A 72,089-nucleotide genomic window follows, 5' to 3' on the forward strand; every position below is an offset into this window, starting at 1 on the left:
TGGTGTAAAAAATAAGAAAAATGTACACATCTTCATTCTGTTCAAAAGTTGTACACTACCAGAATAAAAATCTATATTCTATTTTGACATTAACATACGTAATTATTCTATTTATTAAAACCAAGTATAAATCTCATAATTTTAGTGTTTTTTATGCACTTTACATTTATTCTAAAATAATAACAAAAACACATATATTCATAGTTCTGTGGATTATTATTTGTCCTTATAATGTGTTCTTCAAAATACTATGTCAAAACACTTTGCTGTTGCGATACTTCTGGTTAATATGTAAATAATATCGGTTCAGTGGAGTCCAGGACTTTTATTTTGAAGTAGTGTGCAGTTGCGGGTTGATCATTCGCATCCTCGTTTTCTTCCCTGCCACTCACAGATCAAGCTCACTAAGATAGGAGTCGCTGTCTTAAGAGGACTCTTATTTTGAAGTGTGTGCCGCAGCAGGTTGATCAGTCTCAGCCCTGCCTCTCACAGGCTCGCTGACCGATCTGGAGCTTATTAAGGTAATAATAACTTCATCAAATACACTCGAACGTGCGCTAGACTATTAGAGTAGCACTATTAAAAGCCAAATTAAGCATGCACGTGGATGTCACGCGTTAATTTTGATGCATGAGTTTTATTGCATATTTTATTGATGATCCGTTATGAGACGCACAGGCCATCAATAGGCTATCAGGTCTTAAAACCATCTCTTCTAAAACAATGCATTCAGATCTTAGGACTGTTTAAAAGCAGCTTTATTCAGTCGTGCATCTGAAGATCGGAGCGGAAGAATCGGTGAAATGGAGGTCAGGCGATAAGAGACTTAACACTAACACAGTAATCCTCAGCACTCCTGTCAGCGCAGGACGTTTACCTGCTGCTACACAAACCTGCACGGCACGCGCAGCCACGCTTTCTCACGCACAACTTCAGTCTGTCCAATATGAGTTATAGATTTAGTAATATTTGGTTTTATGTTTGTTATTGCATTTAAATAAATGCTTATTATTATTATTGTTGTTGTTGTTTGACGCCAACAACCAACAAAATGTTTTCACGGTTTTTTTTGTTGTTGTTTTTTTTTTTTTAACGCGCAGTCATCATTATTGGAGAAACCAATGAAAATGACCCTTGACCACAAGTCTGCAGACTCAGACTCCATGTTTTTTTCCTTCAATAAAATCGTTTCATTCTAAATAAAATGTAATGTTAAATCCTGTTAGTGCTCCTGCAACACTTTATTCTGTATTATGTTGGAATATTTCAATGAAGTAATTAAATTATTTGGAATATTTATATTTACCATTTGGATTTTTGGCAGTATTTAAGATCCAAATTAAAATGAATCGAGTATTTGAATCATTGAACATTTATGACCCTTGACCACAAAACCACTCATAAGGGTCAATTTTTGGAAATTGAGATTTATACATGATGTATGGTTTGTTAGGACCGGACAATATTTGGCTGAGATGCAACTATTTGAAAATCTGAGGGTGCAAAAAAATCAAAATATTGAGAAAATCGCTGTCCAAATGAAGTCCTTAGCAATGCATATTGATGAAGTTTTGATATATTTACGGTAGGAATTATCAAAATATCTTCATGGAACATGATCTTTACTTGATATCCTAATGATTTTTGGCATAAAATCAAAAATTTTTACCCATACAATGTATTGTTGGCTATTGCTACAAATATACCCGTGCTACTTCACATTTAAATAATCTGTTCCAGATTAATTTATTTACCATTTGAGTTTTTTGACTAGGTATCTAAGCCTACGCATGTCAGATTTTCAGTCCTTTTTCGTCATTGCGCATAGGTATGTTATAGTCATTTGAATATGATCCACCGCATTGATCCTTATGCATTGATTTGATATAGGATGGCTGAACCGCCTCGGTCATGTGACTGTTTTGTATCTCTGCCTCCGGGTTCAAAAGAAGATTATGTGATATTTGGTAAGAACTCTGACCGGCCGAGAGATGAGGTGCAGGAGGTGGTGTATTACCCTGCATCCTCACACGCTCCCGGATCTACAGTGGAGGTGAACTGACTTTTTGGTATTTAAAATAATTTAATTTAAAATCTAGAGTTGTGGCCAATCCACAGATGATTTACAGGTGATTCTCTTTTCCATGTAGTGCACATACATTTCCATTCCTCAAGCAGAGCAGACTCATGCGGTTGTGCTGAGCAGACCCGCTTGGCTCTGGGGGGCTGAGATGGGGGCTAATGAACACGGGGTGTGTATTGGGAATGAGGCCGTCTGGACCAAGCAGGCTGTGGATCCAGAAGAAGCTCTGCTGGGAATGGACCTGGTTCGGTGAGCTCAAAACAAGCAAACGTCTTTATCTTCTTGCTTTCTAGTCTTGAAATTGATCAGCTGATGTATATTGTGTGTGTTGAGGCTGGGTCTGGAGCGCGGGGACAGTGCATGGGCCGCTCTGAATGTGATCACAGGTCTACTGGAGCAGCACGGTCAAGGTGGAACCTGCAGAGAGACCGCCGAACCCTTTAGCTACCATAATACCTTCTTACTAGTGGACCGACAGGAAGCCTGGGTCCTAGAGACTGCTGGGAAACTCTGGGCTGCACAGAAAGTCACAGGTGAGGAAAGAGGATTCATGGTTAGTGGTGATTGCATTTTCACAGGTTAAGTGTGTGTGTGTGTGTGTGTGTTTCTCTAAGGATCTGTCTGAAAAGATCCAAAATGAAAGACGTTTATGTTTTATCCTGGTAAATAATTAAAAGGTAATATTACAACAAAAGTTAATAAGTGAATATGGTAAATGATAAATTTGGTCTCTTAAAGAAGACACTTGACAGATTATTGCTGAAGTGGAAAAAAGTAAAAAAAAAAAATAGGTTTAAGTTTATTATTGTGGAAAATGCCCCAAAAACACTATTTTAAAATGTTATATAAAATATATTTTCCGAAACATGTTTTACTCTTACCATGAACAGTGCAGTACACTATTTCTTTCAGGAGCATTTTTTTTTTCAGAGAAAAAAAAATTCACAGCAAGTGCCAAAACCGTTTCTGAGTCTCATACTTTGTTTGATAAAGTAAATGTAACTTAAATATTATGAATTCTCTCTCTCTCTCTCTCTCTCTATATATATATATGTATGTATTTATGCAATAAATGTGTAATATTATAATATAAATGGATAATTATTTATATACATGTACTAATATATTCGATTAGTAATGTTACTTTGTTTCAACATTTTCAAAATCAGAGATATTTGTAATTATATATCTATGTATGTACAATAGCTGTATCAGGATAACACATCTAATGTATTGATATAACAGTCTTGTATCTAAAAAATCCATCTCTAAAAATAAAACGGAGGTTATTTTTTTGTCAGAGGGAGTCAAGAACATCTCTAACCAGCTGACGATAGGCACCGAGATCTGTGCGGAGCATCCGGAGCTGCGTGCTGTGGCTCAGGCTCAGGGCTGGTGGAGCGGAGAGGGGGACTTCAGCTTCTCTGCTGTCTTCAGCCCTGACAACCCCCCCGCTAGGATGGAAATGGCCAAGCAGCGCTACATGGGCGGCACAGCCCTGCTCCAGCAGCACAACGGTAACTTCAATGTTATATTTAGGTTTCTGAAATGTGTTTTGGTTGCAGTAAGATGCAGAGTTATATTCTTACTCTTGGTATCCGGAGTTGTTTTGTTATTTTGAAGAGTATATTTATTAAAATGTTGAATACTGCCATCTACTGTTTAGACACTGCACTTACATTTATTGCTTTTTTTAAAGGGGGCATAACACACACAGTTTCACCCAATCTCATGTTAATCTTGAGTACCTATATAGTAGTACTGCATCCTTCATAGCTCCAAAAAGTCTTTAGTTTTAACATATTTATAAAAGAAATATACAGCTTTATGATTCTCGTCCAAATTGTTTTTTGAAACTTTGGCCATGTTTAGCATGAGAATCCAACTCTTTAACAGTGTAAATAACTCAACGCATTGGTATTGGACCCCCCCTTTAAAGCAACTAAAACTTTTTTATTATGACTTTTTTTACTATGACATTATGATTTACTTAAAATATTTTGTCTTCTTTTCAGTTTCTAATAATTTACTGTAATAATACTGTGTATTCTATATATTGAATGTGGTGGATGTAATTATGTAGTGCTAATATTGAGTCATGTAACTTGAATTGCCATGCAACTAGTTCTGTTTGAGATAACGATTTTGCTCAAAATATCACTACTTATTAAAATATTGTTTTAATTTTTTCAGTAGATTTTTTTTATTTTGGATCCTGCTTTTATATTTATATTATAATATTATAATGCATTATAATTATTACAATACATTAATTTACACCTTATATATTTTTTATAGAATACAAATATGCTATTTATTTTTAGTTTTATTATTAAAATTAATAGAATGTTATTTTTATTATGCAATGCAATGCATGCCTTTTTTTCCATTATTTTTTATTAAATACATAATTGCACAATTGCAGATGTTACTCTGACTTGCAGGTTTTACAGGTTCATTTGTCATCATCTAATCAGTAAGATTATTTTTAAGTAATTTTTGTCATCAAGGATGCATTCAATTGATCACAAGTGACAGTAAAGACATGTTAAAAAAGATTTGTATTTCAAATAAATGGTGCTCTTTTGAAATTTCTGAATATCAGTGAATCGTGAAAGAAAATGTATCATGATTTCCACAGAAATAAACAACTGTTTTCAGCATTTGTAATAATAATAAATGTTTCTTGAGCAGCAAATCGGCATATTATAATGATTAGAAGGACCATGTGACACTGAAGACTGGAGTAATGATGCTTTGGAGAAAATTCAGCTTTGTCATCACAGGAATAAATGACATTTTAATATATTACTGTGATCAAAACAATGCAGCCTTGATAAGCATAAGGGACTTGTATCAAAAACATAAAATCTTCCTAACTCCAAACTTTTGAAAGGTTATCTATGCTATTTGCAATATAACACACCTGACATGCCAGTTTATACCTGAAATATGACATTTGGTCATATGTTGTTGTAATGTCTGAAGAAGATCTTTAAAATTGTCTATGTAAAATGAACTGTGTCATATGTACCTGCCACACAGTTTTTTTTTCCTCTCCACAGGCTCGGTTACGGCCGAGGTGATGATGAGCATCCTGAGGGACAAGGCCAGCGGGATCTGTATGGATTCGGAGGGCTTCTGTACTACGGGCAGCATGGTGTCCATCCTCCCGCGCAGCCCAGACATGCCCTGCGTTCACTTCTTCACTGCCACACCCGACCCCTCCAGGTGTGACCCTGAAAGATCAGCTCAAACCTACATTGCCATGGCAAACTCGTCACACTTTGATCCTTCTCTTTCAGGTCTGTATTCAAGCCTTTTATCTTCTCGGAGAGCATGAGGTCCGTCAGCATGGTGATGTCTCCTCAGTACGGCCCAGACGATCCTGTTAGGACACAGCCTCGATTCCAGCAGCAGGTGGACCGGAAACACGAGCTGTACAAAGCCCACCAGACGGCACTGACCAGTCCTGTAAGTCTGAGAAAATGGAGAACAAAGGCTGTTTATTGATAAAATGCTTTTTGGTTTGTTTTCTTAAGCTTTTGAACATTAACTATAAAGCCTATTGTATCACATTTGATACACAAATTTCTAAAGCCTCTAAATTATCAACATGATCAAAACTTTGCTGGAAAAAAAATAAAAAATTCACACAATCTTCTAAAACTGTCCAACTTCAGTGATTCATGTGTGTTTTTGCTTGAAATCTTCAGTGATTTTTAAGTAACTGTAAGAATAACTTATATTGTTAGAAATATTTCAAGATTAACTTTTCTTGGAATTAAGCAACTTTATTCAATCAATTTATTTATTCAATTATCCATTCATAATTTTTAGTTAGAAATGTTAAATGTGAGAATCAAATATGATGCATCAGACTTTTAAGGAACATTTATTTGTACATCTGTCAATTATCATTTGTATTAAATTGCATTATGTTTTCACCCACAATAAAAACTACAAAGCTTTGATCATAAAACTAAACATTTAAATGTCATTAGGGAGTTATATTATTAGGGAGATACAGAGTGACAACTGATTTTATATAAGGTTTATATAAGCAGACTGTTATAAAGTTTTATAACTAATTTAAAATCAGAATTTTGTTATACAGTTTGGCCACATAAATATCAGCAACTCCACCAAATCTTTACTAATTCATTTAAAAAAAAATTTTTTTTTTCATACTATTATTTAATGTCAAGCTTTACAGGTGTTTAAAGGAATATTCTGGATTCAATTCAATACAAGTTAAGCTCAGTTAACAGCATTTGTGGCATAATGTTAATTACCAAGAAGAAAAATAGTCCCTCAATTTCTTAAAATAAAACAAACAAACAAATAAATGTTTAAGTTTGGTGTACATAAAATGGAAGTGGTTTGGGGCCCTTTTATAAATTTATAATAGATTTTGATTTTATAAAAGGTTTTTTTTTTTTTTTAAACTGTTTAAATTATTTCTAGAGTTTTAGGGTTTTATTGGTTATGGCAGATTGTTTTCATGGCAACAAAGTTGTAAAATTGGATATAACTGGATATAACAGAAAATGTTCAAAGGGATTTTGCTAACATGCATATTGATTATGTCTTGTGACTATATTATTGAAACAGTGAGTATTTTAACAGCAATAGTTTGGCTATATTCACTTCCATTGTAAGTGCCTTGCTGTAACCCATATTTTTGCTAAAAAGGGCGAACAAGTGGATATTATTTTTGTAGTCATCAAATATTATGCCACAACTGCTCTCACACTGAATCTGCAATATTCCCTGTGTGTGTTTGTGTGTGTCAGGATGCTGGAGTCTCTCTACAGGAGACTATGAGATACCTGGAGTCTCAGTGTCTTGAGGAGATCGAGGCCATGCTTAGGGGCGAGATTCAGGGCCAGGAGCTCGGGGATCTGTTCTTCGACTGCGTGGACGCCGAGATCAAATTCTACCAGTGAGACAGAGCAGGTAAACAGAGAAATGTCAGCATATCTCTCACACATCTGACCTGTGACTTCCACTGTCTGATATTGCCTGTAACTTGTGGCTGTTTTGCAGTTGTCGTTGTGAATGTCACTAGTGCTTGCTGATCTGCCTGGAGAGAGAGAGACAGTCCAGAGCGCACAGGTTCCTGCCTGCTCAAATCCTGCTCTCCTAGTTCCCCTGATGCCATGCCAAACTAATTGTGATGTCCATGCCACACTAACTGTAACTTAAAAAAACAAACAAACAAAAAAAACACACTAGATGTTCATGTGAGTGGATCACCATAATCATGTGTAATTGTCCCACAGGGCGGTCATATACGCATCACATTAACCGGTTTGTGATAGATTACTAAGGTGTGTATGTGCTGTGGGTAGATGTGTGAGAGAAGAGATGTTAGGGAAAAACACTTCTCATTCCTGTAAGAGATGGGCTCAGCTACCAGACTGACCATCTGAGGAGAAACATAATAAAATATCAATGATTCAAAATGTCTGGCATCTTTATTATTACTGAAACATAGGTAGTTCATGTCACCCAATGGATGTTTGAAATGGAAGTGAAATAAAGTCCTGAAAACTGCTGTGAACAGGTTTATGTGTGAATATAAAATATATTAGTTGTCCATTTGTTATTTAATGCAGCCTAGCTTTGTACTGATATTGTTATGCTAGTTCTATTCAAGCTTAAACATACTACAACTCATTAGCTATCCTACATCATTGTGCTTTTATAAAATAAAAATTTGTATAATTGACCTGCAATTCGTTGCAGTGTCTTTTCAACGCTACCAAACGAAACAATCATCATATCAAGACACTTGCTGGTCAGAAGGGTGTAGATGCAACGTGAACACAGTCAAAGTGAAGTTTATAACCACTTATCTATATTCTCTATTATAGATCAGTGGTTATAACACCTTAGAAAGTGTAACCTGTTGAATGTAATATACAAATAATTAAATACCGTAAGAGTCCTCCTTTTATATAATACAGTGTTTGATTTGTGTGATCTCACCCATGGTAAGTAGGCCAATTAAAACAATTAATCGATCAGTAAACTTAAAATTGAAACTAAATTATAAAACTAACCCGAGATCAGTTACCTTTATCAGCCACTACTACATGACTATATTTGGATATGAGAAGGCATCCACCAATCATTTTATCGCATTGTCCCACCATAGGCCACACCCACTTGTGTTTAGTCGCTTATGCCTGCATAGTATAAATTTGTGTTTCTGTACAGTAGGCGTGTGCCATACTGCAAATTTTGGTATCGATCCGATACCAAGTAAATACAGGGCAAGTATCATCGATACAGATACTTTTTCTTTTTTAATAACATACATTTAAATGACCAAATACACTTTCAAAATTAACAATAACTTATGTTGATATGACTAAAATATTACATTCACCTTAAAGCTATGTGGATATTATTTGGGTTTCTGAAAGGTGTTTGCAAGCAGAGGAGCCCAGAATATGAAAGCAATGCGTAAAGTTTCGTGTAAAGCATTTTCCTTCCATAGAAAACAGTTATAAAGAAAACAAAACAAACAAACAAAAAAACATAACATGGCCTAATGCATTAAGAAAGTAATATTGAAAGGCCAAGTCAATATACTGATGATGCAAACTATATGCAGGCAAGCAGCCCAGGATATGAATGCAAAGTGTTTTCCTCTGATAATAAACCTTTATAAAGAAAAAAACAACAACATATGTTGAAGACCTAATAGGCTACTGTATAAAAAGGCCAAATTCGGTCAATTTAATGGGTCTGGCTTCCAGTCTCATCCGCTTCCAGCATTTTTTAACTGTACAAAACAGCTCGTTTTGCTGCTTTCTTGGTATTGCAAACTGGTGTTTCTTACCATATTATTTAAATGTCTTAATTATAAACACACATGGTGGACACGGTGGCATTTTTCTCATGATTTCCCTACCATGCCTAATGAAGTGGAAGTCTCGCACATTCAGTCTATGGAAAAAGCTTACTTCCACATTGAAAAAGGTGAATAATTTGGTGCTGTTGCCACAGCAGCGAATTTCTACTGTTCCATCTCGCTGTAGCCAATAATATCCGCTTGAGCTTGGAGCCGCTGAGTCACGTAATGGCATAACAAAACACTAAAGCAGGGGAGGAGCAGTGTTTGCATACAAGACGTGAAAAGAGCGGTATATAATCACACAGACATGTCTATTTTTGTTGAATGTATTAAGCAATATATTAAGTGTAGAGGAGAGAAAATTAACCTAAAGTATCGCTCTAATCAGGCTAGTATGGATCCGATACCGATACCAACGTTGGTATCGATACTATAGATATTAGGATCGATCCGCCCACCCCATACTGTACAGTCCTCAGAGTCGGAAGGACACGAGTATTGGGAAGGAGCGGATGGTTTATTCCCGGATAGCATCGTGTGTTTGTTCGAGGCATTTGACTGCAGATTGTGTTGTAAGCAAGGTACAGCGTAATGGAGAGTTCACACAAGAAACGTTAAAAGATGGAGCAGCCAGTTGTATTGAATCTGACAGCAGCTGCATTGCAAGCAGTAGGTAAACAATTTCATAATGTTTTGTTTGTAAGTGACAGTTTATATTTTAAACCCAATATTGTCTGTTTTTGCTCAGTTTGCCGACGCAAATATTACCTATTAAAACCACATCACAAATAAGTGTTGTGCGTCTCCAAGCACACAAAAACACAATTTCTGAATGAATCTGCATTTTGAAAGACTGGGGTCCAATTCAATTACTCATTCATAAAGATATACTTCATTCCTGAATGAATCAGCCATTTGAATGAATGAAGAAATGAAGAAATGACTTAAGATGTTTTACTGCCATCTACCGGCAGTTTTAATTTCTTTTTAGAGTATAATTTTCAGAGTATAACTTAAAGCTGCAGTCCGTAACTTTTTTGGTTAATAATGATCCGAAATCAATATTTGAGCAATTACATAACCAGCCAGTGTTCAAAACTATCGCCTTACTTTAGCCTGATTGAGTGGTAAGGGTAGGTTTTCGCGGGAAATTCGAGCATGCCGCTGCGTCATTACGTTACGTCTGTAAACATAAAGAAGTTGTCCCGGCTAGTAGGCTATCGCATGTGAGGATCCTGCAGGTGGCGGATCGTTTAAAGGCTTTTCTCACAGCAGCTAGAATAATTAAATGTATAATTTTGATGGCGGATTGTGATCCAGAAAGATTATGTGTTTATGAAACACATGTGAATGAAATTTAATTATATTCCAGTTTTAAATGCTTCTGATTACAGATAGCCTGGGATTAGACAAGATTTGTTTTTTAAAGAAAACCAGTTAGATGGGAGCATAGTTTGCTTTTTGGGTTAAAAGAATTGATCAATATGAAATTTAAATTTGATGAAGCACCTCAGTGGGTGACGGATGAGCCTCTGTGTTCAGTTTCCCAGGGGGTTGTTGTCTTGGATGGTGATGTTGAGTGGTGTCCCACCACACCATATTTATAGGAAGGAATCACGGCGTCAGGTGGTGTGATGCTCTCACTCACCCTTGCTCAGCTGAGTCACTCTTACCATAGCGAATCCCTGTTTTATATCTCTCACTGATAGTGAAGATCAATAGTGAAGCTTCACTCGGTGGGTGACGGTTGGGGTCCAGTTCAGCTTCTCACGGGAGGCTGACACTTGTTTGGGAGGTGTTGTGCTGAACTTGGTGGAGCTAGAAGGAGGCCAACACCTCCTGTGCTGTGGTGCATGAGAAATAACAACAACAATAATATATTTGCAAATAAGCTGTGATGCAGTGACTACCAATGGGAGAAAAGAATGTGGTCTGCCACCTGATACAGCTGGATACGGAAGAAGAAGACAAATAATAAGAACTAAAAAAAAAGAATAATAGATAAAACTAAAATAATAATGAATAATTTATAGTAGAAGTAAATAGTACATGTGTCAGGGTTCTGGCCTGGCAGCTTTGTCTGTGTTGTCTCTGTTTAAGGTTTCTTCGTTTGTCGTGTCTTGTCTTGTCTTAACACATTGCTTTGTCTTTGTTTATGTCCGCCATGTGTTTGTTTGGTCCCACCTCCTTGCTTCCCTTGCTCACACCCTCTTGTTTAACCCTTTCTTGTTCTCGTTCTTTAATTGTGCTCACCTGGCCCTCATGTAATTTCCTCCCTTTAAATTGTGCTGTTATTTAGTTTGATCTTCAGTTATGTTGCTTACTTGTAATATTTTCTTTAGTTGTACATCAGTCTTGTTTCTAGTCTTGTAATCTCGTTATTGCTTGGATTTGATACTTTGTTTTACTTTTTCTTTATTCTCTTATGTTATTTTTTCCCTTTTACTACATGTTGTTTCTCCTTGTGTTGTGCCGAGTAGTGTTGTTTTGTGCTCTTGAGTGGTGTCTTGTGCGTTCTTGTATGTCTGTGCTGTGTGTTCCCTCCATTCCTGCTCTACCAGCCTGAGTCTCCCTGCCTGTTTGTTCTCTAAGGTGGCCTGTCAACCAACCTGGTGCTAAGAACCTAATTTCTGATACTGGCTTGCTTTGAGTCCTTTCACATTGATTGCATGCTCTGCTGTTCTCTGCTCTGGTCTTCTCCCCATCCTTCTGCCCTGTTTGGCCAACAACTGAGGCTCTGTTCTCCGTACTGTCTACGTCTTGGAGCATAGTTCTCTTCCTGCTGGTTGGAGCTGTCTCAAGATTGTCCACCCCTGTGCTGTGTGAACTTGTGTTTTCAATAAATCTTTGATTCACTCACTCTGTATTTGGGTCCTTTCCTGCTGACCCTGACAACATGTAAATAATAATAATAAATTGCATAATAAAGTAAGTTAAATAATTATATGTATAATAAGTAAAATAAAAATAATTGACTTTTTCAAAATAAAAAAATAATATAAAAAAATTATTAATATGCACAAACTTTTGTGTTTTTATGTAGAGTGTGTGGCTGTTTAGCATCTCATACATTAAATATTCATCTGCGATAACAAACTCTTTTGCTAAAAGCATTGCAACAAGATAGTTTAGTTGAACCCAGTGTGTATTTATTGACAGCCGGATATATGCAGATGTCGGAAACGGTGCAATGGAAGGCACAGCACGTGAATAAATCAGGTAAGAAAACACAACACAGCAGGTGTGGACGATGGTGGGATGAACAGGGAAGTAAATAAGCTAGAGACTCAGAGTTGAGTGTAAGAGATCACTGGAGACTTGGAAAGGATAGGAGATCACTGGAGACTCGCTGGAGACTTGAAGGAGAGTATAGGAGATCGTTTGAGACTCAGCGGTGAGTATAGGAGATCGCTGGAGACTCAGAGGTGAGTATAGGAGATTGCTGGAGACTTGAAGGAGAGTATAGGAGATTGCTGGAGACTTAGAGGTGAGTATAGGAGATCACTGGAGACTAAGAGGTCAGTAGGAGACCACTAGAGACTAGCGGAAAGTAAAGAAAGTCGCTGGAGACTTGAAGAAGTATTAGAGATCCCTGGAGACTCAGATGTTAGTATAGGAGATCAGTGGAGACTCGCTGGAGACTTAGAGGTGAGTATAGGAGATCACTGGAGACTCAGATGTTAGTATAGGAGATCAGTGGAGACTTGATGGAGAGTATTAGAGATCACTGGAGACACAGATGTCAGTGGAGATCAGTGGAGACTTGAAGGAGAGTATTAGAGATCACTGGAGACACAGATGTTAGTATAGGAGATCAGTGGAGACTTGAAGGAGAGTATTAGAGATCACTGGAGACTCAGATGTTAGTATAGGAGATCAGTGGAGACTTGATGGAGAGTATTAGAGATCACTGGAGACTCAGATGTTAGTATAGGAGATCAGTGGAGACTTGATGGAGAGTATTAGAGATGCTTCCTAATATAAATTGATGCTTATTTTTAAGTACAAATGCGCAGTGCTCCCTTTTTTGTGGATTAAATTAGTGATGAAACAATTATATATCAATCTGTGTTATATTGTGATCTCACATATCAGTGTATTTTAGTCTAGAATTCAGTGAAACACGCAGCAGTAGCGTCCTCCTGCCAGTGAGTGGCGCTGTGACAAACATACTCCTCCCGCTCTCTCGCTCACACACATCCGCCGCAAACATGGCAGACGAGGTGGATGTTGTTGACATCGAGGGAGATGAATGTGATGAAAGAGTCGGGTAGGAGATTATTCTCTTATTTCCCGCTGTCTGGGGAATATTATGCACTTCTGCTTTGATACATTTGAGTTCATGGATGAGCAGAAGTGAGACAGGAGCGATAGAAAAACGACTGACAGGATTAAAATGGACTTCTCTAGTTATATGAACACAGTTACACTATTTTAACATCAGCTAGGAAACGAGTTTAATATAACTGTGGAGTTTCAATGACTTGCTACCAAGATAGTACACACTATCGAATAGTTATCAAATCATTAACGTTATATAGCACAATCTATTCAGCAGTAACGTTAACTGTAATGGCACATCACTCACATCAATGTACGTTACAACCCCTCTTTACAGAAATGTTCCGGCTTCAGTACAAAATAAAAAATGCCGACGATTATTAAAGAAAATAATGTAAACTAACCGTATATGTGCACCGTTATATTTCTTTTTTTACTGCTGTGCTGACGATGTAAGTCCAGTAATTTTCGCATGGATACTAGAAACGGACTGTTTGTTTACATAGAGTAAATAATGCATAGCTGCTTGCAACTAACTCTAAAGCCCTATTAAATACATGTTGTTAATTAATATTACTCAGTACTTAAATGTACAGTTACACTTGTAACAAGGACACTAAGATAAACCGAAAAATCACTACAGGAATTACAAATGTGGATATATTCCATCATCAGAAGTGCATCCAAGAACAGCAGTCCCACATGTAGAATAACACACATTTTGTAAAGAAACATTTAAATTCTCTGTAATCAAGTACTCCATAGTTGTCTTTTTTAAATTAATTTATGTATAATTAATGTCTTTATTATTTGTCTGCTGTCTTGAAAGGGACCTGAACAGTGCTGAGATTCTCCAGGATCAATATTTACAGTCTGCTTGGAAGACAAACAGCAGTGTACTGGTAAAGTAATATGGATTTTAAGGGTTAGCTCACCCTAAAATGCTAACTGTTTTAACACTATGTAAAGATACTCTGAAAATGGATGTGTTGTTGTTATTGTGTGTGTTCAGCCGTGGACGCTGGACAGCTCCATCAGCGATGAGAACAGACAGGCCATTGAGAGCATGCTACTGGAGGAACAGTATCCTTCACTTTTCTCACGTCACACTGATTAATTCTCATTTTGTTCATGTTTAGTTTTCACATCCCATAATGCACAATGGATGTGATTATTCATTAAAAGCATGTGGTTGTTTTTCTTAAAAGAAAAGGTATTATTTTGCCAGTAAAAAAGCTCCAAAGGTGGCATGGACCAACGAGAAGACTAAAGTCAAAAAGTGAGCTTCCTTCTTTTATCCCTTTATGTTCATGAATATGTAAACACCTACACAACTGTTCAAAAGTTTGGTCTATGTAAGATTTTTTTTAATACTAATAATCCAGCAAGAACACACAAAAATAATCAAAAATGATAGTAAAGACTTTGTTACAGATTGTTACAGATGTTTTCTTTTTTTGAAAATTCAGCATTGCTGTCTCAGGAATAAATGACAAATTAATATACATTAAAATAGAAAAATATTATTTTAAATTCTAATAATATTTCGCAATATGTCTGTTTTGCTGTAGTTTTGATCAAATAGCCTTGGTGAACATAAGAGGCTTCTTAAAAAAAACATAAAGAAGTCTTACCGACCCCAAACCTTTCAATGTTTGTGTGTGTGTATATATATATATATATAAGTATAGCAATTCATTCTGAATATCTTTGTAGGACATTGGTGAAGACTTCTGGAGCGCAAGCTCGTTGGGCTGAAGAGGAGAAAGATCTCTTTGAGAAAGGACTGGTATGTTTTCTGAACACGGAAAACAGTGCTCTCTCTCATATAAGGAATTAAATTGTATTTTGTTTTTTATGGTTTCTAGGCTCAGTTTGGCCGCAGGTGGACAAAGATCGCCAAACTAATCGGCACTAGGACAGTTCTACAGGTGAAGAGCTATGCTAGGCAGTACTTCAAAAATAAGGTATGACTTTAGCCAATCCAGACACTTTTGCTTCAGATGTGTGTAGTGCTTTAAAATGAATTCATATATAAGGGAATAATTATAAATACAGACATCCAAGGGGTATTTTTAAAATCTAAATAAAAAAAAAAATATATATTTATTGGATTATGTTCGTTTATTTATTTATTTATTTTAAATACATGATATATTTTCTTTAGACCTTAAAAAATATATTGCCACCTCTTCATTTGTTCATCATTTTTGGGGTCACTAATGAACAGTTTACCACCTGAACAAATTTAGCATGTTATGATATATGATATTTTTGATTGTAATGATAATATATATTTTAAGAGACTTATTGTGGGTCTACCATTATGGCCTTCCTGTCACATGACAATAAAATGACTTCCTGCATGTTGGTTTGATTTGACTGAATTTGACAAAAACGATCAATTCTTGTTTTAGTGATAAATAATAAATTACATAGTAATAAAAAAAAAAAAATAATAATAGTAATAAAATATTACGATACCATTCTAAAGCTTGGGGTTGGTACGTTTTTTTTTTTTTAAGTCTCTTCTGCTAACCAAGGCTGCATTTATTTAATAAAAAATACAGTAAAAACAGCAATATTTTGAAATATTATTGCAATTTAAACGGTTTCCTATTTCAAGATATTTCAAAATGTCTATGATGACAATTTTTAAAGAATATTTAGCATCTATTACTCCAGTCTTCAGTGTCACACGATCCTTCAGAAATCGTTCTAATATGCTGATTTGCTGCTCCAAAAAAAAAAAAAAAATCTGATTATTATCAATGTTAAAAACACTCGTGCTGCTTAATTTGTTTTGATAACTACTTTCTTTTAAAAAATCTGCCTGACCCTATACTAGTGAGCAGTATAGCAGACTGTTTAATAAGATTTCCTGTTTTTCAACAAGACTTATCAAAAATATCAATATGAATATTGATTTAGAAATATAAAACATGTTGATACCTCATTGTGTGTACAAAATGTGTTCTTAATATTTTTTGAACATTGTATTAAAATAAAATGAGCTTATTTTTAGTAAGCATCCCTTTATCAGTGGTACTAGTAGTCATTTTTTTCCCTGTGTCTGAACTTTAGTCTAAAACAGACACACCTGCCAAAGTGCCCTCCTCTAATGTGACTTCAGACACCACGCTGGTCCCCTCGATCCAGCCTCATGTCTCAGCCCTGACCAATGCTGTGCGCATCGAGCAACTTTCTGATGATGAAGATGTTGACATCACTGATGACTTTAGTGACGATGGGCTTCAGTCAGAAAACCAGACAGAGCCCCCAGGGTCCCCAGAGTGCAACCACAAAGAAGAACTCAGTCCACTAGCTCCTCTGTCAGAATCAGGAAGCACAGCTGAAGATGGATCCACTGATCCAGACACAAATGGAAACGCTGGCATCCCTCATATTGGGATTGATCCAGAACCTGAGGAGGAAAGTGGGACGCACTTCTCTAAATCAGGCAGCCCAGGCAAACACAGCCTGTCTGAGGAGGAGAGCATCGAAAGAGCAGGTACATCACTAGCACTTCATTTAATCTCTGCAACTGTAGCAGACCATTAGCAGAATTATGGGTAATGTATTCTTGTACTCCAGATGAGACTGAATCAGGTGAAAGTCCTGATGAGGAAGACCAGGAGGAGGAGGAGGAGGAGGAGGAGGAGGAGGAGGAGGAGGAGCTCAGAGCTCCTGATCAGGAGGTTATACTGGACCTAAACACCATCACAGAGGAGGAGAAGCAAGCCATCCCCGAATTCTTTGAGGGGCGACCATCGAAAACACCAGAGAGATATCTAAAAATCCGCAATTACATCCTGGACCAGTGGTGAGATGTTCTGTGCACTTCTGAGGAACATTTTCGAGTTCTTACATACATAGACACTCACAGTACACATACTACATATTAGGGCTGTCGAAATTAAAATAAAAATCCACATTCGAATACAAAAACGTTGCATTCGAATTTTAGGTGTGCGTCAGGCAGACTTATCAGTGGCACACGAAAGACGACGACGAAGTAGGTGTCATTGCATTTTAATGCTTTTGTTAGCCTATCCAGTTAAACCCACTAGATGCGGCGCAGCTACTTTGTTCATTCTCATCAATGCGTCAAAACTGAAACCAAGCCGTTCACACAGAACGCATATTTATCGCATTTTCTAGAGGGACATCTATCTACGTTCGAGCCGCATGTTTAGAAAGCCATGCAAAATTAATGTAAATTCAACTTTTAAAAAACATGTCTCTAGACTTCATGGTATTTTTTCCCCCCATCCCACTTCATCTCATGTTTTTAAATGAAGAAAGCACTCTTTGTGATTGGTTTTCGGTCCTTTGTATCAAACTATACATACATGCATGATGATGTTTTGTTTCTAATTGTTTAAGCAACTTTATTAATTATATATGGTTTATAAACATTATTTTATACATTTGCACTTTTTTCAAAGATAGACATGTTATTTTATTGCTTTGAAGAAACGTGCATTACTAATATTTTGCTCGATGCGCCCTCTTGTGGCCTCAGGAGAGAAGCCAAAAGCTTTTTTTTCCCTAACTGAAAGTATGCCTTTTAAATTCAAATATAATTCGAATATTGATAATATTTAAGTACAAAATTCGAATTTAGTTTTTCAGCCATTTTGACAGCCCTACTACTACATATACTGAAAATAGTGTTTTTTTAAATAAAAACAACAAAACAGTAAAAACGACATAATATGGTTCAAATATTTTTCTTTTTATACTGTACTTTTCTTTTGTTTTTATATCAGAACAGTTGTGCTTGCTGCTTAAAATATTTATGGAAACTAATATTTTTTTCAGGAACCTTTGATGAATATAATTTTTTTAACAATTTTAAATACTGCCATTTTTCTTCAATTTAGAGCATCCTTGCTGAATGAAAGTATTAATTTCTTTCAAAAGAAAAATCTTACTGACCATAAACTTGAATGGTAATGTATACTTGATCTTTTCTTGAAAATGATCTTCTCTCATGTCTCTTCAGGGAAAGGAGTAAACCTAAGTACCTGAACAAGACATCAGTGCGCCCAGGCTTGAAGAATTGTGGGGATGTCAACTGCATCGGTCGAATACACACCTACCTGGAGCTCATTGGAGCTATTAATTTCAACTGTGGTAATGCTTATTGCGCAGTAAGTTTTTTTTCTCTGTTTTCATGAGTACAGTTTCTCTCCCTGAACACTCTTTCTTTCTCCCTTCCTCTGCAGATCAGGCGATCTATAACCGTCCACGGCTGGTTGATCGCTCTCGGCTAAAGGAAAACAAAGACAGCCTGGAGGCGTATCATCTTGCCCAGAGACTGCAGTCTATGGTGAGAAAGAGTTACAGCTCACTGTTACTGTTCTCATCATCATTATCTGTGGATGTTTGTCCATTACAACTGGTTTCATTTATCGGCTCATTTAATGATCCTTCTAATGTATTTGGTGGTGTGTGTGTGTGTGTGTGATTGCAGCGCACAAGGAAGCGGCGCATTCGGGACGTGTGGGGGAATTGGTGTGATGCTAAAGATCTAGAGGGTCAGACGTATGAGGTATTGAATCAAACTCTGCAGTTCTTCTTAGAACTGAAATATAATCTACAGAGAACCTCTCCAGGACAGATTTTGTTTATGACCTGATACAATTAGAATCTATTTTTAATATTGACAAAAAAATGTGTCATGAAATGATTCTTGTTTACAAAGGTTTATAAAAGATCATGTGATATATATATATATATATATACAGTATATATATATACAGTATATATATACAGGTGCTGGTCATATAATTAGAATATCATCAAAAAGTTGATTTATTTCACTAATTCCATTCAAAAAGTGAAACTTGTATATTATATTCATTCATTACACACAGACTGATATATTTCAAATGTTTATTTCTTTTAATTTTGATGATTAGAGCTTACAGCTCATGAAGGTCAAAAATCAGTATCTCAAAATATTAGAATATTTACATTTGAGTTTGAATAAATGACCATCCCTACTTCTGGGTATCTCTTGTTCTTTGAAACCACAATAATGGGGAAGACTGCTGACTTGGCAATGATCCAGAAGACGAACATTGACACCCTCCACAAAGAGGGTAAGTCACAGAAGGTGTGGCTGTTTACAGAGTGCTGTATCAAAGCATATTAAATGCAAAGTTGACTGGAAGGAAGAATTTGGGTAGGAAAAGGTGCACAAGCAACAGGGATGACCGCAAGCTTGAGAATACAGTCAAGCAAAGCCGATTCAAACACTTGTGAGAGCTTCACAAGGAGAGAACTGAAGCTGGAGTCAGTGCATCAAGAGTCACCACGCTCAGACGTCTTCAGGAAAAGGGCTACCAAGCCACTTCTGAACCAGAGACAACGTCAGAAGCGTCTTAACTGGGCTGTGGAGAAAAAGAACTGGACTGTTGCTCAGTGGTCCAAAGTCCTCTTTTCAGATGAAAGTAAATTTTACATTTCATTTGGAAATCAAGGTCCCAGAGTCTGGAGGAAGAGTGGAGAGCCACAGAATCCATGTTGCTTGAAGTCCAGTGTGAAGTTTCCACAGTCAGTGATGATTTGGGCTGCCATGTCATCTGCTGGTGTTGGTCCACTGTGTTTTCTGAAGTCCACAGTCAACGCAGCCATCTACCAGGAAATTTTAGAGCACTTCATGCTTCCTTCTGTTGACAAGCTTTATGGAGATGCTGATTTCATTTTCCAGCAGGATTTGGCACCTGCCCACACTGCCAAAGGTACCAAAAGCTGGTTCAATGACCATAGTGTTACTGTGCTTGATTGGCCAGCAAACTCGCCTGACCTGAACCCCACAGAGAATCTATGGGGTATTGTGAAGAGGAAGATGAGAGACACCAGACCCAACAATGCAGAAGAGCTGAAGGCCACTATCAGAGCAACCTGGGCTCTCATAACACCTGAGCAGTGCCACAGACTGATCGACTCCATGCCACGCCGCATTGCTGCAGTAATTCAGGCAAAAGGAGCCCCAACTAAGTATTGAGTGCTGTACATGCTCATACTTTTCATGTTTATACTTTTCAGTTGGCCAAGATTTCTAAAAATCCTTTCTTTGTATTGGTCTTAAGTAATATTCTAATATTTTGAGATACTGATTTTTGACTTTCATGAGCTGTAAGCTCTAATCATCAAAATTAAAAGAAATAAACATTTGAAATATATCAGTCTGTGTGTAATGAGTGAATATAATATACAAGTTTCACTTTTTGAATGGAATTAGTGAAATAAATCAACTTTTGATGATATTCTAATTATATGACCAGCACCTGTGTATATATATATATATTTGTTTTGTGTGTGTTGATCAAATCTTTACACTTAATACATTTCTAAAAATGCTATAATTATATAATTATTTTTTAATGCTTTTTCTTTTTAAGATAATACTTTTTGTTTGTACTTTCTCATTATTGAGCCCTGATTTATGTGTTTTTTGTCATCCAGCATCTGAGTGCAGAAGAGCTGGCTATCAAAAGAGAGGAAATAAAGAAGAAAGGACCAAAACCATCTAAACTCCCCAAACAGAGAGGGTAAACAACAAAACTGAAACCTTTAACATCTAGATCTTAATATCATTATAGCTTATCGTTTGTTTAATGATCTTGTATATGGGCTTTTGATTGACACATCTGGATTCATTCCTTGACTTTGTCCTCTGCAGCTCTCTGATTGATCCATTCCAGCTCATTCCATGCAAAGCTTTTGGAGAGGAAACAGAGGTAATTATTATTATTTTTTAATAACATCTCTGATCCGTCTTTTTAATTGTAATTTTTTTAAGCCAAACGAACACACTTAATATGTACGTGTATTTGCATCATTTTGACCGTTCTCTGTAGAACCCACCTTCTAACGTACCACGATTGGTCGATCATGCATAATGCTTGCACGTTATTGGTCAAACTACTTTTCGATCATTACCTTCAGCAAGTATGAAAACAGGAAAACAAAGCCAAAACCTGGATATTTTAGGCAATATAGAAATCCTGTTTCATATAAATAGCACATACGGCCACCCTAGTGATAACACTGTAGTTTATTTTGTAGTATAGAAATGAATTTCATCAGACTTATTTTGTCTGTTGTGTCTCGTCTCAGGAGCCGTACAAAGTGATAGTTTGTGCTGAGGCTCTTGTTGTCATGGATATAGTAAGTATGACAAAGTGTTGGTTTCCAGATTTGCATTTTCACTCATTCCTATGTATTCCTAGTATTATGTTGTACTAATAATCGAATCCTTTCCCAGCATGCTCATGTATCAATGGGAGAGGTGATTGGCCTTTTAGGAGGAACGTATGAAGAGGAAGAGAAGGTGTTAAAGGTCAGTTAATTCATGGATTCATTGTTTTTTTCAGTCAGTTTATGAACACTGTGACAATAAAAGCCTGTTGATTTGTTTGTAATTTGGATGGATTGCCTGAGGGAAGAAACTGTTCCTGTGCCTGGTCGTTCTGGTGCTCAGAGCTCTGTAATAACAAATTCCTCGTATGTGTAAACACACCTGGCAATAAAGCTCATTCTGATTCTGATTCTGCTGATGTTTGTGCAGATCTGTGCAGCAGAGCCATGTAACAGCCTGAGCACGGGTCTGCAGTGTGAAATGGACCCTGTCTCTCAGACTCAGGCATCGGAGCTGCTCGGGGTCAAAGGTCACAGTGTGGTGGGTTGGTACCACTCTCATCCAGCCTTCGACCCCAACCCCTCCCTCAGAGACATTGACACTCAGGCCAAGTACCAGGTAACACATCACTGTATTATATTGTAGTTGGAATAGGTGTCTTTGGTTACATGTCACATCCTCTCTGTCTGTTTCTGTGGCAGAGTTATTTCTCTCGAGGTGGTGCTCCATTCATCGGGGTGATTGTGAGCCCGTATAACTCAAGTAACCCATCTCCCCTGTCTCAGACCACCTGTCTGCTGGTCCAGGAGGAGACCGGACCCTCTGGACCTCAGAGTATGTCGCAGCATCTAGTGTAAATAATAAAATAAGCCCAGCTACAGTTGAATCAGTTTGTGGTTGTTTGTGTTTCAGGGTTTCCATACCGGTTTAACATCCAGTGTTCATCTGAGCTTCCTGATTGGTCAGAAGTGATGAGAAGAGCAGAATGGGTGGTTTTCAAATACAGGCTTTCTCATGGGTGAGCTGTGTGTTTTATGTGTGCTTTTGACTGTAAGAGGGAAGCAAGAATACATGAAAATATTTCAAAGTTACAAAACACAGCACATTATTCATATTTTCATAAACTAGCCTCAAATGACATTATATTAATATAAAATAAACAATACTATTTATTCAGAATATTTGAATGTAGAGTATTTCTAACATTGTTTATTAGTATTTGTAGTAGTAGTATTTTACATTATTTCCAGCATTAATAAAGCTTGCTACCATTTACAGAAATGAAAGACCATGTACCATTCAAAAGTTTGGGGTCAGTGAGATTTAATAACAGAAAGACATAAATAATTTTATTCTGCAAGGATGCATTAATTTGACATTTATAATGTAATAAAAGATTTCTATTTCAAGTAAATGCTGTTCTTTTCAACTTTTGAGAAAAGTATGACAGTTGCCACAAAAATATTATGCAGCACAACTGTTTTCAACATTGAAAATAGTAAGAAATCATTATCTTGAACAGCAAATCAGCATATTAGAATGATTTTTGAAGGATCATGTGACACTGAAGACTGGCGTAATGATGCTGAAAATTCAGTATTGCCATCACAGGAAGAATGGATTGCATTTAAAAATATATTCAAATTTTAAAGTGAAAATTTTAAATCATAATAATAATAATAATAATAATATTTCACTATGCTTTATGCTTTAAAATACATTATTAATTTGTACAATGAAGAAAATTTGCCATGTTAAAAATATCATCCAACCGTGCTGTGTACATTTCTCAGTCACAAGAAGCTGTGTGTAGTGAGACCTAATATGAAAAATATAAATTATGTGCAGTTTTCTATATTGGGCTGACAAATGGTAATAATATTTAATTCCTCTTTCAGGAGCGTACCAATGGACAGGCTCTTCCGCAGAGACTCTTCTCTAACTTGCCTGGAAAAGGTAATGTCTCATCTAGACTTTACACCCATAGACGGCCCAGTGTATATTGCACATGAAAATTGTATAACTGAATATTTATATGCGTTTATTTGACATGTTAGTTGAACGAGTTCTGCTAAATAATTACGTTTATAAAATGATTCTTTGTTTCTTTATAATTAAATATTATTTGTTTTGTCTGTCTGTAGATGCTTACATCAATCCGGAAGACTTTGGAGCAGGTCTCAGAGATTGACATAGAGACTTTCCTGGTACAGATAGAAACCTTGTTTTATACACATTTTCTCCCTGAGACTGGCTCTTCCTCCTCTCATCTTCATGAAACAGTAACACTGCCTCAGTTACTGTCATTCATCTCTTCTGAGCCAATCAACAGCAGCCATGCCACGGATGAGACGTGTGTTACCGAGTGTGACAGCCCAGATGAACTGTACGCTACAAAACCTGTCAACCATGTTAAAAGCTGTAATGAAGAAGAGGATGCACCTGTTACACAGTCTATCAGTGCAGAAACTATGTAAATGATATCAATAAACCTAACAATATGAATGTAAAAACATACCATAAAGAAACCTGCTACTGCAGAGGACAAATGTATCATTCATACATTGTACAAAATTGTGTGTAACATTGCATTCATGTAGATTTTTATTATATAAGTTTTATAATATAGTTTTCATAAAAGTTGAGTTTAACCACATAGGTCTATTTAAATATGAAGTTGAAACGTAATACTCGTTTTTTTTTTTTTTGTAGTTTGGTGACATTTTGTAATTCAATTTGATCACAGTGTTCAAGAAAGTGTTTGTGACCGTTTATAAATAAAAGTATTATGAAAAAGATTCAATTCTGAAATTGGAGTAACTCAATTCGAGTAAAAACGATTTGTCAAAAGCTGTCCCTTTTACGGTTTAATTTCGTTCCCGTTAGCATTTCATAATATCAATTGCATATAAACACCGATATACAGTTTTAGGTTTTACACAAGAGGTGGTCAAGATCTGAACAGACACAATAAAGTGTTATTAAACTGCAGAATTAACGAAGCTACGTATAATTGCGTATTCTCTACTGAAAGCGAGTAAAAAGTCTGGAAGATTTAATGAAAGTAGCTGTAGTGTTAAAGTTGGTGAATTATTGTGACTGAAGGGCGGAACCACTGTGAAGTGTTGCAGTTGGCAGGGGGAGTGTTTTTAACTGTAGCAATGAAGTACATGGAGGAGAGTTTCGAGGGCATCTTTACAGTGAAGAACTTCTCAAAACAGACGGATAAACTTTAAATAATTAATGTCTATAATTAAGGAGTTGTAGCAATGAAAGTCTAGCAACGCTGAAAGTTTTAGCGATCAGGTTAATCAGATCATCACACTTGCTATAACGTGGACTTTTATAGACTTACTACTTTGCTTTAAGACAGTGACATTAATATGTGAATTTTAAATGTATAATGTGCCCAATATAACCTAAAACTATGACTTAGCTTGTCATTGTAATTATTACGCAAACAAGGGTAAAGTTGAACGTTCAGTGTAGTTTATAAAAACAATGGAGCAGATTTGTCTTCGCCTGGTCAAACTCGACATGTTGTCCAGCATAAGGTCATTAAACCGGTTTGATTCAGTGGTCAGATGGTGTGGACAGAGACAGTTTCACTGCCGTCCATCACTCTTCGCCTCTGCTCGGACTGATCTCAGGACAAACTCATCTACCTCTCTGAAACCAGGAGGATCTGTCACATCTCTCTGTCTGAGATCAAGATCAAGACTCAGCGTCTGTATAACAGCATTCAGACCTTCAGTTCATCCGTTCATCACTCAGTCCACGCGTGAGTTTCACAGCTCGGGCAGACTGAGAGCTTTACCTGCACCCTTCATATGGATGGTGCTGAAGCCTCTGCAGAAGCTCATGGCCATCATACTGGGCAGGTGAGTTTTAAACAAATACTTAATGACCTTGATGAGAATGACACACTTCCCCATTTTCAGCCATCAGCCTTTGTCAAGAACAGATGAAGCTGGTGAATCAGTGAACAGTGGTAGCAAGAGTGATGCACCAGGTATTATGGCTGATGCTGATGCCCATGATATGATACATTGCTTGGGCAAAAAACAAAACATTTAGATTTAAATAAGCAAACAGTCAAGAGTCTAGGATTGGATTTTTATTGCAGTGGTTAATATGTTTCTGGCTGCAACAATTCTTTTAATCTTAATTGATTGTGTAGCTTTTTATTTCTTAACCATGTTGGAAGACGTACCTATGTACATATTCCAGCATGACATTAATGTCATGCTGGATCCAAATTGTGCAGAAGTGATTCGGGCATCGTTCATGTATGAATTGGCCACCACAGAGTCCTGAGCTTAACCCTATTAGAAGTCTTCAGGATGTGCTGGAGTAAACTTTCCAAAGTGGTTCGACTCTCCCATTGTCAAGACAAGATCTCAGCCAAAGACATTTAGTGAGGTTAAGGTCACGACTCTGTGCTGGCCGATCTTTCATAATTTGAGCCTGATGAATCTTTGCATTGTCATCCTGGAATATGAACATGGGTACTTTTTCTGCTGTGTTTAAGAAATAAAATCTACGCACTGCATCAGTTAGAGCTAATTAAGTGTTGTTGCTAAATTTGTTTGGCTTTTTTATAGGCCTATATATATAAAAGCGGTTGATAATGAATAGGATGGCCAATATTTGAAATCTATACTGTTTTTTAATAAAAAATGTGTCAGATAACTAAATCTAATTCTTTGTAGATACATATTGTTAATATTATGGTCAGTGATTGATGTATTAGCAACATTTTAAATCCATTCAGTATTTTTATTTATTTTTTCCAATACCCAATTAATAGCTGATACTAATACGTTTACATAACTTTTTTTCTAAATATATTTTAAACTGTATTTACACTAAATCAACTAGAATATTACGGTGAAATCAGGGTTCTGCGGTGGCAGAACGAACCTCTTCGAAGCTTCGAATCACCTGAACAAACATGATTCACTGATTCGAAGCATTCTGTACACCACACGCTAGTGACGCCTGCTGGTCAAAACTGTGTATCTGTAACAAAATATAATAGATGCATAAAAACAGTTTTTACAAACCCATTGCAAATGTTTAATCGAAATAATATTAAATGCAATTAGAAAATAAATATCCTTAAAATACGAGGAGTAATACGAGGAGTAACAAAGCCTCGTTTACTGAAAACGCACGACTTTGACATCAAAGTCCCTTTAAGGTATTCTGTAGTCTTTGTTGATATGCGCTTCAAAGCGTTCATTCAAATAATTGCTTCAAAGCATTCATCAACTAGTTAAATACATGTTAAATATACATATAGCAGTAACACTGTAAAACTCTTCATTGTCATTTTTAATTCTTTTAATGCATTCTTGCTGAATAAAAGTAAATTTTTTCCCCCCAAAAAAAGTAGTGAACACCGTAGTGAACGTGCACATTTAAGGAATTTATAATCCAGAACAGTTTACAAAAATGCTTCAGCTTCACATAACCTGCAGAAAATCCACCAAATGTTCTGCAGGTTGTGAAACCAAAGCAGAAATCTACCAAAGTCCTTGGCGTATACTGTCTCCATGCACTTATTAATACTGTGGTTACTAAATGGGGTGCATATGGCAGGTCATGACACCACAGTTCTTGATTTTTAGTGAGGGTGAGCTAAGGATTTATGATATAAAATTCTGATTTAATGTTTACACCCTCTCTGTCTCTAGGAGCATTAGAAAATGGTGGTTGGCTCTGCCGCCCAGTAAAAAGCAGCTGTTTCGTGAATGGACATGGCGTAGACGCTGGCACTTTGTTGGAGCTGGGGCAGGACTGCTGTTCTTCGTCTCCCTCTTTTTACTAACTCATCTGGATGAATCTCCAGTTACAGGCAGGACCCGACTGCTGGTGTTCAGCAGGGAGAACTTCATGAAACTGGCTCAGGTCACTGCGGAAACGGTACGACTTCAGTCGTGCAGTTTTTGGTCATGTCCACACAACTTGTTTAGTCTGTTTTCTGTGTTTTTTTTTTGTGGTTGCAACCAGTTCAGTTCATATGAATTTATGATTGTGACGAGTGGGGCGGGGCTGAGGGCGAGGCCCCGCCCCACTCATCACAATGATCAATAACAATATTTCATGAACAACATGCCTCAAGCTGGTCCAAAATGATTTGTGTGAATTAGATTTATTTTATTTTTTTTTGTGCAAATGGATATTATGAAAATTAAATGTGGTGTTTCATTTCATTTTATTTCGACTCTTGGTCCTCTTTCTCCTTCATTCTCTCTCTCAGTATATGGAGGAGTTTAAGGATTCCCTGATCGCTCCATCGGATCCCAGGCATCAGGCGGTGGAGCTAGTGGTTCGGATTCTGGCCGAGAGAAACCAGGACATTGCTGAGATTTCCTCTGTCCCCTGGACGGTTCATGTGGTGGACGGCCCTACAATCAATGCGTTTGTTTTGCCTGTGAGTCATATCTGGTAACAACCAAAGGCTTTCTCTAAAAAAATCAACCAAATCTATTAATTCTTTTAATCATTTACATTTTTTTGGCAATTTTTAGAAGCAACTCTGACCGCAAAGAATTCATCCATCTTAGAGATTGCTTATGTTTAGATGACTTGCTTCTTCAACCTCTTTCACTTTCACTATTGTATGTTGAACATTATATACATACACCAATAAAAAGATACACAATATCTGATACAGTACTTTCAGGAAAAGTAATACTACATATGCTCAATATACACAACTGTTCAAACATTTAGGGTCAGTAAACAATGACAAAATAAATTTAGCAATGAAAAAATTAATTTAATTGACATTAAACTGATGTGACAGTAAAGACATTTCTTATGCTACAACATATTCATATTCCAAATAAATGGTGCTATTTAAATAAAATAAAAAAACTGACCATTTTTAATGAAAATATTAAGCAACACAACTGTTTATAACATTGATAATAAGAAAAAATGTTTCTTGAACAGCAAACACCAGAATATTATGAATTCTGAAAGATCATGTGACACTAAAGACTAGTAATGAAGGCTGAAAATGTAGCTTTGCCAACACAGAAATAAATTATTTTAAAATATAATAAAATAGAACATAGAAATAGCTATTTAATTTCTATTTAATAGTAATTAGTAATTGTAATAATATTTTACAATATTTCTGTTTTTACTCTGTTGTAAAATGCAGCCTTTGTTAGCATAAAGGCCATTGCACATTGAGTCCGAAAGTTTCGTCCAAAATTTTCGCATGTTAAAAAATAAATATGACCTCACGTTGTGTCTGTCACGTTAACACACTGCCGCCGAAACTTTCGTCCGTCATAAAAAATTATTGGATCAGGTTCAATTTTCTGCGTTTTCGCATCCATTGCAAAAATACGGAAAAATGGAAAAACGCATGCGAAAATTTTGGACTCCGTGTGCAATGGCCTTAAAACTTGAACAGTAGTGTGTTTATGTCCCTATTTCATTGTAGTATGTATACGTAAATATATAGTATGTATATGTCCCTATTTCATCAAAATCGTTGTAAAAGACATATACAAAAAAAAAAAAATAATAAAAAAAAATATAGATATAGATAGATAGATAGATAGATACTTTGTAATCTAATACTCATTCTTGATTTTCCAGTTTGTGAAATAAATTACCCATACAGTTTTGGACATTTTCTCTTATTAGCTATGTGCATGAACTTTTTTTCTTCATATAGTTTAGTTCTCATGTAGAGAGAGAAGTATGTTCTTAATTCACTGCAAATGATTAAAGAAAATCTTGAAACTGATTACTAGAGGAGAAAATTATTCTGATGGAATGATTGTGTGTGTGTGTCAGAATGGAAAGGTCTTCATCTTCACAGGAATGCTGGAGGCTGTAGCAGACATCCATCAGCTGGTCTTTATACTGGGACACGAGATGGCTCACGCTCTGATTGGTCATGCTGTAAGTCCCGCCCACACTGTCAAACCTCTGCACAGAAACACCCAAATGGACATTATTTTTGTCATTTTATCAGGATCTATTTTAATCCAATAATGAATTATGCTGAAAGTAAAGTATCCAAGTGTAGTGTTAAATTTCTGTAAGTAATCTCTCCCTTAGGGTCATTTTGATTTAAATTTAATGTATTACATGGTTTGCTCCCCATTGTCAGATGGTTGTAGGGTCTTCACACTGCCTCTGGCTTTTATAGTTTGGATCAAACTAAATTTGTACTTCCTTTGCTGTGTCCCTCAGCTTTTTTTCGGAAGTAAAAGACCCTTCATTAGATTCAAGTGCTCGCTTTATCTCTCTTTTGCGTGTGTCATGTTTTACTTTCATCTCTTCTCTTGGTTTAAATGAAGAGAAGGAGGCGTCCTGTCTCGAAGGCACTAAGCGCTGTTAAGGGTTCGGTTTAAAGAGATGTTTTAGTTTCAGAGCTGTTGCATCACTGCGTGCTTGTGGGTCTGGTTAAGGGTGAAGGAGCTTAACGCTGATATCAGGTCTAATATGACGTGGTTGTGAAAAACCAAATTGATTTCGTACATTTTTCTGTGACACTAAAAAGTCCCTTTAAAGCCAAGCAACACGCTGTTAGACTCACGAGTGCTTCCTTTGTTATTTCAAACCGTAACAAGCTAGCAGATGCTGGAACAGATTTCAAACCTGCATGCACACTGTCTCAACGATTGTTTTATTCTGATAGCTACAAGCAAGATTAAAAATATCTTATAATTGACACACCCTATTTATTTGATTTGTTTATTCATATTCAGCCTATTAGAATGATTTGTGAAGCATCATGTGACACTAAAGACTGAAGTAATTGCTGCTGAAAAATCAGCTTTGTCATCACAGAAAATTTTGTACATTTTAAAATATTAAAATATAAAATTTATATTGTAATAAAATTATTACTGTTTATCATATAAGTCACCGCATGTGTTTCTGCCCAATGTAGACCAAGAGGGCTGAACAAATGATCGATTTCCACATAAAAAATTAAAGTTGTGCCATAAGGGTGTGTTGTTAAAAGTGAAGTCCTTAGATGTTGTATTCTGGATTCTCCAAAGTTCGATTACATTAAGTTCAGTGATAAATTGATTCAATAACTTAGAGGATGGGTTAGCCGTAGTATCAGGGTGAGATTTATCCAGTGCAGGATTTAAAACAGCAATAAAATCACCACCCATCACTAAAGGACAATTCATCCGCTCAAGTAATATATTGGAAATATTTGTGAAAAATGCACTGTCTGCCTCATTCAGGCAGTAAATGGAGACCAGTGCTAACCTGTCATTATGTATTTTACAGCGTATAAAAACAAATCTACCTTCATCATCACTCCCGGTATGTTCAATAGTTAAATGTAACTTCCGATCGACTAAGATAAGCACTCCCTTAGTTGTATTAGGAGCACAAGAGAAGGCTGCCAGTTTGTAATACTTGTTTTGAAAACGTGCCACATCACATTGTTTTAACTGAGACTCTTGTATCAGGGCACAGGAAATCGATTTATTCGATATTAAATATTCTAATATCTGGGTACGCTTAATAGGAGAATTTAGGCCATTCACATTCAATGATAAGATATTCAGAACATGCATTTTGTGCTCGTAATGCCAAGATACTGTCTAAGTGAAGAGAAACAAAACCAGTGCCATACTGCCAGTGACATGTAAACATTAGTATGTATCCTAGATACCAATCCACCAGATGCATAGTCCTTTTAAAAGAAAAGCAGAATAAATAAAAGTATGTTGTTGTTCGTTTGTACATCCAAATGTAGATCACGGAGTGCTGGGGTCAGTACAGAGTCTATCGCTTCTCACAGTCGAAGCCACTACCGAATCGAGTACTTTGTTGCTCTTTAAGCGCTAGCTTAATACCGTTAGCTGTAGCAGCATCGAGATCCTCTCTGAAGATGGTGGAATCTTTGAATTTTTTCTTTATTGGCGATTGTTCACTCTTTTTTCCGGCTGTCCTTGACTGCTGGGGTACTCATAGTGAGCTAAATAAAGAGTGGTTCAAAATTTACTGACAAGATATATACAATTTCTGACAAAGTGAGCAGAGCGAAGGACTATGCGTGCATTGCTGCCGAAGGGTCACGTCATCCTCCGTATTATACTATGTTCTTAATGCAAATAAGCTATTGCAATAGGTTAAATGATTATATAACAGTATGATTCCCATTACTGTATACACTTATCACAAGCAATAATCTCAGAATGCTCCTTCAACACCTTTTATTATCATATACAACTGTATGACCATTAAGCTGACATAATTACCCAACAAATCTGCTTTGCAGCATGTACCCGGCCACTCATGGACATGTGTTTTGGCATATCTGTTGCCCTTCTTTCAATACAATGTGTATCGCAATTACAATTCAGTGTGATTCATTATGTCTCTTTTTGCTAAATTGCTTGTTTCTTTTTGTTTGTTTTTCTACATTGTTTCTAATTGGGAATGCTGTCAAAGAATTGGCTGTTAAGCAAGATTTAAAAAAAGAGGTTCTTAACACCGAAATACAAACAAATTAGCATAGTAGATAAATGAGGAAATCAACAAAAACAGAAGCCCATAATGAATTTCTCTCTCTTTCTCAGGCAGAGCAGGCCAGTTTGTCTCACGTGGTGGAGCTGTTGTCTCTCATCCTGTTAACGGCGATCTGGGCAATCTGTCCCCGGGATAGTTTAGCCGTGCTGGGCCAGTGGATTCAGGGCAAACTAGTGCAGGTGACAGCTGACCTTACGATCTCTCTCTTTCTCTTTTTTCAACTGATTAATAATCTGCCTCCTTTCCAATGACCAATGACATGTTCCCACTCACAGTTAATCAAACCATTTCATTTTCCCAGTCTGTTTGAAAATGTAAAACGTTTTTGTAAATAAATATCACATCCATTTTTTTTTTAAAGCATTTTTAAATAAATCGTTTATTTTAAAATATTTTGCATATATATATATATATATATATATATATATATATAATTCTATTTTTATATATATGTATTTTTATTGTAAGATAGTGTTACAATTTAAAGCAACTGTTTTCTGTTTTAATATATTTTAAAATGATAAATGTTTATTTCTGTGATGGCAAAGCTGCATTTTCACTCATGTATTTTCCATAAATTAGTGTCATTCTATTATTTAATCATAAGTCTATCAATCTAATATCAAGGAACATTTCTTATTATTATCAGTGTTGTGCTGTATAATATTTTTGTGGAAACTGTTTTTATATTTTTACAGGATTTACAGGATTTTTATGATTATAAATGTCTTTGTTGTCACTTTTGACCAATTTAATGTGTCCTTTCTGAATAAAAGTAATAAAGTTAATTAAAAAAAAATATTACTAACTGATTATGTGTATACATATTGTGTTTTTATTCAATTTTGTTTGCTCAGAATTAAGCATAAGACATTGATGGGACTCTGTTTAGGTTGGGTTTGTCCATTAATGATGCAAACACTCCTTAAATATTGATTCTAAAATCCCTAAAAGACCCTTTAAACGTGAATTATACTCCTCTACTCGAGCTCAAAGAAACCTTCTCAAGTACTCTCTTGCAACCATTGTAAAACAATAACAATATCTCAGAGGAGATCTTATTTGGGTTTCTAAGGACTTCAATTTGTGGTTGCTTAGAATTCAGCTACATTTATTTGCCTTCTAAATGGATATTGAATTTGCATTTTCTGAATCACTGTGCGGTGTGAAACAAAGGTCCACTTTAAATTTAATTGTACTTTGGTTTTTTATGGTGCTTTTCTTTTAAGATACTGTGTACTCTCTTGCTCTCCTTTTAATGTGGATATTTTCATCGCTTTTTATCCCCCTGTTTTTCATCGTCTTTTCCCATTACTTTTAAAATAAATTACATTTTAATGGTTAAGCTTTTTATCTCCTAGTCATTTTGTTCTCCAAATATGGTTCACTTCATTCTGTCCATCTTCCTTTGTTTACTCAATATAGCCTCTGTGTGCTCTGTCAGAATAGCTCATTAAACTGCATATTCTCTCTCTCATTTTCTCTGTCTGTCTTGTAGTTCTTATTTGACCGGCCCTTCAGTCGTAAGCTGGAGGCAGAGGCGGACCAGGTTGGCCTGCAACTGGCTGCCAAGGTACTGCAGAAATTTTATTATTATCAGGGTTCAATTCCAAGGGAACACATTGATAAAATGTGTACATAAAATGCACTTTAAGTCCAGTTTGACAGTGTAAGCATCTGTTACATAATTTACATTTATATACATGTTCCATAATTTGCAGTGCATGAATAAGCAGTGCAGTGCTGCGTAGCAGAAGCATCGCTGCAAGTAGACCTTTGGTGTTGAGCGTGTTTTTACACCCCGTAACTGAATTAACCATTGTTTGTAAAACATTGTGTCGGGCTTGATGAAAATTCCACGAATTGTCACAATTAACACTTTCTGTTCAGAAAATCAGGCTAAATAAATATGATTTAAGCTGTTTATAGCTCAGTGTTGTTTTAGAATTTTTTTTTTCTGTTAATTATTAGTTTAACATGGTAAAAAAATCAAAAGTTGAGAAAAAGGAGGTTTTCTCAACTTTTTGTTGTATAAACAAACTTAAGTTTTCTCAACTTTTATTTTTTTTAAATTTTTTTACATTGTAGTTAGTTTAGTTAACTAGTATTTATTTATTTTTTTTATTTCAGCTAATTTTAATTACTGAAATTTTTTTTTAAGTTAACTGTTATATGTAAATCAATTAGCATTTGAATGTAAATGCGCATAATTATTTAAAACTCTTTTAGAGCACCTTGGATTCAACCCACTTTAACTTCCTTATCCATTTGAAATAAAATTATATTGCATTGTTATTTTTATTCGTCATGTAGGATAGATATAATCTGACCATTAGATTTAGGACAGCTTCTCATCAAAATGGAGTTATTTTTTTTTATTTAATATGGTAAGCCAGTTAGTGCTGCTATCAGTTGAATCATGAGAAAACATCTTTTGTTATGTCGAGATCATGAGCAGTTTAAATCGTGATGATGAAAACAGCTTTTGGGAATGTCAAGATCACAAGAAAACAAGAAAGAAAAAAAACAATAAAAACTTGACTAATAAATTACAAATGACAAATAAATTAACTTTTGAAAGCATGGCATATTTTAGAATAATGTCACACCAAATAAAAGCTGTATAGCTAATAATTAGTTACTTCTACTTACTAGAAAAGTGGATAAAAAAATGCAATTCCCTGCTGCGGAACCTGCTTTTTATTAGTTATTTATAGTCACAGTAACCTACATGACCTCTAGATGGCACTGTTTCTTTACAAACTGCTTGCCGGATGCGTTTTCTCTCTATGTGGCAGTGATCTGATTCACGGTGTAGTGCTCTTCCTGACAGCATGTCTCCTGATCCCATGCTTGGCATCATTATGGAGAAACAGTCAATTCCCTTCCATCTCTTATAGTAGTAATAACGGGCCGTGTGCTGCTCGTAAACGGGCCCGGATCCGTTGCTGCGGTAACGATGCAAGGCTTGCTAGACTAGTCATGAGTCATGCTGTCCGTGAGCCAGTCAGCTCTCGGCTCCAGCTAATGACGCTGTCCAGAGCTTCGAGCACTCGTGGGGTTGTGTGTGTGTGTCATCTCTCTGTTTGCTTCCTTTGATGATGGCGGGGCTTTAACATGCCTGGAAACCATCTCTGCATGTGTGTTTATTGAGATTTGTGTGTGTTTCAGGCGTGTGCTGATGTGAGGGCGGGCCCAGTCTTTTGGCAGCAGATGGAGATCTATGATCAGTTGAAAGGCGAACCCACCATCCCCGAGTGGCTGTCCACACATCCTTCCCACCAAAACCGTGTCAGACAGTTGGACCGCCTCGTCCCTGAGGTAAAGCACACGAAAGCAAATACATGCATCGTTAGATATCGTTAGACAAGGCTACATGAGTGAAATCTTTCCACACAAACGCAAACCGTAACATGTAGCAGCTGAGAAGGTAATAACCATTTCAAATGGTTAAGGAATTGATCTAAAAGAAAGAACCATCAAAGCCATGGGCTAGTGTACTTGTTTTTAACCATGCTAAGCTTTGGTGCCAATGCATCATTTCCCATTTGCATTCCCAATCCCATTTTCCTGTCCTTCCTCGTAATTTCCAGTTTTCTTGAAAAAAGTGGCAAACATACTGTTGCGCTTCCGGCGTCCCGAGTTCGAGTCCCAGCTCGTGGACCTTTCCCGATCCCGCCCCCCTCTCTCTCTCCCATGTCGCTTCCTGTCCACTTACTGTCCTATCTGAATCAAGGCATAAAAATGCCAAAAATAAATCTTTAAAAAAAAAAAAGTGCCAAACATATGGACTGTGGAGGACAAAAAGTATTGCTTAAAAAATAAAATAAAATAATCATGAAAAAATTCAAATGTAAATAAGTACATTTTCAAATAGACAAAAGTTTACTTTAAATATTCAGTATTTAAGATTATTTAATTGATATTTAAAATCTAATTAAAATTAACAGTAAATTGATAAATATTTTTTAAATCCATAATTTGACTTGAATTTTATAAAGCATTTACAGATTACTTTTCTTTATCCTTTTGCCAATCGATAAAATGTCATTGGTTGCTCCCACATGTGAACTATCCAATGGCATTTTTACACAGCCAACCAACTGCTAAAGAAAAGCATTTGGCAAATGGGTTCAGAAAATTTTGCATTTAAAATGGATTCTGCATTTCTAATGTACTGTTACTGTTACGATATATTAACTTAAGATTTTTAAAAATATATACATTTATTTGGCAATTCAAAATGTTTTTTAAAATGAAAAATGTCTATTTTTCCGTTTCTTCGTGTGTGTTTGAATCAATACGATGATATTTCTTAATTATTTTTTTAATAGCACTCTTAGTTCTCCTCACTGAGCAGCATTTTATTGTGTTAAAAATAATTTTACCTTCACTGGGGTCCAAAAGTCTGAGACCACTAGTGAAAAAGCGTCTATTTTGCATTTCTACTCTTATGAGAAAAAGAATAAATTCAAAATGAACATTAATTTCAGAACGTCAGTGTTTGGTATGTCTTTAATGATGGCAGCACTTCGCTTAATGACCTCTACAAGTTTGTGTAAAACCTAATAATCATGTTTACCATTATGATTTGAGATGATCCAAACAGTATCTTTAGCTTTGATGGAAATGGATTAGCTTTGAAACACACAAGCTCTTTTTCAAGGCCGAGCCGTTTTCCGTATTTAGGTATATGTCCTGGGTACACTGTTCTCTTGATTTAAAGAGTATCCATCAGAAAGGCACGCAGACTGCACCAAAGCTAACGAGACGTCAAGAGACCCCTCTGCTCTGGAGCAAACTCAACCCTCTACACACATGCCTTAGACCACGTTCATAGTGGAAATGAACACATAAATGTTCTTCTGCTGGAGGGGAAGACCAAACGCAAGAGCCATGAATCGCAGAGATGTCAGAAAACGCAACATGCATACGATGGAATCCTTAGATCAGTACTTCATAAGCGATTTAGGCTAAATAATTCACCATGTGAGCCATTATGCAGCACATCACGATATATAGTGCACTGCATGAAATGCATGACAGTGATTTGTTGGAGTATGAATTGAACTCCATCAAAATCTCATGCTTGATTCTGAATAAACACAATTTCCTCTCATAAAATAACGACATACTTGATGGCAGTCTGGATTGAGAAAGTGTTTATGGTCCAGGTGTCACCTGCACTAGTTTGCCCATGAATCCACTTCCCTAGCATAAATTATTTACAATTTGGATATAAATATGATCCACCTCTCCTGTAAATGAGATTTATAATTATTTATATGCAATAATGGTGCACTCAAGATAATAATTTTACAATTTAAGGCTATGTCCTGAAGGAAATATTGATTATTTTCTGTTTAGAGGCTCACTGTTGGTGTGATCGTGATCCTTCTGATGTTGCTGCGCTGCAGCTGTCGGTCCGAAGTTTTTCATCTTTGTTTGATTGCTTGGTGCAAATCTTTGATAAATTCCACTCCTTTGCCTTAAGTGTCTTTTTCATAATGTATTTTATTTTGGCTTTGATGCTGTAGCTAGGTAACTCAGGAGGTGAAGACTAGCTTCATTTGTTCCTTTGGTTTTACTGCTAGAACAGATTAACACTTGTGTCTTGTGCCATGGATGCACTGCAGGAAATGCAAAGAATGTGAACATATTTCCATTCTCATGTGAGAACAATAAACCCAGAGAAAATAGGAAAATAAATTATTATTATAATTACAGTACCATTTGGGGTTGGTAAGATTTTGTTTTCCAAATAAATGCAGTCTTGCTCACCAAGGCTGCATTTATTAGATCAAAAATCCAGAAACAAAATTGTGAAATATTATTAGAATTGAAAAATAACTGTTTTCTGTTTGAATATATTTTAAAAAGTAATTTATTCCTGTGTTGCAAAGCTGAATTTTCAGCATGATTTCTCCAGTCTTCAGTGTCACACGATCCTTCAGAAATCATTCTAAGATGCTGACTTGCTGCTTAGGAAACATTTATTGTTATTATCAATGCTGAAAATAGTTGTGCTGCCTAATATTTTTGATAACTATGTAAATTTTTTGTCAGGATTACTTTACTTTACTTTATTGTTTATTTTTACAGGGACAATGTACAATTAAAAGTAATTGCACCAGAGTTAGCTAATAGCTAATTTACATCTGCAGGATTATTTGAGAAATAAAAAGTTCAAAAGAACAGCATTTATTTGAAATGGAAAAACTTTTATAACATTATAAAAGTCTTCATTGTCACTTTTGATCAATTTAATGTATTCTTGCTGAATGAAAAAAATCTTACTGACCTAAAACATTTGAACAGAAGTGTATTATTATTGCTAAAATTTATTGTTATAGTATAATGATCATTTACTTATAATAAATAGAAAATAGATCAACGATTACAAATCGTGTTTTGGAGCATAATTTTATAAAAAATCACCTGCATCTGTCATATTAAAGCGATGTTGGTTGGTCTTAATGATATTTTTGTGGCCTGCGGTACATGTTCATGTGTTATTGTGTTCTGGATGCGTGTAACTGTAGTGTTTATGTAAGTATCTTGTGATGTTAGGCAGCAGATGGAAAATTATAAATCGATTTCACGCTTTTAAAAGCCTTCAAAAAAAAAAAAGATCAGGCACTAGTAAAACATCTACTATAAAATGATGAAATATTTGCAATTTGCAGTATGTTACATGCAAAAAAAAAAGTCCTTCAAAATTCACAGCTACAGCCGTCAGCATAGAAAGCCAGATTGGTGTAGTTACTGAATCTACCAGCAGGGGCTAACTGGATGATATTAACCAGCCAACCCTTGACCACCTGCTTTAAACAAAGAGCTCAGGTTAACATACTGTGTATAGAGTGAACTGTAGACTGTATAGCAATGTGGACAGCCATCTACATGAACATGCTCTCTCGTCTCTCCCCGTCATGCAACAGTGGCTACACAAATGGCTGTCTGTCTAATATACGAAGCAAAGCTGCGGCGGAAGGATGCGTGAATGTATGAATTTTAGTGGCATGCAGGGGCCTTACTTAACCTTGAGCTTGAACTCTTAACAGTCCTGCTTGCGTACTCGCACGCTTCAAACACAGATGGAGCAGATGGCCAGGGCTCTAATTGTCCATCAACTGTAATGCGTGTGTGTTTCTGTTGAGTGGAAGCTATTACTCCTTCGGGAAGTTACTTTAAAACGCCCTCTATCTCTCTCTGTTCTCACCCTCTTTAACCTGAGCCAATGGAGACTCGTCCTCCACGTACCCATTAATGAGAATTACCATAGTGAAGTGTGTGTGCGGACTCCCCTCAGTCTCCTGATGCTTTAAACATGAATACAAGTGGATTTTGTAGTCGTTGCCTTTATATAAGAGTGACTGTTTGAGAGTGACCTGTCTGATGAAGTTCAGATTTCCAGTGGCATTAACGCGGTGTTTTATGTGTGACAACTGGGTGAAGACCTGCTTGAAGACCTTCATATCAGTGTGAAAGGGGTGTAAAGACCACATGGAGGTCATTTAACTGTATATGCTACTTTATTCTAAAACAATCATCACACTATTTAAATTTTAAATTAGTTTAAAAAAATGTATTTAAAGTGGGAACTAATATTTATCTATATTTTAAATTTGTCACCTACTGTATAATAAAATATATTTTTTTTACTGTAACAATCTTGCTACCATACTTTTTATTTATGTAATATGTATTAATTTTATATATAAAATGTCATTGCTATATTTTGTTTATTGTACATATTTATTATATATTTACACATTTATATTTAGAATTCAGCATTGGTATTGTTTTTGAAGCAAAATGAATAGACAATTTATTAACAAAAATTAAATAAATCAGTAGAAATGTCACATGATCCTTCAGAAATCATTCTGATATCAATGCAGAAAATAGATGTGCTGCTTAATATTTTTGGAAACTGTTAATTTTTTCAGGATTATTTGAGGACTAGAAAGTTCAAAAGAACAGCATTTATTTGAAATGGAAATCTTTTATAACATTATAAACGTCTCTACTGTGACTTTTGATCAATTTAATCTATTCTTGCTGAATAAAAGTAATTTTTCATTCTTAAATAAAAATCGTTCTGACAAAATGTGAACAGATGTGTATTATTATTGCTAAAATTTTATAATGCGCATTGTTTTTTATTGTTATAGTATAATGATTATTTAGTTATAAAGAAATACATCAACTATTATATTTTGTATTTATATGATAACAATTTTACATATAAAATGTAATTGCTAATTTTTATATATATATATTTACTATATTCACACATTTATATTCAGAATTCAACCAAGTTTCATGCTTTACTGGCATTGTTTTTGAAGCAAAATTAATTGATAATTTATGAAGTCAATAGAAGTAGAATAGAAATCTGTGATAATGAAAATATTTAGAAATTTGTAACTTAGCAGCACTAGATATATATAAACTAGATATATATTAACAGAACTCTTTGACTCCTTTGACAGTACTGTTTTTTTTTTTTTTTTTTTTTTTAAGTCAATGCTTGTTACTTTTGAAGAATGCATCTGCTTTTTAAAAGTGTTCTGTGTCACACTGGTCATAAGTGTCCCTCTTGGGTAATTGTTCTCAATAAGCTTTGTTCCAGCCACTCTTTCATCAAGTGTCAATTGTTTTATAGAGTATCCCTAATGGCCTGATTCTCAAACATTGCAGTGTTGCTTAAAACTGCCCGTCTTCCTGGTTTGAGTGAGTATTTAGCAGCTCTGTCTGATATGTTTTCCCCAGGGCAGATGGTTCAGAATAATAATTTAACTAGAAAAATATTTTAAGTTAAGTGTCCTTTGTGCTGGTGCTGGTTGCTCGTGTTTTATAGCACATTATTGATCCAGTGTTATGAGGGCTGTTTCTCCATCACCCCTAATGGAGGTCAAAGGTCATAGTTCAGAGGTCACAGACGAGACGCAGTAGGGGCCGTGTTTTTGTCAAATCAATCTTTATAAAAGAGTCTGGATGTATTTAATGTAGAAGATTTCCTGGTCTATGTTCATCCATCCCTCCATTCAATAACTACTCCAAACCATCCATTAGATTTTTGATCAATTTCCATCATTCCATTAATCCATTTCTTTGAATAACTGTTCCAGTTCATCAAAATGGTATATTTCAGTGTATGCATCCATTCATTTTTTTTGAGTAATTATTCCATCCATCCAGGTTTCATATCACTATTTCCATATATCCATCTTTTGAATAACTACTCCAGTCCATCCATCCATCCATCCATCCATCCAGATTTCATATCACTATTTCCATCCATCCATCCAGATTTTATATCACTATTTCCATCCATCCATCCAGATTTTATATCACTATTTCCAGATTTCATATCACTATTTCCAGATTTCATATCACTATTTCCATCCATCCATCCAGGTTTCATATCACTATTTCCAGCCATCATTCATGTAAATTTCATGCAACTGTTTTCATCCATCCATCCAGATTTCATATCACTATTTCCATCCATCCATCCATCCATCCAGATTTTATATCACTATTTCCATCCATCCATCCATCCATCCAGATTTTCACTATTTCCAGATTTCATATCACTATTTCCAGCCATCATTCATGCAAATTTAATGTAACTGTTTTCATCCATCCATCCAGATTTCATATCACTATTTATATTCATCCAAATTTCATGTCACTACATTAATCCATCTTTCCATCCATCCATCCATCCATCCATATCACTATTTCCATCCATCCATCCATCCATCCATGCATATCACTGTTTTCATCCATCCATCAATTCTTAAAAAGCAGTGTCACCTGGGTAAAGATGAAGAGATGGAGGGTTCATAGGTCAAAGGTCAAAGCTTAAATGCATTGCATTAATCTGTCATTCTCTGTTGTTATAGGCTTTGGAGCTCCGTGCACGCTGTGACTGTCCTGCCCTCCCCGAAGCTGACCCCCGTGTCATTTTCCACCAGGCTGTTAAATTGCTTCTGGACAACGCCAAAAAACAAGAAAAGATAGCACAAGAGGAAAAGAATGAGAAACCGAGAGCTGGAGTCATGTTGCCGCTCCCTCAATCCCCTCCTGTCCCGACTCCGGGGTCTCAGCCTCAGCTAGGAGGAGTGCTGGCCACATCCGCTCTGCCACAAACTCTGCTTAGTAAATGAGACTTGATCAAACATGACTGACAGGGACAAATTCAAGCTTTCCTTTTCACTTCTCTTTTTCCAGTCCAGTAGCTCTGAACAAGGACTGAGAGGATTGTCAGATAGAACCAGACAGTTTTTTTTGATCCATTTGATTAGCTGTCACTTTGATACCTACGTCAGTTAGTCTGGGAGATGATTTGAGTGGGAGTATGTACATCATTTTTGTGTGATGCTTGAGTTTATGCTCCTCCTTCAAGCATCCGCAGCAGTGCAGTGATGTTAATAATGGAGCAATTGTAAATGGGCTTTTGATTGGTTTTAATGATGTTATTAGCATAAGAACCCTGTGAAGTTGAATGCATTATGGTGTACAGTACATTATTCATCAAACATCTGCCTCTGCTTTAATGTCCCCTATAGGTTCCAGGCTGTAATGTAACTCTAATGTCACTGTTTGAAGCTGTGCGGAGCTTTGGACATACTAAATTATTTAGAGGATTTATCAATGGGCAGCTGACGCTAAATGTGCCCAACGCTTGTTTTCTTGACAAGTGTTAAGTTTATTTTAAATGTACTCTGTATGAGTACTATGAATGTAAAGAATATGTGACTGTAATTACATACAAGATAAATGAATTTACCAGTCTTGGGTCTCCAGCTTTTAGACTTATGTATGAGCTGACTTTTTTTTGTATCTTTCAAATCAGTTAGCTATTAATTGGTCAATGTGGCAAATTTGCAGCTCAAGAACACGAGGGAAACTACTTTTTGCATGAGGAATTATTTCATCCTTTTACAAAATTCCCAATCATGCAGAAACCTGTTGAAATTACTTGATGTTACAGCACTTTACAGTGTGTTTCAAAGGGACTGATACTTGGTTTAAATATACATTTTTATATAATTGCTGGACAATAAGTTACATACCCATTGTATTTTCATAAAGGAGAGATCTCCAACCCCGGAGAGCTCCTGTTCTGCAGACTTCATTTCCAACTCTGCTCCAACACACCTGTCTGTTATTAACAAGTAACCCTGAACACCCTGATTGGGTTTGGAGCTGAAATCTGTTGGACTATAGTTCTCCAGGAGCAGGGCTGGAGACCCCTGCCATTATGTGACTTATTTAATGTGCAAATTGAGTATTTAACAAGAATAAAGGAATTCAGGAACTGATTGGACCAAATCTGAATGAGTTTGCAGTGGATTATGGAAGGCTACACCGTGCCTGAAACACCACTGGAATCTACTTTTTGAGGTTTTTTGACCTGGAACCTGAAGGTTAGTTCACCATGAGGAGCATCACAACGTATCTCGATTGCAATGCTTCATTTTCAGTTTTATACTATATGCTGCTTTTGCTGTATCTTTGTTAAACAAACATAATCAACATGAAAATAGTGTATTTACTACTGGCAAGATTTTAGAAATACTGGGTTATTTACAACAGTAGCTTCAAACTATGCTGTGCAAATGCTGATTTTGTGGATATGTTGCACCATTATCTGATTTACATGATTTCTTTAGAGAATAGGCTGCAAAAAAAAAAAACCTAGACCATGCATGCAAATAAATGCCATCATCTTTATCTGATTTTACAGGGAGGATTCAAACTATTTCATTTGTACCTACTTTCAAATGCAGAGCATAAAACATCCAAGCAAGCTGACATAAAGCCAGCCAATCTGCTGCTGGTGCTTCCTCCCCTAGAGGCCACTTTTTATAGAGTGATGTGCCCGTAAAGTGCAACATGTTTCTGTCTGTCAGAAAAATGTGACGCTGCACTCTGGGTCTCTAACGAGGGGAAATGGAGGAGAAAAGCACCACATTGGAAGAGAAGAGTGATGCATTTGCTCTTACTGGGCGGATTTTTGAACAGATGGCTGTATTTGTCCTCTCATCCACCCACCAGCCATTTCCATACAGACTGAGGAAGACCTATCTCTGAGAGATGCCACTTTGGTGTTGATGTTTACTGCTCTCTGTATTAGTCTACAGTTTATTGACTGGGCTGGTTATAGTTCATTTTCACAGCAGAAGAACCACTGAGACCACCAGTGTTGGGCACGTTACTTTAAAAAAGTAATTAGTTATAGTTACTAGTTACTTCTCACAAATAGTAACTGAGTTACATCATTATAAAAGTAACTAATTACCAGGGAAAGTAACTATCGCGTTACTTTTTTACAAAATTTTCAAATGTCAAATAACTTTGGATGCCCCCAATATTAAATATGTTAAATTAATGAAATGGACACTACAAAGAATAAATTATTATTATAAAACATTGTACATTAATCTACACTATTTATCTACTGACACTTAGTATCAGTCAGTCAAGCATTATAATATAATATTATGATAATTTAATATTATATGATGATATAACTTAGTAATTAGAATAACCAAGTATGAATGCATATTTGTCATCAATATAAAACGCACTAAGGATTAATGAGCTGCTGGGTTCATGAATATTAATCACGTTGTCTGTGTTCGCTCGAATTTATTTGCTGAAATCAAAACAGGAACGATAATAGTTGAGCGCCAGCCAATGAGATTGTCGTTTGCGCATTAGTCCCGCCCACTACAGGAAAAACCGCAGTTCTTAAAAGCTGAAGAATTCCAAAGGAACTCCGTTATTTTGACAGGAAAATACAACAAAGAATATCGTTTACATGTAGCGCTCAATTCTGCATGTTATGAAAGACTCTCTTGCTCTGTATCTTTCTTTGCGTGCCTGTATGTGAGAGAAAGCGCCTTCACACTAGAGTTCATGGTACGTCAAATACAGCTACACTGTGAATCCATTCAGATGAACTGAAAAATTAAATTCTAATAATATAATATAGTAACGCCACATTTTATTGTCAGTAACGGTAACGGCGTTGTAACGGGGGAAACAGTAATTCGTTTGATTACTCAGACCAAGTGTGATGTAGGTGTTGATCAGGTATCCCAAAATGTTCTTTCTTTTTCACAGGTAACAGGTAAAATCTTAATCCAGCAGTTGTTTTTGGAACACTGTATTTGGTTTCTAGCCCATCAAAGGTGGTTAATTAGCTTGACTTCCAACTGGTGAGGACCTGGTTGAATTGGGAGACAATATTGGTCAATCTTGAGCTCTCTGACCACCAACAAACAAGCTTCTATTTTCTATAAAACAACTTGACCATGACCACCTTAAACTGGTGACCTGTTTCTTCCAACCTGGCGAGAGCTTTTCTACCACTGCAGACCAAAACAAACAAACTATCACATTCTTTGAAGAATCATGAATCCCTTAAGCTGGACACTGAACTAGCCAGTTGGTACACAATCTCGATCAAACCATTATGAATTTCTTGACCATGGTTTCACCTTGGACCAGCAATAAACTAGCTCCCACCTTCAGCTGGTCTGACCTGGATATTCAAGAAGGACCCTTGACCAAAGGGGCTTTCGCACCAGAAGAACCTTTTCATAATTCCTAGAACTATTGGCGGAAGTACCCGCTTTTTGGCGTGTTCACACCGCAGGAACTAGGAGCATATTTAGTTCTTATAACTATTTCTTTATCAAAAATATTTTGATTAGTGTGTTTAGTTAGGATTAGAGCTAAACTTAGCGGAACACTGGCCTTCCAAGACTGGAGTTAAAAAGCCTTGGTCTACTGCCTCATCCTGTAAGAAGACCATCTTGGTTAAGCTAGTAAGAGCTGCTTCTTGACCACCTATGAGTCAGCTACCATGTTGCATAAAACAGCTTGACCACTGGTATGACTGTGTTTTCCAGCAGGATCCCTGACCAAAGTCTACTGCTGTACCTCAGCTAGTTGATTGACCATCATGGCCAAACAATTATGAGCTTCTTGACCAACATGGACAAGCGATATACTGTACTAGCTGCCACATTAAACTAGTCTGACCTGGTATTTCTAGAAGGACCCTCAGTTTGGTTGACCTCCAACAAAAATCTACTAATGTATGTTACTATACCAAAAACAGCTTAAACATAAAACAGGTTTCTCCATCAGGACCTTTGACCCCACAAAGATCTACTGTTTTGGCCTGCTTCCCACTTACTAGTATTCTGGCTGGCTAACCATCTAAACCAGTTTGGACCAGCTAGAAACCTAGTATCTTCCAGCTTCCACCATTTTCCAAAATTTTGGAAAAACACTGCAGTACCACTCCCACACAACTGCTGTTAATCTGGAAGTTCAAGCCACCATCTGTGGAAATGAAAGCAGAAAACATGTTTTGATTAAAAAGCAGTCCGAAACAGCAATCCACGACTCATACCGCATGTGGTTGACATAATTATCTACAACTGTGCCTCCCTCCAGGCCCACTTCAGTTTTCTGAGTGTATGCTTAAGCATGCTAGTTTCTGCTCATAAGTAGGACACATCTGTAGTTTTGACAGTTATTATCTCTTGTACTTAACACTCTTTATCCTGTTTACGTCTCTTTGACTTTCTTTGTCTTTGCTTTGCTTAATCTTACATTATGAATGAATGTGCTAAAGTGTCCTTCAATGGTAAAACAACATGTAGAATATCTAGTTTTGGTGCAGCAGCGTCTGTTTGTGTTACCTGTATAAGCAAAAGTCTCACCATGGCCTCTGGGGCAGAATTCTGACCCACTTAGTAAAAATACATCTTCTAAAAACTCTCTCTTGATAGAGGAGGCCTTTGAAGGTGTGGTTAGAAAGTGTGTCTGTTTAAATTCAGCAGCTGTTGCCATGGTTTTGCGACCTAAACCCTCAGCCTATGTTCAAATTAGATGCAAAATCAACGGGATGTCGGACAAGTGTTTAAACACTCAAAACAAACGTAGGAAGTGAACTGCAGGGAAATATGCTGCATTTATCTTCTTTTGTACTGCTCTATCTGATATTTTGTTGGCACTGACTATGATATGCACTCTCTGAAGGTGTTTTCTTTTCTTGTGCAGGGTCGTGTGAGTGTCACTGGATTATGTCAAGAATAAACCACATCAAATACCGAACAGATAAACTAGATTCACTGTGTGATATTGTCAGTATAACCACTAGGGGACACCATTTGGACCTCCAGCCTTATATGCTGCTCTGACATACTCTCTGAGACAAGAATCTTAAAATCTGAATGTTCCATTTTTGCTGCGTATTATAAATGTCCATCTATAATACGTCTTATCAGACTCCAAAACTGCACAGCTGACAGCCATTATCATTTTTTAAAGATATCTACTATCTCACATGAGCACGTTCACATTCACACATTCCCCATACTATTACAGATAAGGGCAATAAATTTAAGTGTGTTTAGCCATTGTTCAGAGATTAATGATGCTATGCCAGAGTTAACCATTTTTTAAATAGAATATGTCTGAGGTTTTTCATGATGCAATATGGAAAATCTGTTTCTAGTATGTTTCAGGTTTTGAATGTTGTTAAAGTCTGAAATTTACAGCTAAGCCCTTTGAAGAAAGATGTTTAATGTTAAATGACTATGAAATGGTATCAGATCAAAAAAGAAACAATGTCGCCCATCCTTAAAATACAGTTATAAATATAAAACTCATTCCACAGACTATTCCTTTAAAACTGGAGCGACATTGGTAAGCGAAAGATAAGCCAGGAGAGGTCAAAGATGGAGTGGAACACCACCGGACAGTCTATTTTCTTTCTTATTCTGTTTGTGTGACTTTCCATCTGTGTTCAGCAGAGCGGTGATGCGGTGCAGCAAACTTCAGAGCGTGCTGGTCCTACAGGGCAGTGTTATGAAGGGCATCTGAGAACACACACAAACACTGACCATCACAGACAGACACAGGTCACTGGTGCATGTTTACAGCCCAGAACACCTAATTTCTCCTGCAGCCATCACACTGAGAACAGGCAGCAGAGCTGGAGCACCGAAAGCTCCTCACGTAGCACTGCTTTTTTATTGTTTGTCTTATTTGGCATGTTAAAGACTCCCAAATCTAACTTTTATCCATGTCTATTAGCATGCTATTGTATTCTTAAAAGTTGGAAAAATATGCTTTATTTTGTCATGTTGATCAACATGCCATTTCGTGTTGCATTTTTATTGGCTGTTCAGCAAATGTGGGTCATGCTGAATTTCTGACACTGTCAGAAAATAATCACAAGCTATCTGTGGTCACAAGACCGTGACAACAGCCGTGTTTGAACCTCTTTCACTGTACGACATAGGACCACCGTTTATGAGCCACGATCATAGAAATCGCCACAATTGTTTCACGATGCCAATCTTTCATCTGGGACAGCCGAAAATCGTGCAGGGTGTCTCGGGCTTTAGCTTTGAGGCCATTGATATGTTAATATGTTAATATCTAAAAGTTGGCAAAATGTGCACAATTTCCAGTCTTTCTATTCTAGTTAAATGGACCGAAATGGTGAAATCAACCTTTTGGTTTATTATTATTTAACCTCAAAATCTCTTTTAGTCCATGTCTGTTAGCCTTGAGGCAATTGAAATGCTAGTGTACTCGTATATAAGTTGACAAAATATGTACAGTTTACAGACTTTTCTCTTCCAGGTAAATAGACCAAAATGTTTTGCTTTTTATTATTTCTCTTATATGACCATTTAAGACCAACTAATTTGAGACCATCTCTGTTAGCTTTGAGGCTATTAAAATAGCATGTACTCCTAAAAGTTGACAAAATATATACAAATGTACAATTTTCAGTCTTTCTCTTACAAGTAAATGGACCAAAATGTTGGCTTGATGTTCTGATGTTCTTGTTATGTATAACATGGGCTAAACCAGATTTTGATTCCAATGGGTCTGAAATAGGTCCACGTCTGTTAGCGCTGAGGCTATTGAAATGCTAATGTACTCTGCTGATGGAAATTGACAGACTATATACAAATTTACAATTCACAACCTTTCTCTTCCAGGTAATGGACCAACATGATGACACCATCATCTGCTAAGGTGTGTGTACAAAAAAATGTGTCCAAGAAAATACTACCTAGAGTGAGAATTCCTCCCCTCTCTCAAGGTTTGACTGGTGAGCATGGTCTGGTTAACCCCTGCTTGTAGATGCCTGGAAGGTCCTGCACCAAACAAGGAACTGCTGTTGTGAAGAATGGGAATGACAACGGATATCTCCTCAGATATTATAAACCTTGCTACCTGCTACTGGCTACCAATAGCTAGCTGCTAATCACAGTTTAAAAGTATGTCTTGAGCGGTCACATTTACCGATTTTCGTGCACAAAATCTAGTCATTTCAGTAGGAAGCCACGTGGAGATTGGTGCATAGCTACACTGATAATAATCTGCATAATAGACATTGGGGGAATGTCCTGAAAAGTCACCTTCTCCTTGTAATACCTGTCATACCCTTGTCATTATACACATCTATGTCCTGATTTGTCACAAAAATGCAGTAGCCCTTCACTGCAGAACAAAGGCGCATACACACACACACACACACACACACACACACACACACACACATATATATATATATATATATATATATTGTTACAGTTATTAATAATAAAGTTTCACTCACTGATTTCAGAAGATTTGCTGTGGTACTTTTATTTGGACATAATAAAATCACTATTATAACATCTGAAATCATATTTTGTAAAAGTTTACCACTTCTTACTGAGGTATCAGTTTTTGCAATCACACACAGTCAGAAAGTGTCAATTTAGATTAAGGGAACATTTTTAAATTATAAGCAAAGTCCATTTGAGGTCAGCCTAAAAATTAATAGAAATATTAAAATAATAATAAAATTGAATAAATAACTTTGACAGGCAAAAGGTTTACAACTCTAAAGTATTTTGTTTAAAAATATATATTTTTGTAATTTTATAATTCAGCCTAATTGATTGATTGTGTGTGTACAGTTTTATTTTTTTTAATTTTTAATTGTGGGGACCAAATATTCAGATAAGGAGCAAATAAGGAGTAAAACCTGAATTTTTGACATTTTAGGACTGAGACTTCTGGCCCACAGTCGGGCTGAATGTGGCTAAATGTGCCGTTTCTCAACCAGAATCGGGCCAGATCCACAGATCCACAGATCCAAAACCTAGCCAAATCTGGCAAGCATTACTGTGCCAGGCCGGACCTGGCTCAATTCTGGCAAGCCGCTGCTGAGTGAGCCGACACTCAGCCGCATTCGGCCTGATTCCGCTGGCTACCTGGGATGCTGGTGACCAGCAAGACCAGGCTGGTAGACCAGCATCACCAGCCAGACCATGCTGGTTGACCAGCATCACCAGCAAGACCAGTAGACCAGCATCACCAGCAAGACCATGCTGGTTGACCAGCATCACCAGCAAGACCATGCTGGTAGACCAGCATCACCAGCAAGACCATGCTGGTTGACCAGCATCACCAGCAAGACCAGTAGACCAGCATCACCAGCAAGACCATGCTGGTTGACCAGCATCACCAGCAAGACCATGCTGGTAGACCAGCATCACCAGCAAGAACAGGCTGGTAGACCAGCATCACCAACAAGACCAGTAGACCAGCATCACCAGCTAGACCATGCTGGTTGACCAGCATCACCAGCAAGACCAGTAGACCAGCATCACCAGCAAGACCATGCTGGTTGACCAGCATCACCAGCAAGACCAGTAGACCAGCATCACCAGCAAGACCATGCTGGTTGACCAGCATCACCAGCAAGACCATGCTGGTAGACCAGCATCACCAACAAGACCATGCTGGTTGACCAGCATCACCAGCAAGACCAGGCTGGTAGACCAGCATCACCAGCAAGACCAGGCTGGTTGACCAGCATCACCAGCAAGACCAGTAGACCAGCATCACCAGCAAGACCAGTAGACCAGCATCACCAGCAAGACAATGCTGGTAGACCAGCATGGTCTTGCTGGTCCACCAGCTAAACCAGCACCAAACCAGCATATACCAGCATAGACCAGCACCAAACCAGCATATACCAGCATAGACCAGCATAAACCAGCATAGGAATTACGCTGGTCTATGCTGGTTTTTCCAGCAGGGTTTGCACTCTAAAATTTGCTCATGTGACCTTTAAGCTAAAGGCCTAATGTTATATCCCACCTCAACAGAAAATACAACAGGAAATAAAAGTCCTCAGACCAATACATGGTCTTCAAAAGTGAGAAACACATGTGATGCGAACCTCGTCCTGGATCTTTCTTTTTATCTTTTCAGATCACTTCACTCTCCCTCTCTACGGGACAGTTTCTTTCTGAAACACGCTCTGCGTATGGATTTTATACCCACTCACTTCATCAAAGTGTTGTCTGCTCTCTCTGTATCGAATAATAATCATTCTCCAGTCATGCCTCCATTCAGGGCTCAGTAATCACCTCCTGCTTTCATTTGCTCACTTTGCTTATTTCTCCCTCCCTTTTTCTCTTGTTCCACGCTTGAAAACGTCCCTGAACTGAAGAAATAAAGGCCGATAAAGTGTGACTGCATTCGGGGGGCTCGAGGGGCACCAAACTCCTTACCGTCAATGGCACCGGGACGAGGGATTTACATATGAATACATTTGAATAATTTCACATTAACCTTCCGAACGCTCACGCTTTTGTTGTTTCCGAACACATATTCTAGTGGTGACATTACAATTCAAAGCCTTGTAGAACAACCACAGTGAGCGGTAATGTCAATTCCCGTCCTCACGCTGTTGTCGGGCTTTGCTGTACAGATGTCAGTGATGTCCCGTGTCGGTCTGATAAAATTTGGTTATTTTTCGAGGCGTTTCAGAGCAAAGCCATACGCTGGTTCGGTCTGTATATGTCTGTTATGTGATTTCTCCTTGGCTCTGACCACAGGAGAGGAAATGTACATCTCTGCATTCGTTTCATCTTTAATTGCAGCGTAAAGCTTTGCTCATTAATCCACAATGAGAGCAGGAGACTTTTCTCCCACTGCTCGACTGCTTCAAAAATCCCCGCTCTGTGTCTAATTACCACACGCTACACACACACATATACACAGAGCACAAAGAACTGGGCCAGCCATACACACACATACACTCAGCAGTGTGCCTGATTCCTTCCTGATCACCCTGGAGTTCAGAAAACAGCTCGTTTAACAAATTATTGATCTTTTTCAGATCAATCCAAAATCAGTTGTTTATCGGTATCATTTGGCTCTATAATAGCACCTAGCTAGCTAAGCTAGTGGGTCAATTAGTTCCCAGAGCGATCAGAAATCTGTATGCGAGAGATGAGAGAGGTAACTGCTGTCTCAGGGCCTGTTAGTAGCTTATGGCAGTTTTAATGTGTTGATTGGTTGTTTCTCAAATGAAGGACACACTTAATTGAGGTGGTCCACTTTGGTAATGACATTTAAAGGGATAGTTCACCCTATTCTGTAATTTTTTACTCTCCCTTTGTTGTTTCAAACCCACTTTTAAGCAGTTGCTTAGTGCAAATCTTTCTAGATGCTAGGGATCTCATTTGCGCTGTTTTGTAAATATTCACTTCATGTTTTGTTACGAAACACCAGAAACAATGTTGCCTGGCTTCAAATCTGGCTAAACATGTCTTGACATGCCATATTTGAATATAAGCAAATGCTTGAATAGAGTGAAATAGTGGTACAGTAGGGTTGTGTGATATGCATTGTTTACTGTAATATCATAAAAGTTGATTTAATGATGTGAACACTGACATATGTCACCCACTTTGCGAAAAGTGCATGTTTTTACTGTGATGTATTAGAATACACTTATACATGATATAATTATGCAATATCACACAGGCAAGTGTTCTGTTATTCCTGAATATCATTATGATTGCAAATGTGATATTTATTTTAATTATTGGTTTTTTTTTTTTTTTAATTTGCCCATGGAGATTGACAGCCCATGCACCTTCTTTATATGGAAAAGAAAAATAGCAAGCAGAATATTCTTTTAAATCTTACCTTATCTGTTACACAAAATAAATAATGTTATATTGTTGCATATGAAATAAAATGTAATTATTTGAACTTAAGAGTGATTTTTAACCCAAGTAGAACTTACTGTAAGTACATCTTCATATGTAATTTGAAAAAAAATATGGATTTGAAATAAGGAAAGTGTGCCGCCAAATGCATTTATAAAAATATATTATTTCTATTGAAACTTCTATATCATGTATTTAAATATATTTGCAATCACACATTTGTAATGATGAAGTTGCAATTTAGATATATTGACTTTAAATGTTTATTATCATGTACTTCACGTGATTTATTAAGTTACACCTCAAAATAAATATATTTTGAAGCATGACAGTTTTATCAACAACAACTAAGTTTTAACAAAATATGCTTTTAAGATTTGAAGTACACAAGTGCACATTCAAAATCAAGCGTATTTCCTTTTCACATGGGAATCCTTTAACCCTGTCATTCCTCGTGCTAGACTACCGAGGAATCAACTGATTGCAACTAAGATACAGTTATGTTTGGGTTACATTTGAAAAAGAGAATAAGGGTGTCTTTACAGTACATTCTCTTATCATATTTCTTTACATTCCCTAAAGCACAGATTTTACCATTACCATTCAAAGATAGCACCAAGATGTGTTAGTACTGGAGTCAGATTTAGCTCGATTCCCTTTCATTCTTAATGTGAATCGCATTAGCTGACAGGACCATCTTACATCTTATCTGTGTCTGAAATGCATTTTGCAGTGATGTGCATGGATGCAATCATATACAGCAGATATGTGTGTTGTTCCCTGCCACCCTGTGTTGCAGTACCTGGTCCCGTTGCCATAGTTTCCATTATGCACAATGTGTTTGTGATGTGAAGGACAAAGCAATGATAAGTGCTGTTAGGGGCTCTTGCTTTCTCTCTCACTGTCCTCCACCCACTCCTCATCTTTGAAATGTCAGTAAAACCTCAGAAAGCAGCCAAGAATGAGACAGACGCTGAAGAAGGAAGGTCTTCTTCAAGAGGTATGACTGCAGATTCCCGTGCTGTTTGTGTGTATACTTGTTCATGTGTGCATGCTTATGTAGGGAAAGTTTTAAAAGGATATAATTTAGTCATCATTTATTTTTCTCAAGTTTTTTCCCATTCCAAACCTGTATGACTCACTTTTGTAGAGCACAAGACAAACATTTTTAAAGAATACCATGGGCACTATTATGAACAGTAAAGTTCCCATTTAATGAAAGTGAATGGGGACTGGTACTGTAAGAAATTATAGTCTGCCTTGACCCAGCTTCCACTCCACAATATGTTTGATCATGCTCATTTCCCAAAATGGCTTAATTATTATAGAGAAGAAGAAAGTCATCAGTTATGTTGTTTGTAGACCATTTGGGATGATCACATCCTGAGCAAATGGTGACCAATTGTAGAATGGGACAGGTGTGGGACACTGAGAACCACCTCAGACAAAGGGGTGTCAGAACTTAATTAACATACAGACTACAGCTGTTACAACAGGAGCAACTTCATTTACATAAAGTGTAACCCGATGCAGTGTGGTGGCAGAGTTGTATTAGATCTGTTGTGTCTAAATTTGTAAGTTTCTAACGTAATTGAAATCGACTGTAAAGTTGTGATAATTCTGATGAAATTCTAAAGTAACTGAATCGACCCGACACAGTGTGGTCACAGAATTATTTCATAACTGTTGTGTGTTATAGTGTTGTGAGTCCGACGCACCTTGACTCTGTGAAGTTTAAAACCCAAAAGCAGTGTTAATTTGCCCGACGTACTCTGGCTAAGTAAACTGTTTTAAAAATATAATATAAAAACCAAAGTAGTGTGGTTTTGTCCGACATACTGTGACAGTGTTGCATTTTTAACGGTTTAGTGTAGTGAAGTGTAAGGCCTGACGGAGTGTGGCCATTTGCGAAGAAGTGAAAATTTTGGTTTAGAAGCCCGACATAGTGTGGTTATTTTATTCATTTGCGTCCAAACCACAGGAGCTGTGAATAATTTGACTAACAGGTATCTTAAAGTAACTAGATAATGTTCAGTCAGTGAAGGAAAAGAAGCCTATTGAATTGCTGAAGACAATTGAATAAGATGATAGTTAAGATAGTTAAGTAGATCGCTAAGCACAACTCTGTAGGAATGCTTGATGGGATAGAGAAGGCAGATGACCCATACGAGTGGGCTGAGTCTCAAATAAAAATTGTCCCAAAATGCCTATAAACAAATAGGGAAAAGTTGCTAATGCACTTCTAGCTCGTTTTGCCTCATACAAGGTAACTAAGAAAAGATTAGAAGAAATTAAAACAGAAAATAAGTTGCTAAACTCTCAAGTCAGCGGCTATGTCATGTCACTAAGAAATTGTGAGGATTAAGATTGTTTTGAAGGAACAGATAGTGAAATTAAGAAAAGAAATTTCAAAGTCCGAAACAGAGAAGGGAACACTTAGATGTTTGTATGAAGGGACAGCTAGACAATTGGTACATGCCCAACCCAATTCTGAATATGACGAGAATAACTGCAAGGAAGCCTTTAGTCAATGACATAATTCTTCAGATGATTCTGTGAGGTTCCTGATAGCACCAGTGCAAATAATGAGAGGGTTCTTGATCAAAGAAATGAAAATGGCCAAGCTGTTAGACAGCTGTCTTTTATGGACTTTCAAAGTCTTGTTACAGCAATGGGTATTTTTGAGCCTGATAACATGGATCCTGTAGAGTTCTTGTCAAAACTGGAGAAGGCAGTGGATGTTTATAGGGTGTCAGACGAAGATGCTTGTAGACTTCTTATGATCTGCATTCCTCGCTCATTTAACTAGTGCTCTCTCACAGGAAATTCGCGACAAAAGAGCAGACAGAGGAGCAAGGAGAGAAGCTCTACTTAGACTTGTTGGGACTAATTTGGTTAACTTGAGAAAGATCATTGAGGTGACAATGGAAATTGGAGAGCATCCTCTAGCATTTGCATCCAGGTTATGGGAAATGTTTAGCTGTTACAGTGGTTTGCCCAATGCCACTAAACAAAATCTCATGTTTAAGTCTGCATTAATTGCACAGAGTAGTGCACCATACGAGCAAATTATTTCCAAAATGACACAGTATTTCAATGCATTTACATTTATGCATTTAGCAGACGCTTTTATCCAAAGCGACTTACACTGCATTCAAGTTACAGTTTTTACATTTTATCAGCTCTTGCTTTCCCTGGGAATCGAACCCATGATCTTGGCGTTGCTAGCGCCATGCTCTACTATTTGAGCTACAGGAAAGCAAATGCAAATGGCCAAATGAAAGCTGCAGAATCTAGACATCCAGTTGCTGCCTTGGGCAGTAGAGAATGTTCTAGATTATCTAATGGTTTCCATCAGAGACCAAAGAGATTAGAAAGAGTAAATTCAGAAGGTGTTACTCTTTGTTATGCATGCGGAAAAGCTGGTCACATTGCTAGACATTGTCAAGACAATGAGAGACCTCATCAAAGTTTTGTCTGTCATGCATGTGGAAAAGATGGTCACACAGCAAGGCATTGTTTGGAGAAAGGTAGGAAAGCTCAGGAAGTTGTTTGTTTTGCTTGTGGAAGGATGGGACACAAGACACAAAAGAAAGATGGGCTATCGTGATTTGCTTAAGAAGATAGGCAGTTTAGAAAGCCAACTGGCACTGTTGAAAGGAAATAAGGAAGATGCCATTCACACCTTGCCAGACACAGCACCGCATGAACATGACTGTAGCTCAGTCACAAGCAGATGCTGATGTGAATTGGAGGAATTGTTTTATGATAGTAAAATATTTTAGAAAAATATGTTTACTATTAAAAGGGGGGTGATTCTTTATAATTTCCGAGAAATGTGTTAATTGTATTAATATTTACATTTAATTTATGAGAAATGATTTAATTGCATTCAGTGACTAAATTTCTGTAGCTTTGATGTTTTGAATGTGAAAAGATTCTTGTGGGGGAAAGGGGGGGCAGCCTCTTCTTTTTGATCTCGTTTCAGGTATAAGCATCGAGATGTTTGCTGGAAAGGTGTAACCTCCTGGAGAAAAATGATCCGATCATCTGAAGGACAAGAAGGCCAGCAGAACCAGTGGAGCCAGGGGACTTCCACAAGAAAAAAGGGACTTCTTAAAGAACAGAGTGGTCATCAGAACCAGAAATCGAGAGATTTCCAGACCTACAAGATCCAGAACTCCAAGCCTAAAAGATCTAGAAACCCTGAGATCCACCAATGCCACAGACTACACCACCACCAATGACTGCTTCTTCTAGAAGGACTCTTCCAAACTGAAAAGAATGGACATTGGAAAAGAGAACCAAGGAGAGATCAAACCATTTTCAGAGACTGTGGACAGCAGTCTTACCACTGTGATGGAAAAGAAGTGGGAAAAGGATATACTCACACTAAGAAATGCACAAAGACACAGACTGCACATGACACTAGAAAGACACAAATATATGCAAACTCAAATGCAGAAAATATATTATTGTCTGTTGAATGCACACATGTGGACAAAGGACGTCCACATTGAGAGAATGGACACAATGCAAGTGACAAAATGAAAACACACACACACACACACACTATGTTGCCTGTTGATTGATGTTTTTGCTCCTTTGGCTTTTGGCTATGTTTGTACTGTCATAATGTACATTTAGAAAATCCCTTTTGCTGTTATGTTTCTCACGTGCTCCACTCCCAAACCCAAAAGAAATGTTTGTATGTCATTTTTCCAAATATGAGAAAAGTCTCTATGATAAATTTTGCTTAATTGGATGGAGCGATAACCAGTGTGCATGAGGTGATGACTAGAGATGTTCCGATACCCTTTTTCCCTTCCCGATACCGATTCCGATACCTAGGCTCAGGGTATCGGCCGATACCGAGTACTGATCCGATACTGTGTATCTGGTTATACAGCTATACTTACTAGCCCTGTATGAATTGATACATACAATCATTCAGTGTTTCTGTAAAAATGGGGGAAAAACTATCAATAATACTGATAAGATAATAATAATCATACTATGAATTCTACTAAGAACAATATAAATGCACTAAGGATTAACGAGCTGCTGGATTCATGAATATTAATCACGTTGTCTGCATTGGCTCGAACTGATTGGCTGAAATCAAAACAGGGACGATAATAGGTGAGCGCCAGCCAATGAGATTGTCGTTTGCTCATTAGCTCCGCCTACTACCGGAGAACCCGGCAGTTAGAATTCCAAAGGAACTCTGTTATTTTGACAGAAAAATACAACAAAGAATATCGTTTACATACCAATCGGAATTGACGCGCTACATGTAAAAGACTCTCTCTCTCTCTCTGCGTGTGAGAAAAAAAGCAAAGCGACGGCGAGTTGTCTGCTTCACACTAGAGCTTACGGTACGTCAAATACAGGTGCGCTGCGCATTCATTCAGATGATCTGAAAAATAGATCGCTTGACGGAGAGAGAAACTCTGAAGCGCTCAGTCAGAGTGTTCGGCGAGTGACAATATATCTGTGCTAAACTTATACATAGCCTCCAACTCACACACTGGCCAGTGGCTAATATTAGACATAATTTAGTCGCCCAGGGTGAAGATTTAGTCGCATATGCAAGTGATTTACTGGCAATGTGCTAGCACGTTTGTATTTCTTCTTCGCTGCTCTAAATAGTGATTGCTTGTGGCAACACAGCACAGTTTCCTGTGTTTGCATTCTGAGCAGCGAAGAAGAATTGATTTCCTATTTGCAGCGTTAAGCAAAGCTAGCGCGCATAACTATAGGTCTTGTTTAAGAAAATGGTATCGGATCGGTACATGGGTTCAAGTACTCGCCGATACCGATGCCAGAATTTTTTGTGGTATCGGTGGAATTTCCGATACTAGTATCGGAATCGGAACAACCCTAGTGATGACCCAATGACGGGTAAGAATTTCCTTTGGCCAGAGGAGGACAACCTAAGACAGGGCTTCACCGCCACTGGCACCTACCCAGGAAGGGAGGTGTAATCTGTGTAAGGGAGTGGATGTGATGCTTCTTTTGGGCCAAGAGCATCAAAGAGGGGACTGTAAGAAATTATGGTCTGCCTCGACCCAGCTTCCACTCCACAATATGTTTGATCATGCTCATTTCCCAAAATGGCTTAATTATTATAGAGAAGAAGAAAGTCAACAGTTATGTTATTTGTAGACCATTTGGGATGATCACATTCTGAGCAAATGGTGACCAATTGTAGAATGGGACAGGTGTGGGACACTGAGAACCACCTCAGATAAAGGGGTGTCAGAACTTAATTAACATACAGACTACAGCTGTTACAACAGGAGCAACTTCATTTACATAAAGGGTGATAAGTGGAAAATGTATAAAAGGTTTGAACTTAGGATGTTCTGGGTTCATTCCGACTCCGCTGATCCCAAGGTACTACATGTGCTTTGTCACTGCTATACTGCAATACACATCTTCATCGAGATCTTCAACGTCCTCATCACTTTTTCTTACATGCAGTTAAGCTAAAGAAATTTGCATACAAGTGGTCCATACAACTTCTGCACTTACTGAACATTTTTAAACTATTTTTATATTGTAGTTTTAGTTAACAATAATAACACTTGTTGCCAGGTGCCATGTTTGATTTAAAGTTACAGTTTATCAAAAAATAATAATAAAAAACAGAATAAAATAAAAATTAATTAAATTAAAATAAACCTTAAATTAACAAAGAATTAGCTAACAATGAGCAAATTCATTTTTGTTTCTTAATTAACATTAGTTAATAAAATCACAACTGTTCATTGTTAGTTCATGTTAGCTCAGGTCCATTAAATAATAATAACAGATACAGCTTTTGATTTTAATAATGTTTTAGTTAATGTTGAAATGGAAATTAAGATTATTAAATGCGTTAGAAGTGTTTTTCATTGCTAGTTCATGTTAACTAATGTAGTTAACTAATGTTCACAAATGGAATCTTATTGTGAAGTGTAACGAATAAGTTTAAGCTGAAATACAAAAATTATTAAAATAAATGAAAACTCTATAGACATATTTAAAAAAGAATAGGCTACTAAAGAACACTAAAACTTAAGCTATAATTAAAATGAAAACATGAAAATAAAAGCTAATTCAGAGTATTAATATAAACTGTAATAAATATATATAAATGGTACTAAAATATCATAATTGTATGAAGCACTTCTTTGATACTTTTATAATGTTTTTTTAATTAATTTATTAAATTTATTTTTTATTTTTTCATTTTAGAGCTTGGCCATATGGAAGCCATTTCCTCCACAGAATTTAAAAAAATAAAAAATAAAAATAAATAATAATAATTTTTTTGATTTTACTTTATTTTTCACAATTCTCAGTTTACATGTTGTAATTCTAAAATTATATCTCAATTCTGAACTTTTCTCAAATTTCTGAGTGCACATCTCACAATTCTGACTTTTTGTTTTTGCCATTAAAAAGGTAATTGTGACATTTTATCTCACAATTCTGACTTTGTTTCTTGCCAATGCAAGTTAACAATTCTGTTTATATTTTCAATTGCGAGAAAAAAATACTGAATTGTGAGACATAAACTCAAAAATGTCTTAATTGTCAGATAAAAGTCGCATTGTGGTCTATATACATAGAAAAGAGTGACAATAACATAAATTTTTTTCTAATCCTCAGAAGAAAAGAAAAGCCATTAGCGGTTTAGAGAGTGACATTTTCATTTTAGGCTGAACCGTCCCTTTAAGAAAGAAGAGCCACAGTACATAAAAGCAGATTTTGTGGACTTTCAGACTTAAAATGGGCTGTAGAGATGCAGAGAGAGAACATAAAGCGGTGTGTGGTGTCAGAGAGAAGCTGACTCAGATTGTTGGCTCTGTGGCGGTTCACAGTGGGGTGTGTGAGCTGAATGATGTCCTAGTCAGCACCCCGAGGTCATCAGATCAGACTGTCTCTCTCTCTCTCTCTCTCTCTCACACACAATCTGATACTGTAGAATTCATCCCAAGTTTTTTCTAGGTCACTTCCTGCAGTGCTGGCAGACCTGCTTTATCAGTCTGCTTATATACACAGACACATATAATCTTTTATATGTTTACTATCCGCAGTATGCCCAGATCCACACGTCTTCCATATAAGACCTATCTATTTGACAGGTCACACATCTTGAGACAACCTTTTTCGGTATCATTCCCCACCAGCTTTCCTCTCCTAACTTGTTTCCTCCAAATAACCTTGTTCTAGACGCCCCTGTCTCCAAATTGTTTGCCCCTGTCCTGTGAATGTGCTGTGTCTGTGTGTTGGGAGTGAAGGGGTGTAATGAGTATGCTCCTCGACACATTGATTCTGCCTGATTGTCTGCCCCAGGCTCATCCAGGGCCCATCATGGAGGGACAATTGTTTTTCATTACTGTGAGTCAGAGAGGAGCAGGGGTCAGAAACCTGGACTGACCTTAGAGTGTCGCCAGTGGGATATACTATTATAGCTCTGCACGGGGGGGAGGAGGAGGCTGTGCCGATATATCAGGGGATGTTGAGATGGAGGTCAACTGAATTTCAGATATTTAAGATATATTTTACTTAGCATATTTTATCTGGTATCTCCAGGTTTTAAATTAGCTGTAACCAGCAACATCCTTGATTTTATTAGAAGGATTGGTTAACAAGCGCATAAAAAGCTCACTATTAATGGAAAATCTAAACATAAATGGAAAATAGGCCTAAAAAATCTATTTGTCTTAGCAGAACCCCCTCTTAATGAGAAGATGGAGACTTCAACGCTGTCAATATTATTGAATTATAAGCAGCTAGTATGGATTCCTGTTTCATGTCGTTGTGAAAGTGAGGTTGCATATTGGATAAACACATTCACATTCTGTGACTTTTTCTCAAATCTGTAGTGTAAAAAATATGGAATTACTTTTGTGCCAATAAAAGTGAATGTAATTTTTCAAGAAACTTATGAAAATATAAATTGAAACTGAATAGTGTCTTTGAAACTGTAAAAAAAAAAAAAAATTGAAGGCAAAATCTTTGACTTAGTTTTTAAAACACTGCATATTTTGCTAACTTTTGCTGATCTGTACTTACGAATGCGCTTCCAAAGTTTTCATTTATGCTTATGAAATTTTCGTCCGCCATTCTGGCACATATCTCTCATGGGGGCGGGGCTAGCAACGGTGTGTTCTAATTGGCTACTGAGTTTTTGATTGACATCTTCTTGAACTGGAAGTGAAGGCGTCAGTGTTGTGCCTGTCTGTGCCAGTTTCAATTTATATTTTCATAAGTTTCTTGAAAAATTACATACTTTTTTATTGGCACAAAAGTAATTCCATAAAAAAGCTTCCACTGCTGAGCAAATAAATGAATAAAATGTAACCGTGACTTTATTTCTAGTAACTGCAACATATATCTCATTTGTAATTTTCTTTCTTACAAAGCAAATACATTTCTTGTGATTGCAACATTTTGACATAATTGCAACTTTATATTTTATAATGTGACTTCAATCTCACAATTATTTTTTTTTCAGTAACGCTTTATACTTATAAAGCCTTTATGTATAATGCATTATAAAAGTAGTTTTAATGCATTTATAAGGCCTTATAATACACCATATAAAGCATTGTACAATCTCATGAATAATTGTAAGCACAGTTAATACATTATAACACTTATTCATAATTCATTGTTACAGTATGCATTTTAAATTTGATTATAATTATTAACGACAATATATAATGTATTACAATGCACATTATGAATAGGCTAATTATAATGCATTATACCCTTTAATAACCATTTATAATGCATTATACATAAAGGCTTTAAGTAAAGTGTTACCTTTGTTTATTGTAATTGGAACTTTATAGTTCTCATTGTGACTATATATTGCAATTGCAACTTTATTTTTCTTGTAATTGTGACATTATTTCACACAATCGCACCTTTGTAAATGTGACTTTGTATCTTACGTGATTTTGTTACAAGAAATTGTGACTTTATCTCTCAGTTGCAACGGCATTTCATGAAATTGCGACATTTCCACATAATTGCAACTTTCTTATATTAACTATATTATGTGTCTTCAAATCTCAAAATGCAAGTTTGTATCTCACAATTGTGATTTTGTTTTTACTTGTAATTATGACTTCATATCTTGTAATTGCAACATTATTTTTCATAACTGCAACTATTATGAAGTGACTTCATATCTCAAAATGTGAATTTGTATCTCAGTTGTAATTTTGTTTCTTGTAATTGTGACTTTGTATCTCACAATGAGACTGTATTTTTCAAATGCAACTATATTTCTTGTAATTAACTTTGTATGTAACAATTGCGATTTTTGTTTCTCACAGATCCTTACTGTATCTCACAGTGTGACTTTATTAAATTTTTTTCTTATTTTATACTTATCTTAACTTTTTTTTTTTTTACTCTGAGGCGTAACCAGGCTTCAATACATTAAGTGCCATTTTATTATTATTAGCCATTTGGTGTAGATAAAAGCATCTACTCCACAAAATGGCTGCTTTTTAATATCTCAACAAACATCTGAAAGAGGACTAGATTGCAGTCATGCAGTTCAGGATTCTTGTGCACTCTGTATGAGGTTAGTTTAACAAAAGACGAGAAGAAAATCAGTTATCCTTATCTCATTTTGTAGCCGTTGCTGGTATTAAAGTGCTCTTGTTGGCTGTTTCATTTCTAGCTTTATTCACTCCTCTGCAGTGGTCCGCTGTTGTTTAGGTCAGTCAAAACCACGTTGGAGATGATCCACTGTAGTAGTCATTCTCCTCTGTGTGTCTCTGCTTTTATCTGATCAATAAACAGGCTTCAGCCTTCCCTCTCTTCTCTCTGCAAATGTTCTGAGGGATTTCTTTTGTTAAGAGACCTTGTGTTTCCAGTATTCTCCCTCTCTGTTTGCTTCATTGGTATATTAACTGTTTTTTCTAGATGAGGTAAGTGTTATTCAGTGCAGTGAATGTGTTGTGAGGGCAGCGCATGTGCTGTTCTTTATTCTGGTCAGGTTAATTGAACAGGAGGATGCTGGGTAATTCTGCACTTTGCACTCATTTTTCACCATTCACTATGAAGAAGAACAGATAAGAGGACACATTCAGCATTGAGAGGAAGAATAATGTTAGTGAATCCAGACACCATAGTTTTATGTTACCATTACCATTATATGGAAGCTCCATTAATACTGTTGCATTTCATTCAGACAGATAATACTGTTTTTATGCTAGAAATATAACCATGTTCTGTGGCTAAAAGCTGACCTGATGAAATATTCAGCTTCTTATTGGTGTTATTAGATGGTACAAGCTGGTCCAGATGGTTGGAGCCAAATTTGACTAGGTAGAGCATCATGGTCAACATAGTTTGACAAATCATCTTGGTTAAACTAGTGGGTGGAAATATCAGGATTGTTTTAAATGAGGTTTTCTTGGCCTGGAAAAGTTATATAAATTAACTCAAACTTTAAAATAATTGAAAAGTCATGAAAATGAATCAAACCTTAAAACTCATGAAAAAGTTAATAGAAGAAACTAATAAAAAAAAATCTGTCAATCAGTCCGTTATTTCGAATGAATCTGTAAAAATGGTTCACAAATTGATCTGAATGATACATTTAGTTTTTTCTATAAATTATAAAATTGTAAATTACTAAATCATACTAAATTTAATTTTTTGTTTATGTCTTGGTGAAGTGGCTTGATGAGAGCAATATTTCATATTTTTAATTTAAACAAGAAGTCTGGATGGGGGACATATTAAGCATTAAGTTCTTTTTTGTAACAAAAACAGACAATCGCTTCTATTGAAAACATTTTTACACTTCCCGATTGGTTCCTCTACACTGTAAAAAGTGATAAGTTGACTTACTTAAAAAAATTGAGGAAACCCGTTGCCTTAAAATGATTAAGTAAATAATAATTAAAAAAAAAAAGTTAAGTGAATTTTTTTTTAATTATCATTTACTTAAAAATTTTTAAGGAAACAGGTTTCCTCAATTTTTTTTAAGTTAAGTCAACTTATCACTCTTTACAGTGTATATATTCCACTATGTGCCATTCATCATATAGAAAACAGTAAATGCGTGAACAAGTGACTATTTTCAGATGCAGCTTTAGCCTCTTTTTATAGTATGGTGGGGGATGCTTCAGATTCTAGAGAGCATTTGATTGGACAGAAAAACCTAATAAAAAGCTTAAGTGCTGAATGATGTCATCCAATCTGTTGATATGTATTGGTATTTTGAACATATAGATCTTCTAAATATGAATTTTTGCAAATTTTGTCTTTTTTGGAGCACACTAGCTTATTGATACATTTAAGGCTAACATTTTCATACTAAAAGCCACAAAACTTCAAAATTCATAGGGACAATGACAATTAATTGTTCAAAAAACGTGGGAACTCTAAATGTATTCTTGAACATATTAGTGTAACATTTCCGAGTTAAATTTATCCTCAAATACACAGAAGGTGGTTAAACTGATATGACCTGATTTTTCCAGGAGAGCAATCTTGTTTTGAGCAGTACGAAGAGGTGTTTAGAGAAACTGCAAAACAGTCATGACCTACTTGGTTCTTGCAGGCAAACATCTCTGAATCTTTATGTTCCACCTTTGACCTTTCATTACACACAAACCAGAGCAGTGACCTCTCATCCTCTGACAGGTAAACTTTTCTCTTATCCCCATGGTGAGAAAACAATTGCATGTTATTGTATGTATGTATCTATTATATGTTCACCTCACGCAGAGCTTTCTCACATGTGTGTACGAAGTCCAAAGTTACTGTAACTTCACCATACAGTTAATGGTGTACATAAAATTAAGTTAATTTACCAACTACAAATATTCATTATGCATTATTATATGCAATGTAATGTAATATCTAATCTATAAATAATATAATCATGTAATAATATGTTACAAATATTTGTTTTATTCAGGGTGAGGGGCCATTTACACAACACTGTTTTCAGCTAAAATTGGACATTTTAAAGCGTTTCGAATGTTAATTTAGACGGCAACAATGTTTTGGGGGCCTGAATAAGCAAACTTTTGAAAATGGGTTTCAAAGTGCATGGTTTTGAAAATGATACCATTATTGTTTCCATGTATACTACAAAACTGCCAATTTGTGAAAACAAATGTGTATTACATGTTCAGTTGATATTCTTTACAAATTACATCATCCACTACTGGCCTGGTATATAATCAGGGGCGTCGCTTGGAATTCTGGGCCCTGTGCACTGACTTTGTTATGGGGCCACCCCGCGATCAGTGTGTGTGTGTGTGTGTGGGAGGGCTCTTTGATCGCCCCCTGGTGGCTGGCTGCAGTACAGGTCATAAACCCCGCCCTCTCCATGTAAACGAATGGGACTTCAGTCAAAATAAAAAAGTAAATTACACTTCCAATACAATTTTCCGAAATATGGTTTTGGTAATTTAAGGTAGTTGTTATCACGCTGATATATGTTCAATTGTTCGTTTTTGTAATACGTTTGATTTTAGCTAGTAATTTGATGCTATAAAAACGGGGCGTGTCGTTATGGTTGATTGGGTCTGCGGGAGTTTTGGCGGGAGTTTGATTTTGCGGCTCCACCTCACGACTCTACTGCGCAGACTCGGGCTCCAAACGAATCTCTACTGCGCAGACTCGGGCTCCAAATGACGTCATTTACTCAAGATGGCAGCGGCCATACTGAGATGTATTCGCTTCACTTTTCTACAGTGGAAGGAAGCGGAGACGCGTCGTCCATCTTTTTTTACAGTCTATGGTTTGTTCACAATCGCAAAATCACATTCAGTGGGGGTTGCGATGGGACCCCCCTCGCCAAAGGCCCCTATTACTCTGTTCCACTATTACTCACTGTCCGACGCCCCTGTGCATACTACAGCATTTTTAGTTGTTTTTACTGATCCATGTAAACGGGGATCATTTTGACAACGTTGACGGCTATATGGAAAACTTTTCAAAAACTCGAAAGGAAAAACTTTTCTGTTTTTAGTACATTGTTGTTGTTTAAACATACCCTTAAACATTCTTAGAATTCGATTTGAAATGTGTATTATGTTGCCTAACTTTATTTCCTAATAAAGTTCCCAGCCAACTAGCAAATAGCTCTTTTATTTACCCACCAAAACCAATTTTTACTTGCATTTGGTTCTTGGCGTGTTAATTTTGGACCCTGTGTGTATAATATTTATATTCCATAATAAGACCACATCTAATTCCCTCAGCATATCTATATACATATAACTGCATATAAATCTCAGCCACTCCAAAGTTAGAAATTACAGGAAGCATTGGTTAGAGGAATGGATGTCACGGCTCCTCAATAAGGCTGCTAGTTTGAATAGCGCAAATGGGATTTAGTGCATACTCTATATTCAGCATTTATCTCATTGGCTTGCCCCTGCTTCAGTGGCCTGCTGTTCACACTATTAGGAATTAGTGTGAAACCCCACAACTGGACTTATCTGACGTCCTCACAGAACCCACAGCTAGATGCATCAGTTCTGGGATTTATCCTCTTTCGTTTTTTTTTCTTTTTCTCTTTCTCTTTCCTTCACTATCTCTGCCCTGCTTTCTCTTTCTGTCTCCCTATTCAGGCCTCTTTCTCTCTCTCTCTCTCTTCCCTCCCAGTGTTAATCCATGACCACAGTGCAGTCGAGGCCCAATCCTTTATGTCATGTTGAGTCTCATTGTGAGGTTCTTACCAGGACTCCGCAACTTTTAATAACAGTGGCTTAATAACTCCCGCAGATTGCTTTGGTTAGTGCTGCAGTTTCTACAGAACCCCATTTAATCTCAGCTCTGCTTTTTTCATCTTTTTCATGTTCTTACTCTGTGGTGCACGTACACAGAAGTGTCATGCCCATTCAGACCAAGGGTCCACAGATTTGAGCCAAATGGATTTTGAATGCACTTCCAAAAAGAAATCATTTGTATTTTGAAAATTAAATAGCATGTGGGAAATCACACATTCACGGGTCTGCATTTGGTCAGTCCAATCAAGTTGAATGTTAAAGCAGGAGTTTTTAAACATTTTGATGCCACAGACCCAAAACCCAATGAATGTCAGAACTGCTACTGGTATACCCTCAAAAAATTAAAAAAATAAACCCCTGTTTACAGTTCTAATTTCTTTCTTTCTCTCTTATCGAATTGTCTGTTAAAATAAAAAAAAACCTTATTAGTTCTGACAGGTGGCTTCATCATGACACCATGTGTTTTCATAATGTCACAGTGTTGGCACGTAATGAGACAGCCTCATCACTAGGCTCTGAAGTCTTCTAGAAGATAATTTCACAAATGCTATAAAGCAAGCCTCATATAAATGAACTTACTGTCTCTCATTTTATTTAGACTGCTATTCTAGTGTGCATCACTGACACTCAGGATGCACACAAAGGAAATTGTCTTGTAGACCGACTGTGATAAGGTACAATAGCTCGGTGGAAGTGTGTCTGTATCAAGCTAAGGCTTCAGGAGTGTTGTATACTTATCAGCTATCCAGTTCTGTCAGATTTCAGTTAGACTGTAGTGTAGTGTTTAATTATTAATGCCGAAAAGACTTTCCCTACTGAAAAGACCAATGTAGCAATTCACCAGCAAACTGTATGTTGAGATGCTGTTTCTAAACAGACTGACTAACCAGTAAAACATCTTTGATCAACCAGCTTCACCAACTAGTTTTACTAGTAGGCCTACTATACATTTTTTTGTTTAATTTGAAAGTGTTTATAAAAACCTACCCGACAGTGTCGACAAATGCAAAACTGATATAAAAACGCATTTGTTGATGCAACCATTCAATTTGAACTTCCTTATATGCAGATTTGAAATGATTTGTCGAACCGTAGTTACACGGGATTCGAACTGGAGCTCCTCAGCTCTCTATGTCTCTGTACTCCGTGAGCTACTGAACAAACCTACCATCAATGAAAACCCATAGATATGAAGCTGGATATGTGTGACGCTAACGTTCAAAAGCATCAGTTTTCAAATCTCCCAACATATTAATATTGTTTTGAAGTCATAACATGATATTATTCAAGTAATTGTGAAAATTACGCTTTATCAATCGAAACTCTGTAAATTTGTGTGAAAAGGAATAAAAGGCATCGGAGTTTTACTGCCTCTAGTGTTCATTTCTTTTGGAAACTGCAGTGGTAAGTAACATTGGTACGTATTTCGCGTCTCGCTAAAAAGTGCACCCAGGTATGTTTATGCCATGAGACCAGGTAGAAATATGTACATACTCACCAGCCACTTTATTAGGCGCACCTGTTCAACTGCTTGTTAATGCAAAAATCTAATCAGCCAATCACATGGTAGCGACTCAGTGCAATCTAGTAAAGTTCTAACAAAGCATCAGAATGGGGAAGAAAAGTGATGTAAGTGACTTTGAATGTGGTATGGCTGTTGTTGCCAGACACACTGGTCTGAGTATTTCAGAAACTGCTGATCTACTGGGATTTTCATGGATAACCATTTCTAGGGTTTATAGAAAATGGTCTGAAAAAGAGGAAATATCCAGTAAACGGCAATTATGTGGGCAAAAATGCTTTGTTGATGCCAGAGGCCAGAGTAGAATGGCCAGACTGGTTCAAGCTGAGAGAAAGGCAACAACCCAAATAACCACTCTTACAAATTAAGTATGCAGAAGAGAATCTCTGAAAGCACAACACATCGAACCTTGAAGCAGATGGGCTGCAGCAGCAGAAGAGCACTACTGCCACTACTGTCAGCTCAGAACAGGAAACTGAGGCTACAATTCACATAATAGAAGACTGGAAAAAGGTTGCCTGGTCTGAAAAGTCTCAATTTCTGCTTTGACATTTGGATGGTAGGGTCAGAATTTGGCATAAACCACATGAAAGCATGGGTCCAGTCCATCTATCATTGTATCAATGGTTCAGGCCTGTGGTGATGTATGGGGTGTGGGGGACATTTTCTTGGCACACTTTGGGCCCCTTAGTACCAACTGACCCTTCGTTTGATTGACAGGCAATTTGACCAATCATAACGCAGAATCTGCCATATTGTCTAACAAACAAACCAGACAGGAGAGTAGATTAATGTCTGTGGACTTGAACCTGAAAAATGATGTCTTTACGCAGTTGAAACAATATACCTTCTGATGTTCATTCATGTTTATTTTGTGCTATAACAACTAGTAAAGAGAAAGAGATGATCATGTGCCGCTTGGACGAAGAGATGATCATGTGCCACTTGAACTGAGGTGCTACAGCGATCCATCACGACATGTTAAAGTGGCACTAAAGGGTATTTATTGTTTGAGTTTATTAAAAAATCTAAATTTGATAGCTGAGACTTTGTTTCATACCAAAAGTAACCTGCTCTGTCTTGTCTGTCGTGCGTGTTGTCAGTGTCCTCTTTATTCTGCGATGTTTCAACCTTGAATATTAGGTTACACCAATCAAAGTAATTTTCAGAGAAAGAGCGGTTAAAGACAGATCCGTATGGAAACAATTGGAGAGTTTCATTTTTGCAGTGCATTCTAAATATGCAGCTGTTCCATCTCTCTGTTTATCATAAGGTCCTTAAAGGATGAAGACTCTTAAACTGGGCGGCACAATTTAGCAGCTTTTTTGTGAGAGGTTTGTTCATTTATGAACGTTGGCAGTCTATTGCATTGATTCCCAACCAGGTCTACATGTGCATGTAGGAAGCTTTCCGTCCAGTGCTGTCATTTCATCTTTGTCCCAGAGCAGCGTGAGGACTGTAGGAGAAAAGTTTCATATGTATGCCATAATTCTGTCAGAAGTGTTTTGGCCTTTCGTGCGTGAGCAGTTGTACTTTTCCCCCATCTCTTTGGCCTACTTAGATGCGGTGTAAGTAGCACAGTGCTCTCTCTGCCGCTCTCAGTAGAGCAGGGTTGAATAATTGACTGAGTGCGGGCTGGTTGGTAAAATCCTTGTGGACATCTTGCCTGTCTGCTCTTTGTAATGACACTCATTATTCCCGCTCTCAGGGACGGGCCACGCCACGATGCGAGAGAGGGGAGAGAAAGAGAGGAAATAAAAACACAGAGACTATCTGCTCAGACTCTCTACCAGAAATCTCAGTTCATGACGCGTCTCCTACGCAGGGACTCAAGATCGGACTTGTCTGACAAAGATCCCTATTATAGTCGGCTATGTACTGGTGTGTGTGTGTGTGAGAGAGAGAGAGAGAGAGAGAGAGCGCGAGTTAGAGGGAGAGAGAGCAGTGTGGGTGACAGTAAGCCTCATACGGGCTGCAGACTTTCTGCTGGATTTCAGGAAAGAGCGAGTACAGAAAGCATAGACACAGATGCAGTGAATGTTGACCAGTAGCAATGAATGAGGATTTTCAATCCTGGCAAACATGTTGATTTATTGTTGTTATTATTTCTTTATTCTAATTGACTTTAAATTAGAAAACACTGTTAACAGCTAGATTTGGGTCCCTAGATATAGCTCAGGTGTTTTCTCTAAAGTCTTATATTTGTCTACAAGTCTAATATTTGTTGAATTATACTGGTCAAAATTCAAAGTGTGATGTCTGTCTGTTAAATAAAGCTATACTGTATATATAGTAAGAAATAAAAACAAGTCTTTATTTAGTATCTTTCTAGAGAGTTTATTATTTCACTGGTGCCTTACCTTTTACTTATTCAAAATTGAAAAATAGAAAATATTGCCTTATATAATAATAATAATAATTATTATTATTATATAGAGCAATATTTTCTGTTGAAATGCTTTGAAACAGAATTTAATATAATGTATTAAATAAAATGTGTTATTGTTAAAAGTACTATTCAAATGCATTTATATTTATTTTTCTTTAGGTTTATTCATTTACCTGTACTAAAGAATAAAAGAATAATAAAGTTAAATTTTTAATTGTTATTATTGTTATTTATTATAATAATAATAACAATAATAATAATTATTATTAATAATAATTATTATTAATAATAGTTATTATTATTATTGGACAATGTTATTCTGAAAATGCTTTTTTAATATAATTTATTATTTTGAAAAATACTATACAAATATATATATCAACACAAACTCAGCACACCTGAGAAGT

General features: G+C 36.6%; 3 protein-coding genes across 5 annotated transcripts; all 3 read left to right on the forward strand.

Moving 5' to 3' along the window:
• Window positions 1–389: 389 nt before the first annotated feature.
• On the forward strand, window positions 390–7,591 carry scrn2 (secernin 2). Of its 2 annotated transcripts, none has more exons than XM_058754887.1 (9): window positions 390–521; window positions 1,891–2,053; window positions 2,151–2,332; window positions 2,417–2,616; window positions 3,385–3,600; window positions 5,149–5,314; window positions 5,389–5,557; window positions 6,880–7,042; window positions 7,133–7,590. In XM_058754887.1, exons 2-8 carry the CDS (start codon window positions 1,892–1,894, stop codon window positions 7,030–7,032), a joined length of 1,248 nt encoding a protein of 415 aa, XP_058610870.1. In that variant the 5' UTR covers window positions 390–521; window position 1,891; the 3' UTR covers window positions 7,033–7,042; window positions 7,133–7,590. The 2 variants fall into 2 exon arrangements, with proteins under 2 accessions (XP_058610870.1, XP_058610869.1); XM_058754886.1 differs by lacking the exon at window positions 390–521 and adding an exon at window positions 791–809 and having other exon boundaries at window positions 7,133–7,591.
• A 2,010-nt stretch (window positions 7,592–9,601) lies between these two features.
• Window positions 9,602–24,185, forward strand: mysm1 (Myb-like, SWIRM and MPN domains 1). 2 transcript variants are annotated; one of them, XM_058756954.1, is made up of 21 exons: window positions 12,110–12,170; window positions 13,062–13,221; window positions 14,062–14,134; window positions 14,245–14,315; window positions 14,446–14,511; window positions 14,949–15,021; window positions 15,101–15,199; window positions 16,317–16,743; window positions 16,827–17,055; window positions 18,241–18,371; window positions 18,464–18,567; window positions 18,712–18,789; window positions 20,712–20,797; window positions 20,929–20,986; window positions 21,366–21,416; window positions 21,514–21,588; window positions 21,817–22,005; window positions 22,089–22,221; window positions 22,300–22,405; window positions 23,286–23,343; window positions 23,532–24,185. In XM_058756954.1, the coding sequence occupies exons 1-21, from the start codon at window positions 12,119–12,121 to the stop codon at window positions 23,862–23,864; spliced, it is 2,652 nt and encodes an 883-aa protein (XP_058612937.1). In that variant the 5' UTR covers window positions 12,110–12,118; the 3' UTR covers window positions 23,865–24,185. The 2 variants fall into 2 exon arrangements, with proteins under 2 accessions (XP_058612939.1, XP_058612937.1); XM_058756956.1 differs by lacking the exons at window positions 12,110–12,170; window positions 13,062–13,221 and adding an exon at window positions 9,602–9,620.
• A 318-nt stretch (window positions 24,186–24,503) lies between these two features.
• oma1 (OMA1 zinc metallopeptidase) lies at window positions 24,504–43,500 on the forward strand. Its single transcript, XM_058756930.1, has 8 exons — window positions 24,504–25,268; window positions 27,087–27,315; window positions 27,653–27,826; window positions 29,212–29,319; window positions 31,971–32,099; window positions 33,419–33,493; window positions 35,092–35,241; window positions 41,838–43,500. The coding sequence occupies exons 1-8, from the start codon at window positions 24,889–24,891 to the stop codon at window positions 42,099–42,101; spliced, it is 1,509 nt and encodes a 502-aa protein (XP_058612913.1). The 5' UTR covers window positions 24,504–24,888; the 3' UTR covers window positions 42,102–43,500.
• Window positions 43,501–72,089: the final 28,589 nt, after the last annotated feature.

This window comes from Onychostoma macrolepis, chromosome 20 (genome assembly GCF_012432095.1).
Source record: "Onychostoma macrolepis isolate SWU-2019 chromosome 20, ASM1243209v1, whole genome shotgun sequence".
Classification (NCBI taxonomy): Eukaryota; Metazoa; Chordata; class Actinopteri; order Cypriniformes; family Cyprinidae; genus Onychostoma; species Onychostoma macrolepis.

Coding starts and splice junctions, on each gene's coding strand:
- scrn2 (XM_058754887.1), top strand. CDS start 1,892: ATGGCTGAACCGCCTCGGTCATGTGACTGTTTTGTATCTCTGCCTCCG. Junction 5,315..5,388: donor GCCACACCCGACCCCTCCAG/GTGTGACCCTGA, acceptor CTTCTCTTTCAG/GTCTGTATTCAAGCCTTTTA. Junction 5,558..6,879: donor AGACGGCACTGACCAGTCCT/GTAAGTCTGAGA, acceptor TGTGTGTGTCAG/GATGCTGGAGTCTCTCTACA.
- mysm1 (XM_058756954.1), top strand. CDS start 12,119: ATGCAGATGTCGGAAACGGTGCAATGGAAGGCACAGCACGTGAATAAA. Junction 12,171..13,061: donor ACAGCACGTGAATAAATCAG/GTAAGAAAACAC, acceptor ATTTTAGTCTAG/AATTCAGTGAAACACGCAGC. Junction 16,744..16,826: donor GGAGAGCATCGAAAGAGCAG/GTACATCACTAG, acceptor CTTGTACTCCAG/ATGAGACTGAATCAGGTGAA.
- oma1 (XM_058756930.1), top strand. CDS start 24,889: ATGGAGCAGATTTGTCTTCGCCTGGTCAAACTCGACATGTTGTCCAGC. Junction 32,100..33,418: donor TTCAGGGCAAACTAGTGCAG/GTGACAGCTGAC, acceptor TCTGTCTTGTAG/TTCTTATTTGACCGGCCCTT. Junction 33,494..35,091: donor GCCTGCAACTGGCTGCCAAG/GTACTGCAGAAA, acceptor TGTGTGTTTCAG/GCGTGTGCTGATGTGAGGGC.